Source organism: Mytilus galloprovincialis, chromosome 14 (assembly GCF_965363235.1).
Source record: "Mytilus galloprovincialis chromosome 14, xbMytGall1.hap1.1, whole genome shotgun sequence".
NCBI classification, from domain to species: domain Eukaryota; kingdom Metazoa; phylum Mollusca; class Bivalvia; order Mytilida; family Mytilidae; genus Mytilus; species Mytilus galloprovincialis.
The window spans coordinates 34,380,784-34,452,872 of NC_134851.1; the positions used below are offsets into that span (position 1 = coordinate 34,380,784).

The 72,089-nt window shown below is 31.3% G+C and overlaps 3 protein-coding genes across 3 annotated transcripts; all 3 read left to right on the forward strand.

Annotated features, from left to right (window-relative positions):
* The first annotated feature begins 9,496 nt into the window (after nt 1-9,496).
* LOC143058450 (uncharacterized) lies at nt 9,497-25,488 on the forward strand. Its single transcript, XM_076231939.1, has 7 exons — nt 9,497-9,590; nt 16,300-16,373; nt 18,564-18,875; nt 20,106-20,522; nt 22,568-22,687; nt 24,090-24,161; nt 24,839-25,488. Exons 2-7 carry the CDS (start codon nt 16,307-16,309, stop codon nt 24,850-24,852), a joined length of 1,002 nt encoding a protein of 333 aa, XP_076088054.1. The 5' UTR covers nt 9,497-9,590; nt 16,300-16,306; the 3' UTR covers nt 24,853-25,488.
* A 4,681-nt stretch (nt 25,489-30,169) lies between these two features.
* Nucleotides 30,170-36,383, forward strand: LOC143059287 (uncharacterized). The gene is made up of 4 exons (XM_076232769.1): nt 30,170-30,256; nt 31,214-31,525; nt 34,767-34,859; nt 35,623-36,383. The coding sequence occupies exons 1-4, from the start codon at nt 30,193-30,195 to the stop codon at nt 36,336-36,338; spliced, it is 1,185 nt and encodes a 394-aa protein (XP_076088884.1). The 5' UTR covers nt 30,170-30,192; the 3' UTR covers nt 36,339-36,383.
* Nucleotides 36,384-40,770: 4,387 nt separating this feature from the next.
* LOC143059614 (uncharacterized) lies at nt 40,771-48,729 on the forward strand. Its single transcript, XM_076233131.1, has 8 exons — nt 40,771-40,842; nt 42,093-42,422; nt 43,431-43,529; nt 44,119-44,244; nt 44,816-44,864; nt 45,950-45,975; nt 47,653-47,690; nt 48,351-48,729. Exons 1-8 carry the CDS (start codon nt 40,788-40,790, stop codon nt 48,465-48,467), a joined length of 840 nt encoding a protein of 279 aa, XP_076089246.1. The 5' UTR covers nt 40,771-40,787; the 3' UTR covers nt 48,468-48,729.
* The last annotated feature ends 23,360 nt before the right edge of the window (nt 48,730-72,089 follow it).

Below are 72,089 nucleotides of genomic sequence, written 5' to 3' on the forward strand. Positions count from 1 at the left end.
CAATGATACAACTCTCCACAAGATATCAGATGACTCAAAATTAACATCTATAGGTCACCGTACGGTCTTCAACAATGAACAAAGCCCATACCGCATAGTCAGCTATAAAATGCACCGAAATGACAAATGTAAAACAATTCAAACGAGCAAAATAACGGCCTAATGTATGTACAAATAATGAACGAAAAACAAATATGTGTAGAAGTTTGTCATAGGTATATATATATATCATAAATATTTATAAACTAAACACTATATGTTATCTATTTTATCTTGCTTATGTTCAAACTTCGAATGAAATTTATATGGAAATGTTTTGCCACTGATAATAAATTCCTTACACTTTTAAAACATACTCAGAAATGAATCATCAAACAGTTAAGTTAAAAATATCGGTACAAAATATTTTACAGTCCATCACACCCGTTCCATCAATCAGAATTTCAAGTTCAATTTTAGATTATCTAGTACGATGACGATTTCAAATTTTTAATGAATCATGAATTGTGGTTGATACTTATCAGTTTGACGACCAGACAATTGCCTAATAGAGACCGCAAAACATTCCAAATAATGTAGCTAATTATATAATATGTTAAAATTGTCAAACCTTTGTCCCATTAACAATTTCCCGATTGAATGATTCAGCATGTTCAAAGCGTAAGAACACTTTACAAAAGTCACTAAGTACAAGATAAAAAATGTCTTTCCTTATATTATATTTTTTTCTATACGGTACAAAGATTATTGCAAAATCCGGAACGAAAATAATAGAAATATCTTTAAATGATCGTACAAACAATACACGTATGCTAATTTTTAACATCTGACCTTCAAAAAGAGGTAATCCAAAAACATGAAAAATTAACCCTGGTTTTCTGGAAATCTCAAACTAGTATGTTATGGAGCGGATTAATGCTCAATTTTTAATGCAAAATCACAGACAGGTAAATTTTGGCTCAAAATGGTCTAAATATATTTTTTTTCCCCAAAAGCTTAATTTCTGAAAATTTGTTGGTTAGTTTAAGTAAACAAGGACATCAAAAGCACTTTTTTTTTGTGTCAGAGTAGGGCTACTTTACATACCTTCTAAATTGGAGGAAGTAATTGGTGGTCTGACACTTAAAGAGACAAAAAAAATTGATCAGCAATCTTTTGTGTTGCTTTATTCTTAATCCTTAGTCAATTTGTACTTTATAAAAGCCTATCTGAGCATAATGCGACTTATATTACAAATTTTATAGCTCAATTATGACTTTTATATAAAATACTTGAAAGTTTCAGGAACATATGCTTTCAATATCAAGATCAGTTTTTGTTGATTTTTCCTTGCTTGTTCTACTACTTTAAAGACTTTCCACAATTTTTACAATGAGTCTAGTAAAAAATTCAAGGTATTGAAGAGTCAAGGAATATTGACCCCCTTTTTTCACCTGGTGTCAGTAATGGGACTATTAACTGATAGAAAATGCGGTCATGGTCATTTAACTGTTTTTATTTACTAACAGACGAAAGGTATAACACTTTCATTCGTCAGATAGTTTATGCAGTGTTTACATCAGGCTATGTTATCTGCCAAATACATGGTATGACGCAATGATATAAGGAGTCAAAATCAAATAATTTCATTAAATCTTCATTGGGACAATTTTTTCGGGGTAGTACACAACCTTTGTTTTAATGTTTAACATCACAGAAACAACTTACTGTCCATTTATCACAATTAAGGACATTTTTTTTTATATGAAAGCATATTGTAAGGGTGTGAAAAGCTCAAAATAGTACAAATTCAGGTCCCTTAATTTTGAAATATCTGACTTTTTGACCCCAAAAATATTGAAATGTAGCTACTATCATTTCAATTGATCAGTTACGACAAAACAAAAAATCAATCGTTTTCTGATTTTGGGGTGTCACAGTATTTCACTTAAGGGTGTCAGACCACCAATTAAATATCCCTATCTGTTTAACCAAATTTTGCAATTCAAACAGTTTTCTAAATATTTTACCTTAAGTGTAACTTCATAGAACCAAGAATATCTGAATTGTACATGTATCAGCTTTCTGCATGCCAATTTTCAACAATCCTTCACAGCATTCTAAAAAATAAACTGACCTAAAAAAAAGATGGAACTCCACAAAAATAACCCCTGGTTTACTGGAAATCTTAAATTAGTATGTTATGGAGCGGATTAATGCTCAATTGTTAATGCACAATCATAGTCACAAATTGTATAAGAACACAAAAACCATGTCAGTATGTACTTTAATGCAATTTGAATTCAATGATAAATATCATGATTCATTGATTGTTTATTTAACTTCCAATCTTTTATAAATTTCCACTGCTGCTCTTGTTGGTTGACTTTCGTCTCCGAGAGTATCATGATTGCCTTAGCCATGTTTGCCACAATCTTTTGAAATTTTCTTTATGTCGCTGCTAAGGGACGTCTAGCCTTGCAGCTTTTCAAATCACCTGTAAATATAAAATTTGGGTTATAGAAAAACTACTGGTTTTCAATCCCCATATATAGATTGCTGTAGCTATATATTGCACAACATTTTCGGAATTCACCTTATTGAAAACTTTACAACATCGTGTGTTTTCTATTTTACTATCATTGCTATAATTCGAGCGATACTGATAAGTCATGTATAGACGCAACGTGCAAAATTATAAGCTTACTATTTTCTATTTGTTGTATAAAACACTTTGGCGATGCCGCTGCTGGTGAAGGTATCGTCCCCTAGAATATTACTAGTCTACTTATAAGCGTTTTCACATTGACATGAAATATCATTGATATGTAGATATTCAAATCTTACCAGAGATAAACCGCTTACGTCTGCCAAAAAAAAAAGGGTTTTCATTCCGCATGTTTAGTTTGCCTAAGCCACTAATGGCACAATTTTACATATATTTCCCTTGTTTGGATGTTTGACAGTGTTTGCTAACATGGGGTTCTATATAAATATATTAACACTAAACTTTAGCAGTATTGTTTATTTAATACTTTGTTTTAATGTTCAAGGCTTTCATGGAAGAGACACTAATTGCATTGATTACCAGACGATTTAATGATGAAATATGTTTAATGTTGGATACATTTGTAGCTAAAAAGTGTTATTTTTTAAACAATTTTAATTGAAGCGAATGAAAAATTCAGAAAGATTGTCTTTTGAATAGCAATATATTTTATTAACAGATAATCAGGATAAAATATATATCCTCCGCACCCGACCCTTTTGTGAGTTTCGTTAATGTTATTCAATAGAATATAAGATTGTCTTATTAGTTCATCATTTGATAGAGTAAAAGGCATACCTAAATTTAAAAAAGTTAAGAACTGACACGAAAACAAATATAAATACATGAAGGTCAGAGTATAATTTCATTTTCAGTGTGTATCGTCCTGAATATGCATGAAATATTTTCCACTGGACGTTAAGCCAGCAACCAAAAATCAATCGACCGATTAAGTGTGACTCAATAAGATTTTCCAAATCTTACACATGAATATGTTAAATCTGGCTTTATTTTATGAAAGTCTACATAAACATTCATCTCACATATATGATAATGAATCTTTATTGTAGCGATAAATTAACAAAACTTCATGTTATTTGTTTCTAAAATTAAAATGCGGGCAATGACGGTTTCTTTTACACCTACCATCGATTGAACTTTAAAAAATGAATTTCAAAATCGGCAACAAAAAACTATCAGACGAATAAAATTTGACGTAAATTATAGATTGGAATTTTATCAACACAAATAATGACCTCACACGGGTCATTATTTTATGCCTTGGAGCATACTTCATTAAAACATGGCATCGTCCGGGTCGATTCTGAAAAAGAATGACCTGTCGTTTTGAAAGAAAATAACTCCGTTTAGGTATATAATGAAATAGAACTAGTTAAACATTACTCAAATCTCACCTGAGTTAAATAAATAAATGTCGACTCGATAAGTTCTAATATGCACATACCGCTACTGTACCCGTAAACCAGAAAACAGATGTTATTAACCGCATTGTTTTCACCACTTTAAATAACCAAGTTTGTAAAGTAATGGGTTTGACACTATGTAATTGGTCATCCACGACTCTAAATTGAAGGAAGATGGCAGATAATCAGCATAAGCGAAGCAGGTATGTCGCTGTGACAATTGCACATATTTTTGGTCATCATTTTACCAGCATAGGTCGTTTTGTCAATAAAGATTAGACAACAAAGGATTTTAAAGACCTAGCGAGAGCAGAAAGACCCCTTTAAACATCAGCTAGGGAAAGCCAAGCCTTATGTAATTTGGTCAGAAGAAAGCCCTTTGCAAACAGCTTACAATCCTGAAAAGAGAGTGGTTGCCAAACAGGAGACTTTAATAAAAAAATGCTCGAAATCGACTCATAGGTACTGATTATCGTGCACTTGACCGGTTCAAGGACCCTTGCTTCGAAACAGATATAAACTGGGCAGTTTCCAATGGTGCAGAGCTCGTCAAAGTTGAAATAAGCATCTTGAATTAAGATTCATTGGTCCAATGAAAGTCGGTTTATCGTTCTTGGCCTGATCGAAGCCAGATATTGAACCATATCGAGCATACATGGAACTTTATTGGGCGTAAAGTGCGGGAGAGGAAACCCCAGTTCAAAGGCTTTATGAATTAAACAATTCCCTTCATCAGGAATGGTTGCGATTACCTCAGCAGCAAATTCGTCAAATGGTCGCAGGCATGGAAGACGTTCAGAGGCAGTTATTCTTGTGAATGGAGGCTGCACCAAGTATTGATTCGTTGGTGTATAATAATCAACCATGATGTGAACAATCATTTTAAGATTTATTTTGAAATGACTTATATTGTAAAGTTTGATTACAGTAAAAGATGTAAAAAGCATTTTTTTGTACAACAATTACCTCATTTTTTTTTAATAAAATTGTGGTTAATTTTTTTTTCATTTTTTTTTAATTCTTATAATGCCAATGATATAATTAACAATGTTTCAATATTATCATACACATTTTTATTTGTATTCTATTAAAAAAAGCAGTTTGATTTTCCAAGGTTTAAAAAATGAAGGTGTTGCAATACTTTTTTCCATGTGTATATAAGACTGTGATTGACGTCTGCTCTCTAATGTCCAAATAAAATAAGAGCCCAACATGTTAATATTTTGATACGTTAATATTAATAAGATTTATTAAAAAACCTCTCAACCCAACATAAATACGAATGGACATCAACTGTCATATTCCTGACTTGTTACAGGCATTTTCAAATGTAGAAAATGGTGGATTGAACCTGAATTTATAGGATTTATAGCACTCAACATCTCACTTGTATGACAGTGTCATCAAATTCCGTAAATTCTGCACAACAATTTTGTGGTAAATTAGTTGTAGAAGAAAAGAGAGACGAAAGATACCAAAGGGACAGTCAAACTCATAAATCTAAAACAAACTGACAACGCCATGGCTAAAAATGAAAAAGACAAACAGAAAAACAATAGTACACATGACACAACATAGAAAACTAAAGAATAAACAACACAAACCCCACCAAAAACTAGGGGTGATCTCAGGTGTTCCGGAAGGTTAAGCAGATCCTGCTCCACATGCGGCACCCGTCGTGTTGCTTATGTGATAACAAATCCGGTAAATAGTCTTATTCGGTAGGTCACATTCAGGAAAGGAAAGGGGATTGTAGTTACGACGTAAGGAACATATCCGATATCATTTGTGATACGGTTATTCCATAACTGTCAACCAACTCGTGATGGCGTCCGTAAAATTTACGAAGGGATGATTTCAACTTCACCATTTGGAACTCTTGGTTTAATAGCTTCCTTGTGAGCAGCAACCCTCAATCAAGAAAATCATGATAGGAAATGCAAGCACGGGAATATCGTATCAATTGGGAGATATATACCCCGTATGCAGGTGCTGCTGGAATGTTGCTACTTAGAAATGGAAAGTTCATAATTGGAAAGCTGAAATCATCTCTTTTGTCGTAAAGTTTTGTTTTCAACCGACCCTCATTGTCAATTTCTAGATGTAGTACATGTAGATTGTTTACAGTTTGCAGCATATATAATTTTGTCTTTGTACAATTTTTTCAGGTCTGCAATCAATATACAATTCAGAATACTTGGTATGATTACCAATGAGGCAACTATTCACAGTAGTTCAAATGACAAAGCAACTACAGCCTTCAATCAAAGCTGCGCCATGCATGAGTGCATGATACATTTTGGAAAAAAAATATCAGTTATAGTGAAACCTGTTTTAGAAGACCACTAAATGGAGAGGTCTCTTAAGACCTTGACATATTCTGGTATACTTTTATAAATTGTTACTTGGATGGAGGGTTGTCTTATTGGCACTCATACCTCATCTTCCTATATCTATTTTAAGACAGGTTGTCTTTTAATACAGGTTCTAACTATATGAAATGCACTGCAGAGGGACCTAAAATAATGGTCTTATAATACAGGATTTTGCTTCATACAGGTGGTCTCTTAAGCAGGTTTGACTGTATTTCTCAATTTCATATTATAAATTAATGGAAATCCAAAGTGAGCCTAAATCAATAGATATAAACAATTCATCAACGTTTCAAGAATATCGGTGAAATCATTTTTGAGTTATTGTCTGAAAACTGGAGACTCCCACCTTTTTAATGTATAAAACTCAACAACTTGAAAATGTAAAACGTAAAATTTATAAAATTATAATTTAAATGCGTATTGTTATGCGTTTACTTTTCTACATTGGCTAGAGGTATAGGGGGAGGGTTGAGATCTCACAAACATGTTTAACCCCGCTGCATTTTTGCGCCTGTCCCAAGTCAGGAGCCTCTGGCCTTTGTTAGTCTTGTATTATTTTAAATATTTTAGTTTCTTGTGTACAATTTGGAAATTAGTATGGCGTTCATTATCACTGAACTAGTATATATTTGTTGAGGGGCCAGTTGAAGGACACCTCCGGGTGCGGGAATTTTTCGCTACATTGGAGACCTGTTGGTGACCTTCTGCTGTTGTTTTTTTTTCTATGGTCGGGTTGTTGTCTCTTTGGCACATTTCCCATTTCCATTCTCAATTTTATTAAATCAATAGTTATAAACAATACACCAAATTTTCATGAGAACTCCTGATAGCATTTTAGTTATTTCCCAAAACTGGAAAATCCCCCTTTTTATGAATAAAATCTTGTAACTTGGAAATGTCATGATATCTAACAATTATAAAAATCTAAAGAGAGCTCATGTAATTAGATATAAACAATTCACCAACATTTCTTGCAAGTTGGTTTAAGCATTTTGGAGTTTATGTCTGACATGTTGACAACGGACAGACATACGGATAAAGGTATACTAGAATACGTTATTGTCACAGTGAATTTGACATACACCAAATTATCATTATGGCTACAGTGACATTGATACCACTTTTATTAACTGCAAATACATGTTTATTTCAACATATACAAACCTTTCGACAAATTCGGAAACAATTAAATTCATTTATAACCAAAATATAAAACAACAAACTCAAATGAGACGAGAACTGACGGACTAATGAATTCGACAAAGCACTTTAAAATTACGCCATGAATTAATATCTCCAATAAAACAACAATTAATAGCTGTAATTCAGTAGTTTTGAACTTTACTATAAAACTATGTAAAAAGTACGAAAAGCCGTATTGTTTCTTATTGAAGATTATGATAAAGCTATCATAAAATTTCCATATAACTCGGATCAACTCTATCGAGAAACTGTAAATAAAACTTTTCAAAAAACAAAATTAACTAACCTGCAAATATTGCTTTAGCATTTAAGCGTCCACACAGTAAGGCGGTTGTTCAGTTCATGAAATACTAAATCTCTTTTTATAAATAAGTCATATATCCCGCGCTCGTGCAATAATATTTTATTTTATTTAAATCATTCAGGTGTGCAGTGACGTGTATTAGATATGTCGTAAGTCTCAGTCATACGTCATAATGAGTATGATGAAACAGAAAATAGAATAAATGAATAAACGAAATAAATGAACTGATGTATAACCAATCAAACATTTCATAGTTCACATAAATACAACGGTGACATTTTCAAAAAAGTTTCGTACGAAAGTTTACTACACTTCAAATAATTTCCATACATTCGTTTTAATAGGTTCCATACATTTATATTTTAGCCTAGTTCGAAACAGGTGGTTTGGACACATATCAGACTGAAAGGGTTTAAACAGTTTTCATTTACGAGGTTCGAGTTAAGTTGATAGGTGTTGAAATACATTTTATATTGTATTTGTTTTATAATATGTAGTATAGCTTTAATTGTCTGACCATATATAAAATGTCCCTGGTTGTTATATTAATATGCAGTGGCGGATCCAGGGGAGGCAACTGCCCATTTTGTAGGAGTGATCAATATATTTGAATTGGGACATGGTTGGACTACTTTTATTGTGTGTAGAGACCCACCCCCCTAAATTGTGTTGAGTGACCTCCCTTTTCAAAATGGCTGGATCCGCCCCTAGTGTGATTTGCTGTAATTTTCTTTAAAAGGGGGACCTAACCAATGATAAGCATGAGCGGATTCAGTCATTTTTTAAAGGGGACCATAACCCAGGATAAAGGGTTCGACCTAACCCAGGATAATTAAGCAAGAGATTATCCAGACACTTTTAAAAGCTTGACCTTACCCGGGATAAAGGGTCAGTTTCAATTAATATCCCTTTTCAAAGGCATTTATTGTCAATAAAAAGAGGGAGGGTTCAACTTCCGGAATCCAAGCCCTTCCCCTGTATCCATCACTGACCAGAAACTAAATGTGTACAAACCTGACGTAAAATTTTGTACTATAGAAGAATAAGTAATATCACATTACCTCCAAAAATCAATCACTGTTACATAACATTACAATAATTCAAAAACTATTATATTGCGATGTCAATGGAAGAAGTTCCCGCGCAAATTTTCATGTGTTACCTTAACAGTAAACACATAACAGAATTTTAGGTGTATGTTTTCATTCTCATTCCGATTAATTTACATAGTTCAATAAAATATATATGTTAACTGTATTTATATTTGTTTTGAGTCTCCTTACTTCATCAGAAAAACGATTTGTTTCACGCAGACACGCAAAATATTATACATTTACTGTTCACTTAATCTAAACACCCCTACAAAAAAATACAAACGACCAAACAGATTTCCTAATATTGATAAAGGAGAAATACATAGAATAAGAATTGTACACACTGAAATGAGATCAGAGATAAATCCCTTTATAAAGTGTAAACCAAAACAAAAGATTTATTAAATATGCTTGCATAATAACTACTTATACAAACCATTAACAATCTTAACAAACCATTTTTGGGGTAATATCTAGTTAACACTTCTAGTGTTGTTGTTTTTCTCCATTGAAGTTGAAACACACAACGATTATGTGTATCCTGTCAACCCCTGAAAATTATCTTCTTGACAACTACCGCGATTCGTAGACTGACAAAATTATATATTATTATAGTGTATGTTAAATAGAATTTAGTTCTACAAATACGAATGCTACACAGTGGTAAGCACTTATTAAAAATAATTAGTTTTTTTAAACATTTATTTCAGTTATAAAGATTTCATGTTTAATTAAATAATCTGTTTTGTTGTATTAAAACAATTTCTGTTTTTCTCTTATTTTTCTTTTCTTGAGTGTGCCAAGGTAGGGATGGGGTTTTGAATATTTCATTGCATATGTTTGGTTATAATAAAAAATAAAAAATAAAAACTTTCTGAGAAAAGAAACAATGTTTCTTTTTGGCAATCTTTTTATGTTATTTTAGTCCGATATTGACATATTCAAAGAACAGGAAAATTCATATATTAAAATATTGAAATTAAAACAAAATACATATCTTCTTATTTATTTTCTTTCTTGATAAAAAAAAACCGCATTAGACTCATGGTAATTTTAAGTTAACACACAAAATAAGTATACTTTTAATACATGTAACAGTATCTAAATTTAACAAACCATTTTTGGGGTAGTATCTAGTTAACACTTCTAGTGTTGTTGTTTTTCTCCATTTCCCCCAAAATAACAAGACTGTGGATGTTTTCTTCTTAAAATCAGCTTTCTTGTATATGGTCTTAGTAGTTATGTTAAATCGACAAAGCATGACAGACAATTTTATGCATTATTAAATGTATACACACGTTGTCAATATATATTCATTAAAAAGCACTTACTGAAGAACTTTGTCTCAAAGATTTAATGACATCTAAATCTGAAAATGTACAATTACGAAAAACATCTTTCAAAAAACGATTTTTACTTTCTTACCTAACATTAAAATTACTATCTCTTACTCATGTACTATTATAATTATATTAAAATCAATGTTATTTTTCTATCAATTTCAACTATTCATTATGTTCTTATACTTTAAGGTATAGTTTTGCTTTCAATTAATATTTACCATTCTAATAATACTTGAAATATAACAATACAGGATAACGTTAACTACAAACAGCAAATTATTTAAAAAAAATGTAACTTTTTTTTATCAAATTCCATTAAAACTGGCAAATACATTATCCCATGACATATGCCCATTCGTATGAATTATATCATGTTACGGAAACATTATTATTGATTCATTTTTGTAATTGTTTTTTTAAACCATTCAAAGGCATACTAATCTTTTTGTTTAAAAAGTATTTGTTTTAAAACAGATATTTTAGTATACAGGCCATAATGTTTAAATGGTGTTTGTATATGCCAGAAAAACATCAATAATATATTTGAAAGCATTATAATAGATTTTGTCGTGTAAATACAATGTATTTAAAATTCATTGTTAAGCCCATAAAAAACAGTTAAAGTATACCAAAGTGTATGTAAACAACGCATTTTGATGTATATAGAAATAAAAAAATCTTATTAAACTAATCAGCAAGTTTATTAGATAAAAAAACCCAACAAAAGTGCAAAGTTTAATTAAAATTTGTAACGTCAAGTTCAATGATTTGTTAACATACTGCGCTTCTCATGCAATAATGACATCAACAGACTTCCGAAAAAGGGATGTTATGGTCTCCAAGCATTGACTATTGTAAAGACATTGTGATATGTTCTGCATATAAAATAAACTAAATTTTAACAACAACTATTTTTTATTTCTTTTTTTAGGGGAGGCCTTTATAATGTCAATTTTAACTAAATATTGAATTTTTACTGATCCAATTATAAACCCTAAAGAAATCATCAAAAGTTCAAAAACATGCATATTCACACCTATTACAAGGTTCTCTATCCAGTTGTATTAAATCTATATAATATCTTTTTATTTTGTATTTTTTTTTGGTATTTTAGATTTGAATCAGTGCCTCTACAACTATGATGGAACGGATTAAATGTAGCATCGTCAGAATCAAGTAACACGTGTTTAGACAATTTATATTTCTAAATTTGGTCGATATTATAAAATTGAAAATTAAAATACAACGTGCTACATGAAAACACATCTTTTATTCTAATCATCGGTCACTAACGTCATGTGTCTTAATTAAGAAACAATCACTTCTTCAAACAGAAATAATTCTCAAATATACAAACTAGTTTAACTACTGTGAAGTCGGCAATTGATAGTGTAGTTTTTGATAATATTATTGGGTTATAGAATGTTAGCTTTCTTCGGTCACTCCGATACTTCTGTGACAGTTTATTATTGTTTCACTTTGTTCGCACATTGTGTCAGTATGGTATTTAACTGTACCGTGACCTTATAGGTAAGTGATTTTCCTATACTGAATTTTATTTATTAACTTTTTTTACCATTTTTATTTTACTTATTGAAATTAAAAACGGGAAGATGAATTTTGAAACAACAATAATTTTATTGTGTCCATCGGCATATCTTCATGGGAATTTAATATTATTTGTTTTCCCTTTTTATTTTGAAATGTATTGTTTTTGAACAGTGTAAGCATGAATCTGTTTGTTTTAAAAAATAAACTACACAACTCGATGGTTAAAAAAACCGACAAATAGACAAACATTTGTACATGTTATATACAAAGTAAAACATAGAAAATTGATGACTGACCAACACGACCCCTCCAAACAAGTGGGGTGATCTCAGATTCTTCAAAAGAATAAGCAGATCCGTCGTGTAGCTCGTGTTTTTAAAAAGACTGTATGTTGACTGTTGGTGATGAACCAAATATTTGTAGCAAAATCTTTTCTTAATGGGAATAGGTAGTCGATTCCAATCTTACAATGACAACTTGAACCTTATTAATGCCAACATTTTCAGGTAACGGATTGAATTTCAACTCTTTTACCTACAACGCCTTTTTTCCTATTTTTAACATTTAGTATCTATAATCTAGTCGTAAATGACAAGATAAGTGACAAAACAGTGTTGAAATAATGCTTATTCATCATTCATTCCTATTTGTTTCAATTTTAACAAAAAAGAAATGCAAACGAAGAACAATCAAACTATATAAGGCGTGAAGCTTTACTATGAAACTCTTTTTATTTTTGACAATAACTAGTTATTCTTGATTCTTTATAAGGTTTTTCCACTTTTCTTTGGAAAAACCTATTGGTTTTCTTCTCAGAATTAAGTCATTCCATTTTACCCTAATAACCTGTAATTAAAAATCCAGTATTTTTTAAAGTTCATTTAGAGATTTTCTCTGATTACAATTCATATTAAAGCAAGAACGATTTTATAGAGATGTTATAAATAATTGTTACGGATAATCTTCCTACTCCGCAGATTGGTTGTTATTAAATTTGAGACCCATGTCAGTGCTGTAAAATGATTGTAAAAATCAAATATCCTTAAACTTCTTTTTACCTATTCGCCGATTAGTGTGTTTCTTTTTACTTTGTCATTTATACCTTCATCAATGTATTTGAAACCACAGTTTTAAAATTTCTTTAACTCTGTAGAACCTTAAGGATCAAAATCTTGTTATTGTGGTTTAGAGGTATGATAATTTAGTTATTTTCTCAACCCTTGTTATATAAAAAAGAAGATGTGGTAGGATTTCCAATGAGACAGCTGTTCACAAGAGACCAAAATGACACAGAAATTAACAACTATAGGCCACCGTAGTGACTTTAACAATAAGCAAAGCCCATACCGCATAGTCAGCTATAAAAGGCCCCGAAATGACAATGTAAAACAGTTTAAACTAGAAAACTAACGGCCTTATTAATATAGAAATTGACCGAAAGACAAATATGTAACACATAAACAAACAACAACCACTGAATTACAGGCTCCTGACTTAGTACAGGCACATACTTACACAACGTGGCGGGTTTAAACATGTTAGCGGGATCCTAACCTACACCGTAACTTGGGACAGTGGTATACCAGTACAACATAAGAACGAACTATAAAGATCAGTAGGAAAAGGCTAACCCTAACTCATTAGATGGACAAACATAAAAGTGGACGTGGCCGGGTACTTGTACATCCCAACAAAAACATAAAAGACACTGGGAACAGATCTGAGAGTACTCGCAGTTATCTGACAGCTAGTTCAAAGCCACTAACAACTAATTGAAAAAATCATGTATCTAAGACTAAATTATCAATCCGTACACATCCAACATCCAATGAATTTAGTCTTGCTTTATTCCATGATTTAATGGAGGACTTCATTTTATCTATTTGAGTTGCTCAATTTAGGTTTTCACTTTCGTGTCTTTCATGTACAAAATAAATGCCATTAGCTTTGACGGGTTTGTCCGTCCAGCGTTTGCCATACACTTTAACTGGAGTTATTCTAAACACCATAATTCTATTTCCTTGTATTTTAACACGATTTAACATCAGACCGGAGAATGAACCAAATGCTTCAACTCTAATCATAGCTTTTGATATGTCTGCTTTTTTTTTTACTAAAACAAAATGGTACATTATCAGTTAATGATGTATGTGTTTTGAATTCTATAGTAATCTAAGTACCTTTAACGTGAAAGGTTTGCCTTAATCGCTGAGCCAATATTTAAATGGCTAGATAAAAAGAAAAACAGATAATGGACAACCTTGACGGATAACACCATGGTTTTCAAACATTTCCAATACCCATCTAGTATTTACAACCAACATCTGTTTTCCCTTATATAGTGTGTTCACCCTTGAAGTTCTATTAAAACGGAAATGCTTAGAACTTTTCTTTCATAACAAAGAATCAAATCTTTTGTAAAATCATTATATATGATACTCCCAAAAATTTTGTGTTTCTGTTTATTCAATCATATTTCGATCAGCCTCAAATAACAGTTTATTTCATTTGCAATTTGATCTTCATTCAATAGTTTAAGAAGATGTTTATTTAGTCTTTGTGCCAAAACATAAGATAGCTATTTCACATCTACGTTTGATGGTGATATTTAACGATACTTGTCTAATAGTAACAAGTCATATATATATATTTTTGAATAATAAAGGTAGAACACCAGTATATTTTAGAAGATTTTCAGAAATTTTATTAGCATCAGGTCTTATATAAAATTTCAAAGTCATCTATACCAGTTGATTTATTTGGCTGCATTGTGTTCATAGCATTATAACATTCATCTATGATACCAATTTTGTTTATAATAATCTTTTATCAATCCAAAAATTTGTTTCTGATCGAATTGTTGTTAAAAAAATTATTTTGTCAAAAAAAAAACAATCTAAAAGTTACTTTCCGTTTCAGGACTTACGTGTACTTTGGCATTTTCAGGAAGATATGTTTCTTGAGAAAGGGAAATGGAAAATTTATAAGTTTTAACCCGTTCTATAACTTCATCTTTTTTCTATGTTTTGAATGTAATCAACCTAAGGTAAAACCAAATTGGTAGGTGTCATGATACCAGTAGTTTTAGGAAATAAAAAAATCAGCATGTAGAATATTATATACATTTACTAGTCAACTTAAGAAAGGATATACAAGTTTGAACTAAAAATTATCATAACATAAAATAAAAGGGAAACACTGTTCTATTGTTCAATGGAAAACATTCATTTAAAAAGAAAAAGCAAATGGTTATTTTTTTTACCAAAATGGAAAAGTAAAAAGTACAGAGTTAACGAACACAGGGTCAAATTTATTTTGCGAAAAAGGATGACAAAAGTCGGCACTAAACTTCGAAAATTTTTGTTGAATTTTTGGATAAAAAAACGATTTTTGAAATAACAAAAATTAAGAAGTTTGCCTTGTTGCTCTAAATCAATATTTTTTATGAGATAATAACAGTCTGTAAAGATTCGACCAATACGGCAATTATTTACCTCGGTACAGTGTATCCGATTTCATTACATATGGGAAATTCATTGCCTTGTATCTTTTCTTTTGTTGACTAGTATATATTGTAGCTAGAAAACAACATTTATAGATGTTTATGTTTTTCTATATTTTTTCATGGCGCCCACCTTAACGTTAGTTTGATATCTGTGTACGACCAACTTGTTATAGTTTAGTAAGTATAAAGATTTGGGACAAATTATAAAAAAATAAAAGGCTTAAATAAGATACAGATACGATATCGATTCCATTTCGATATGTATGCAAAATTCTTTCATAGTGATCTCTATAAAAGAGGGACGATAGATACCAAAGGGACAGTCAAACTTATAAATTGAAAATAAACTGACAACGCCATGGCTAAAAACGAAAACGACAAACAGATGAACACCAAAAAAGTAGGGGTGATCTCAGGTGCTCCGGCAGGATAAGCAGATCCTGCTACACATGCTGCACCCGTCGTGTTGCTGATGTGATAACAAGTCCGATGAATTGTCTAATTCGGTAGGTCACATTTAAGAATGGAAGGGGATTAAAGTTACGACGTAAGGAAAATATCTGGTATCATTTGTGAAACGGTTAATCCATAACGGTCAACCAACTCGTGATGGCGTCCGCAAAATTTTCGAAGGAATGATTTCAACTTCACCATTTGGAACTTTTGGTTTATTAGCTTCCTTGTGAGCAGCACCCTTTATCAAGAAAATCATGATAGAAAATGCAAGCACGGGAATATCTTATCAATTGGGAGATATATTCCCCGTATACAGGTGCTGCTTGAATGTTGCTGCTAAGAAATGGAAAGCTGAAATCATCTCTTTTGTCGTAAAGTTTTGTTTTCGCAATTTAACAAAGTTAATCAAGGATATGTTGAATTGTTTTTATAGACTTTGACGGTTTCCTCGGCTCATTTGTTTTTTTCAGTATTTTTGTATATAATTAGATTATTTTAGGACTGTATCTATTTGTAGTTTAAAGATGACTGTAGGACAATATTACAGACTAATCCTGTATATAATGGGATGCAATGCCTGTGGGGAGCAAGGTTATTATGATTTATTATTTTCCAAACAGATTCATGATACATAAAAAACGAAACTGCAAAAAATATTGGGTCAATCAACAAACAAACCTTCCACCATATCGGACACATTTAAAAAAAATACACATGAAGACAACAGTATTAGTACATTACAGTATTTAACCAATGTTCAAATATAGTAAATCGATAAAGAAGATCCAAATCATCATAGAAAAATGGATGTTACCCTATAAAAGCTAGACAGGTTGCGGCCACACACTATGTGTTCCTGTCCCCGTCATTAATATATAAATTCAATAATCAGTCAACATTTTCATAATCGGGGAAAAAATCCTTTACCAATAAAGCTTCAATAATGACATCTTTGAAGACAAGGCTAGAGAAGTATTATATGTACATGTACCTAACCTAGCGAATACAAATGTCCTAACATAACTTTAACTTTAAAAAGAAATGAAATATTTAATGTAAATAACTATGCTATCTTTGATCTTTAAGTTTAGTGTTCTGTTTGTATCTTTTTAAAATGAAATCTGAATTGTTAAAAAAAAAAAAACTTTACTAATAACATTTAAATGAATAAATATTATTTAAAAAGTTTTTGGAAGTTTCGTTTTTTCGATTTTTGAAAAACCACCATGATCGTGTTTCCCCTGTTAGTGTTTGTTTATTGATGTTTTAGATAAAGAAAAACTTGACATGACTTAATCTATATCCTGTTCAGTATTGCATACAAAGTTTCACATAAGATTTCATTGCACATACGAAAATAACCCCTACTAGAAGTTAACCAATCTAATTTTCGACCATTTTTTTCTTTTTAAAAGCTTTGTTAACTATATTTAACCTCAAGTTTTCCAAATATTTTATAGAAACAATAAAACAAATAAATTCAAGAGAATATTTTCTTCGACCTTTTTTTGTATTACATCTTTTGATTAGAGTGCCACACTTAAATCTGGTGTGACCGTCTGGTGTAAATAGTTGTAAGCATAATATATTTGGAGACAACAATAGGATTTTATTCTTCCACCACGTACATGTATCATATTTTCTAAAAAAACAACGATGTGTACACCTTGGGAAAAATTTACCATAATTGTATTTAGTGATAAAATTGAGAAAGGAAATGGTGAATATGTCAAAGCGACAACCACCCGACCATAGAGCAAACAACAGCCGAAGGCAACCAATGGGTCTTCAATGTAGCGAGAATTCCCGCACCCGTAGGTGTCCTTCAGCTGGCCCCTAAAATATGCATAATAGTACAGTGATAATGGACGTCATACTAAACTCCGAATTATACACAAGAAACTAAAATTTAAAATCATACAAGACTAACAAAGGCCAGAGGCTCCTGACTTGGGACAGGCGCAAAATTGCGGCGGGGTTAAACATGTTTATGAGATCTCAACCCTCCCCCTATACCTCTAGCCAATGTAGAAAAGTAAAAGAATAACAATACGCACATTAAAATTCAGTTCAAGAGAAGTCCGAGTCTGATGTCAAAAGATGTAACAAAAGAAAATAAGTAAAATGACAATAATACATAAATAACAACAGACTACTAGCAGTTAACTGACATGCCAGCTCCAGACCTCAATTAAACTGATTGAAAGATTATGTCTTCATCATATGAATATCAGGTACAATCCCTCCCGTTAGGGGTTTAGTATCATACTATCATAAAATATATGAGAAGAACATAACCCGTGTCATGCCAACAACTGTTTTTTTTAGAAATAAATGTGTTTAGTTCCGATGCAAAGAACCCATACGAATGTTGGGGACTCAACTCTCTTTAACTTGATTTGGCCCTTTTAATTTTTTTTTACACTGGTGAGTCCTTTGAAAACAAAACGCATGTCTTGCGTACTAAGCTCCAATCCTGGTTTCTATGATCAGTTTAATCTATAATCAAGTTGATGTCTACTTTAAAAAGTAAAACTCACTAAAAATAGATATACGAGTACTTGTACTAATTCTCTTATCCGATCTATCATCTATATATGTTGGCGACACAACATATGTTTCTGGTCATATGTACGTTTCAAAGTAAGAAATCGTCTGGTGAGAGAACTTCTTCTAACATGTTCATTTTATTAGGGCAAAGACAAATCAAAACTGAGTATTCTAGAAATTATTATTATCATAACTATTATCATCTATATTTTGTTTATTTTCATGTTTTAGTTTCATTAAATATGGAAACAGATAATATTGTGATTGGACAAGATATCGTACTGACCTGCACAGTCCATGGAATACAAACAATAGACAGAACAACAACCAGACAGTGGTCTAAGGGAGACAATGACGAACTTATATGTTACAATGGTCGTATAAATAATCCAAGAAAGTATGTCGAGAAGATACGTTTTGGAAATGAATTTTGTCTTACAATATTCAATATTACAGAAGCGGACCTCAACACAGCTTATCAATGTCGCTATGGATTCGATGCAGCAAGTAAATTGATTGAGGCAGATAAACCCACATCAATTTGTAAGTATGCGGTTTCATATGATTATAAATAACAAAATTCGGATTGTGCGTGTCAAAAGTCTATAGCCTGTGGTTCAGTGGTTATCGTTCGGTGCCTATAAATATTTGTTTATATTAACGTGCCTTATCCCCTCACCTAATTATAACTGACAAAAGGCAGCAATCGGTTTGGGAGGCGTTACCTTCTAAAGTTGACTAATCTCAAATCAAGTAGTAATTTTAAGTGCAATGAAATGATCGACTACTAAATCTCTTTACTATAATTGTATGATGATGTTGCATTTTTAGAAGCATACAATTCTCATAAATGTATAATATAGGTGGAAATGTATTCCTATGTGTAGTGACAACTGCAAATTATATCGTATCAATTGGCAAATCATTGGATCACGTGGATTTCTTACAATTAGAATTAGCATAACGTCCCTTGATAATAAATCAAATATCGTTTATCTGATTCTTTATCTCTTATTTAACATGTCTAACCGGGCTGGAACATATACAGATATATAAATATATATCCAGCATGTTTTAATTATTTTTGTTTTGTTGTTTTACCCTTTAGAGTAAATTTTGATTAAACCCGCTATATTGCGAAATAGTGGATCTGAGTTTTACCGATGCGTTGGAAAATGTTACAATAACCCAGAGCAAAATGAAAGATTTGTAATAAATATCAGACATTAGGACGGAACTTAGTCCCTGAAATTAATGTGTTTGTACTCTTAATGTTATGCTCATGTGATTTTTTGTTTTTTTGTCAACTATTTGAAAAAAACAACATTTTCTGAAATAATATTTTTCACTTTTGGGTTGTTTGTCCGAGGGACTGTGGTAAGACATTTTTTTAATATTATTCGGCATATGCTCTGTATTACAGTATAAAGTGTATATACTTAACAAATGTGCGTTCGAAACTATTGTCTTGATTTATCCTAACCATGAAATTGAACAATGTGAAAATACAATGACAGAAACACGTTTTACTTTAAAGACGATGTGATTGTAAAGATCTACCAGTTTGTTAGATTGATTAATTTTAAAGGGGTTCGCGTTGTGTCTTTCTTTTAATATTGTTATGCATGAATAGAAACTTCAGACATAATGATATTTATTCTATTAAAGATATTTAATTTTGACAAAGTTTCACCTAGGTTGGCTTTCGAATATATACTCTGCTATTAAAAGGATTGAAATTAGTAAACAGCTATTATTTTGATTTTACTTCAGTATTATTGAGATTGGTAACCGATCTCATTACATTCGGAGGAGATATCATATTGACATGCACCGTGAATGGCATTAGAGCACTAGACAGTGACGTGACTAGGCAATGGTCAATGGGAAATCATGACCAACTTTTAAGTTACAATGGACGAATAAATAATCACAGAAAGTATAAAGAAACTATTTTTCACGGGAATGCATTCAGTCTTAAAATATTAAATGTAACAGTCCAAGATGTAAATGTAACTTATCGATGTCGATATGGTTTCGATACAGCCACATACTTCATCGAAATAAGCGAAAATGCAAGTCTACAAAAAGGAGGCCAATTTTATCATTCTTCAAATATACCAAGTCGTAATGCAGAAACACAAACAGACAAAGGGAATTTAACACGTAATGATACAATATCCTTTACGGGTAAGCTAAATATCATAATTTATTCATTTTTTCCCTTTATAATAGGCGGATGCAAGAGGCCCTTTTGTGCCCGCCCTCTTTTTTTGTGGTAAAAAATCTGGTTGATTATATATGGAATCACTGAAGCATGACTTGAGCTGCCCCAAAAAACCTCTTTGGTCAATTAGAGGGTCCGCTCTTTTATCAAAGGTTCATTTATGGGCATTAAATTTTCTAGTCTGTGCGTCCGTTCGTCCGCGTCTGTCCCGCTTCAAGTTAAAGTTTTTGGTCGAGATATTTTTGACAAAGTCCAATCTTCTTGAAACTTACTATACATTGTTCCCTATGCTATGATCTTTCTTATTTAAAGCCAAATTAGAGTTATTACCCCATGTTCACGGTCCACTGAAAATGATAGTGCGAATGGGGAATCCGTGTACTGGGGACACATTCTTGTTTTACTAATTGTCATAACCATGTTTTTTTGCGAGCAAAATTCAGTTAAAAGTTTAATGTTTTTTGGGATTAATTATTAGATAACAACTTAATAAATGTAACAGAAGTGTGTATGGTTATTTCTTAAATAATAAAGACAGACAGGAATAAAATGTTTTTGAATGTTTAAAAACGTCTAATAAATTTCTTTTGAAATATGTTGAAATTGACTTAATGAATCAATTTTGAATTTCAATGCTTTTCTTATAAGCAAACCAAACAAATAAACGAACAAAACAAAACAAACAAAAGCAGCACGACAATTGACACATGTGGAACAATATCTGCTTACCTTTCCGGAGCACATAAGATCAGCCCCAGTTTTTGGTGGGGTTCGTGTTGATTATTTTTTAGTTTTCTATGTTGTGTCGTCTGTACTATTTTTTGTCAGTCTGTCTTATAATTTCAGCCATGGCGTTGTCAGTTTATTTTCAACCTATGAGCTTGACTGGTTCCTCTGGTATCTTTTGTCCCTCTTTTTGAAAGCCTTCTGATGAACATCTGTCGTATACCTTCTTGTCCTTTGATCTTTTGATTGTTTTCTTCTCTGGTGATCAAGCTGAAAATGACAGAACGATATAAATTTCGAAATAAAAGAATAATCCGTTAGACTGGAAATTGATATCATCATATTCCTTTATGAACATCATAACAGAAAACTCAAACACAAAGTAGATGTTGAAATACGAGCCTTCCTCCTTCGATAATATGACAATAAGCTTTACCGTCTGTAGTTATTTTATTCTTTATTTTCGTACGGAAGCTACTATATAATGGGTACTTTTTAAAAACATTGAAACTGTCTTAAAGTTTGTAAATATTTTACAAACGCCTTTAAGATTGAGTTTTCCGTAAGTTAGTTATGTGTCCCAGATGACTTCCATTTCCCCTCATACTTACAATTTAATCTTACATAAGTGAGAGGTTTATCTAGCTAAAATACCAGATTGAATTAACTCTTTTCTAAAATGACTGTATCAAGTCAGGAATAAGACAATTGTTGTCCATTTTTTTGGTGTGTTTGAGATTCAGATTTAGTGATTTTACGTTTAACTGGTTTTTTGTCCCACCGGTATAAGCTACCTTTTCATCTTTTTCTCACAGGGGTTCTCATTGCTCATTGCGCAAATTAAACTTTTCCTTTTTTTCTTCTTACTTTCCTCGGTTCCTTTTTTGAATTGGGGGGGGGGGGGGGGGGGTGTGTATATAATCTTCCTATTTATTACATCATAACTCACTTTGCAAGAATGACAGGTTTAAACGAAATGTAAACAATTAATTTTAGTTTGTATATGACTTGTCCTTACGACTGTTTTGCTAGAAGCAACACTGATGATTCATATGTAGGTGAAACGCTCTTTTTACATTTCAAAATTACAATTCGTAAATATATGATGCGCATCTGCCTATCGCATTAAAATTGATTTTATGCATTAATGATAGCTTAAATCTTATAGGTTATGATCCATTTAAACTGAGGTTAAATTCCCCTATTTTATCTCAACGGTGGCCGTTGACCATTTGTTAATTTTGATGTGGTAATTATATTGTATGTATTTTCTTCTTTACAGAAAAACTGGGAACAAAGACCAATGTGCCCTTGCTAGCTACACTGATTCCGTCAGCTATAATTGTTGTAGCAGTTGCTGTAATTTATATTGTTATTGCGAAACGAAAACATCAACGAAAAGGTAATTTAAACAATAGATATAGGAAGATGTGGTGTGAGTGCCATCCAAATAACAATTTATAAAAGTAAACATGAATAACTGTATTTGGGTGAACCAGTATGTACTAAAGGCTCTATGTGTTTGATCTTTATAATATTTCCTTTAATATGTCTTAATCTTTTTACGGCAGTGATATGTGTGTGTGTTTTTGTGTATAAAGTATAATCAGTAGGTTTTCCATATGTAAAATTTTTACATTAGTTTTGGGTATACAAACATTAGAAATTTTCTTCTACCATATGATCACCGTGGTTTCATTATTATTCGTTGGATGCCAATTTTCGTGGATTTCTTGGGTACAGATGCACCACGAAATTAAATGTACAACGAATAGCAAATTTTCTCGAGGCTTGTGTGCAGACGTCGTCAAAACCACGAAATCAAATATTCACGAAAATGCATTTTTTTTAATCGACGAAAATTGATACCCATGAAAAGAAATAAATCCAAAGTATGTAAACACAGTCGAAAGTCATATTAGTATTAATTTTAAAGTCTCGACAAGTTATCTAAAATTACATTTTAAAATATATACCATAAAATCGAGAAAGGAAATATAGACCATAGAGAAGACAACAGCCGAAGGCCACCAAGGAGTCTTCAATGTAGCGAGAAACTTCTGCACCCGGAGGCGTCCTTCAGCTGGCCCCTTACAAAATATGTATACTAGTTCAGTGATAATGGACGTCATACTAAACTCATAATTATACATAAGAAACTAAAATTAAAAATCACAAGACTAACAAAGGCCAGAGGCACCTGACTTGGGACAGGCGCAAAATTGCGGTGGGGTTAAACATGTTTATGAGATCTCAACCCTCCCCCTATACCTCTAGCCAATGTAGAAAAGTGAACGCATAACCATACGCACAATAAAATTCAGTTCAAGAGAAGCCCAAGTCCAATGTCAGAAGATGTAACAAAAGAAAATAAACAAAATGAAAATAATACATAAATAACAACAGACTACTAGCAGTTAACTGACATGCCAGTCTATTTGTATATAGGTTTGATAAAAAAAAAATGCTGATAATATATATAAAGAAAATACTAGATTTGTTAGATAAGAAGGATGGCATTATAGCAACTTAGCATTTGACAGGCATGCATTCTGAATATTTCCAGTATAGAATAGTAAGGTTCTTCTTTGCTAAGATGCCAAGGTAATTGTGATAAATTTCAAACACATATCTAGAAATTGAGAAATGAAGGTATCCACCGACACAAAGGGTTTCCAGTTTAATTGTAAACAATTTTTATGTTACTTGAATAAATCGGAAAAAAGGAAGTGTATAGTTCCAAACACACTTAAATCCCTTTGGCGCTACAAAATGCCCTTAGTTAGACTAATTTCTATTTTTAGAAACAAAGAACAAGAACAAAATGAATGGCAAAAACATACCAGAAGATGAACGATGTTTGCCATCGACTAAAGGCAAGTCATATTAAAATAAAACAACAATACTAGATCATTGTTCCGCATATATTTTGTGTTATAATGGTACACAAACTGCATTGCTCTCAAAATGAGCAAAGTAGTAGTATAATATAAATTTTGCTATAGAAGTATTGATTACAACAACTAGTTGGCTGTTTAGTTCGATACAAATACGGTTATAATTATTCTATATTAATTGTAATAGACTAGCGAATCAAATGGACGTCCTCTTAAGAATATAATAAAATAACATGAATTATGACATTCAATAGGTCTTCACTGAAACTGGTTTAGTAGTAATATTTCGTCGAAATATTTGAAAATAAATCTAGAATTAAACTATTAAACGGAAATATTGTTTATAGTTATTCTTATTTTTCGATTTTTCTACAGTAGTTAACAAGATCATTTATGGTGCCTATTTTACAGCATTAGATGCAAGTTTGTACATTTAATGTTTTTTTTTGTGATAGCCGTGGACAAAGTCCAAACCTAACACAAAAACTAGAGCTGATGAAATAAAAAGGACGAAAAGTAATTTCTAAACCCGGAAAAGGAATCAGATGTATGCTCATAAGAATTGTACATTCCTTATTTTAAAAGAATGTTTACTGAATCAAACAGTATCCGTTAACAATCATATCCTAAATAATAGCATTTGTGTTTCTTTTCAGATGAATGCTTGTAAACAAAAGTAAATTCTAGGATTGAAGCTACTGTCCAGTCATATTATAACAGTGTTGTTCTTAAGAATGATGGAAGCAAAAAGTGAAATCACAAAAATACTGAACTCAGAGCAAAATCCAATCGGAAAGTCCATAATCACATGGCACAATCAACTGACAAAACACATCAAAAACAAATGGACAAGTACTGTCATGTTCCTGACTTGGAACAGGCATTTTCAAATATAGAAAATGGTGGATTTAACCTGGTTTTAAAGCGCTAAACCTCCCACTTTGTTGACAGTCTCATCAAATTCCGTTATATTTACAATGATGCGTTAACTAAACAGACACAATAAATAAAATAGTCAAAATATGGATACAGCAGTCATCAGCGTGTAACAATTTTAAAAGGAACAATTTAACAGAACACAAAAATACCATTCTACAAACACATTCATTGATTCGCGTGTCTGACATCAGAAAATTTTATACGTCACATATATTTGTCGTTCAATGTATATACAAACGTCGTTGTCAAATTCCAGCAAACTATTTTCAATTGCTTTCATAAAGAACAATCAATTGAGACATTGCAGAAAATGTCTATAAATGTTTTGTAACAGTTTATTATTATCAAATTAAAGTATGTGTTCGTCTTTTCTTTTTTTTTTGCCTCTTGTTGAGCTCTATTTGTACGTTGCTTTTAATTTGTTTTCATTTGCTCTTGCTTGATAAATTTTGTCTCAAATTTTAAAAGTTTTTTGAGCTTTCATTTTTAATACAACTCATTGATAATTTTTATGTAGAATTTCATCGACGTTTTCGTTTCCTTACTTTTAATTTCCAACGTGGAAAATAACAAGTTTTCCTCTCCTTTTGATTTTGTTATGTTATACTTTTCTTTCTTAAATGCTTCGTTTGTGATAATTTAAAATAGTTTAATTAACTATGTACAGTTCATCTTTTCCATCAAATTCTACATTAAGGGTTCCAAAGATTCGCATCTTAACTTTCATCTAGATATAGACACTGAGGTTCATTAGAGTATGACACTTGAAAGATATGATCCCAATCGTCCTTTGTACACTTTCAATATACCGGTAAAAGCTTCCCAGAACTGTATGGACTTCGAAAGAGGCATCAGCAGTTGTGATTTGGGTAGCATAACTTACTTTATCATCTTATATTTACCTTCTTATATACTGAACGTCTTTTGACAAATATTTAAAAAACCTACACACTCAATCCTGTTTTAAAGAAGTTAATTTCAATCTCATTCTGTAATCCTATATTTTAAAAAGTCGACATATAATAGAAATTGTTATCAAGAGTGATAAGGGTCACAAGTTCAAATGACCCTTGCCTGATCTTGGCTATATTGGTCAGAACAGGATTTCTTTTTTGAATGGGTATTTATTTGCGGTTAAGTGTTCAGATAGTTTCAGGTAATTTTCCTTACATAAAAAGTCCTTCAAATATCCAAGTGTTCAAATGATTATGAAAGTTATTTTCCATTCCTTTGATGTATTTGGGTTTTTTTTATTTTGCCATTTGATAAAGGATTTTCCTTTGAGTCCAGTCTTTCTGCTATTCTATTCTGCATACTTATATGACATAAATATTAACCAGGGAATGTACTTGAAAGTAACTTCCATTTTAGTAGTCTCAGCTTCTTATTCTAAGTGTTATGCGTTTTCCAAAGAAGCAAAAAAAATCTAACATGTCTAACTGACAACACCCAAGTAAAAAAAAAAGAAAAAAAAAGATAAACAGCAGTGAACGAAACACAATAAAGAAACCTTAACGCGTGGCAATATGAACCCCACCATTAATCCGAAGTTGATATCAGGTGTGTTTGAAGGGATAAAATACTGGGTTAACTTTTCATCAAAGAAAAAGCAAATATCTTATAAATAAGGTCATTCAAGTGTTTTGTCAAATTAATTGATAAAAAATATCTAATATCTCTTTCTGGGTTGTGTCTGTGTGGTGTATGTTAGCACGTTTTGGCTGCTGACTTTAAGGTGTTGTCACATTGGCCTATTGTGTCTGTTTTGGTTGCTTATCAAGTTTTATCAATATGCCAAATCCACAAACAACTGTCAATTGTGATGTTCAGCTATCTATCGCAAACTAATTACGTTTGATTTTTCTACACTCAACGCATTGTTAATGATGGTCGGTTGAAAACAAAACTTTACGACAAAACCAATGATTTCGGCTTACCAATTGTGTGAACTTGCCATTTTCTATGCAAACAGAGAATATATGTCCGAGTTGATACTGTTATAATATTCCATATCCGTTTTACAGATGTCAGATAGTAGATATGTTCCAAATGTCGTAACTGCAATTCCACCCCTTTCCCTAAATGAGACCTACCGCATTATTAGTTATTACCGGGTTTGTACTCACATGAGCAACTCGACAGGTGCCTTATGAGTAGCAGGATCCGCTTACCTTTCCGGTTTACCTGAGTTGTCTATGATGTGTTTTTTGTTCTGTTTTTTGTATGGTTGTCCCTGTTTTTAGTCATGGGGTTTTCGTTTTTTTTTGTCTTGTGGGTTTGATTGTTCCTTGATACCTTTCATCGTTCTCTTCTTTAAGACCATATTAAACCAACCATTTCATACCTGTACCAAGTCAGGGTTATGCCGGTTGTTTTCACTTACTCATTTGATTGATAATCTATTGCAGTATTCTCATATTTACTGATTTAAGCAAGTCAACATGGCGGCTCCTTAGTTACTAAATGTCAACTGTGGATTTCAAATAATTTAACGAGAAAAAAATGTAAATAAAGATCACAATACATTTTGGTTGAGATTTAAAAGAATTAAACACAATTTTCTTAAAATTTTCTCTGGTAATTTAAGAAATCATTGATGCATAAGCTTTAAGTTTATTGGGAAATATTTAGCTTCATCTAACAGGGGGTAAAAAAGAACAGCTTCACATACGCCAAACCCACCCTCGCTTCAATTTCATATTTTGTTTTTAATAGAATCTTTATAATTCATTTAAGCCATACACTTGTTGAACATTTACACATGGCCTGGGCCGTGATATTCGTTAATTTTATCCCTCGATTACGCTCATGATACAATTAGAATGTCACAGCCCATGCCATTTATGGCTTCCATGAATTATTTCTTAATTTAACAAACAACAGACAAAAATACAGAGAGGTATATATAAGAAGATAGGCTAAACAAACCTTTCGATTCAATAGATACCAGGATGCAAAAGTACTCATCAGTGACGCTTGAAACAAAAAGGTGAGAAAGGCCATATAGACTACATGCTTGATTTTTTTTTATCAAGAAGTGATACATCTACTAAAAATCAAGTGTAAAATATATTGCAGTGGTCAAGATAATTTACATGTAGTTTTACTGAATATGTTTAGATGTCGATCCCTGTCTATTAACGAAGATGGTTCCATAGTTTATTCATCCAAACAAAAATTTTACACAATTTGTTAAAAATATGAATTCATTACCGACATTAAAAGTATGCATTGGTTGAAAGTCGCGAATTTCATAACAAACATGATTAATAACGTATTAGCTCATAAATGTTGCTCTGTTTTTAATTTTCTATGAACTGTATGGTAGATTTAAAATATAGAGAAATTGGAATTTGAGCTTTTATCGTTGTATTTTATTTCCGTGTATTGACCTTGTAACATTTAGCTACATTTAAAACTTCCCATGTAAACTGAGTCATCAATCAACTGGTTTGTTGTAAGTTTATTTTTCGATATAGGAATTTTAATTCCCTTTGGTATCTTTCGCCCTTTTTCAATATGTTCAGTTTAAAAACCAATATCCAAGAAAATCCTATTTTCCATAGTTTTTGACAAAACAATGTACCAATGTTAAGCGTATGAAAAATCTACAGAGTATTATTTCCCAGCAAATTGTCAATGACTTATTTCTTAAAAAACAAGCATACGGATTCTTAGTTTGTTTCTGTCTTTCCAGTTTCGTTATTTAAAATTAGTATTTCTATCAATTTAAATAAGTACATGTGTATTAAAATCGTTGTAATTTTGAAACAGACTAACAAAAATCCTAAAAGTAGGTATTTTTAATTTTGGCCGACTAGTAGTGTTTAATAGAATAGACTGATAAAATGTCTAAATCACAAAGCAATAACTGATTAACCATGTTAACGATTTATATGCGTGAATGTTTCAATATATTGGACGAGATGTTTGGTGCAAACGTAGTCGAAACGGTCAAAATGTTGTTTGTGGTTGGAACATGATTCAAGGAATACATGGAATAACAGACTGTTGACTTATTTTCCATAGGAAGTTGTTAATTCAACATAATAAAATAAAAAGGTCAATAGGCGGAAATGAAACAATATACAATTCAATTATAAACAAACGACAAAAACAAAATTTTCCAATTCACTATTATGTATTATTTTAAAAACCTGTCAACCAATACAGTTAACGTGGACATAATACACATTTAAGTAAATGGTAAAGTGCATTAAATAATATTATTATAGAAATATTAGTAATCAGAAAATTTAGATTTATTCACATGTTCATTCATTTGAGGTTGATGTTTTTATAGTCTCAGGGGGTTAACTTATTTTTGTTATTATGTTGCTGTTAATTTTTTAATCTAGCAAATGGTTGACAAAGATATACATTTTTGAAATACTGTGAAAAAACTGATCTGGTATTTTAAAAACATCTTTACATCATAGGGTAAAATTTAAAAAGCAACCCACACCCACTGCGATACCTTGTTTGAAATCATTGAAAACTATTTGACTCTCCTAACTGTGCTTTTGACTTTGCCCTTCAACTGCTTTATTTGATTAGCTCGGATAAGTTTGATGGAGATTATTTCGCGTCTGATGTTGAATTATTGTTTATTTATAATCTTTGATGACTTTAAAAGTCTTTTAAATTTTGATAAAACGGTGTGAGCAAAGGTTCCGTGTTTCAGACCATTCTTTGACCTATAACTGATTACATTTTAAACGTTGTTACTTGGAGAGTTTTCTCATTGGCACTTTTATTACATCTTCTTATTTTTATCGAAACTCTTACTGAACAATATTGTTATAAAGATACACAATTGCAACCGGTTGTACAATTTCTTCTTAATAGCTTAATCATCACTCTGTTGAACATGTTGAAAGAAAATATATTTTCGGTTACATTTTTAAGTCATTTATGATAAAAAGACCTAAAACGCGAATAATACAATATAATTCTTTTCTTTTTTGGAATATAACAAAAAAAAAATCTAAATGAAGTGACACTTACAAGCTATCTACAGTTATTCTTGGTTTTACATATTTCAGATTTGGCGAAAGGAATTTGTTACAAAATGCCATCAATCTTAACTTTGATCATGTTGATGGTGGGAACAGTTTATATCGAAATGGTGCCAGGTATATATAAACATAGAATATTATGAATAAGAAGCAAACGAACGACAAATATAAAGCCAATCAATATACGAAACGACGCAAACTAATCGATGATATTTGACTTTGTTATCGTGTCTTATGACTTTGGATATCTTTGCTTGCATCTCGCCAAAAAGAATTACTAAATATAGATAAATGTTTACTACTCCGACTCTCAGATTAAAACATTCAATCTCTTTCTGTCCTGATTCAGCAAATATCATCTTACATCAACATTGTCTCAGTATACTGTTTTTTTTAAGATTTTCTGTGAATGTACGCCTGTTCTAATGTTACGAAAATAGTTTTAATTTGATAAAATAGGATTATCGGAACACCTGTATTGTGGTGTATATTATTCTATGATGTATGCAACAATCTGTTTCCGGTTTTCATAAGAAAGAATGTTCCAAACGTGAACAAATCTCTAAGGTCGTGGACCAAATACGTGTAATGACTTAGGCACAATCTTATTCGATTATCTATGCACTAAAACACAGCAAACAATATTTAAAGTAAAAATATATTAATTTATGCATATGTTTTCATGTCTTTATTTATTTTATGCCGATGTTCAAAACGATGCAATTTGACTGTTTTTGAATTTTGTGAGTAAAGTTAAGAAGTTTGATTCTTAAAAGTAAATAGATTTTGCTCTTATATATAAATTCCGATGTCTGACAAACAAAAAGGCTTTTATTACTTTTAAAAGTACAAATATGTTTCTCTAATATGTTTGACCTGAAAAAAAAATAGATTAAGAATCCAGTCGCTTATTAGTGTTGTTATCATTCCCTTTCGAATCGAGTAAAATCCTGCTATATCTTATGGTCGTATGTCAACTGTTAAAGACTGTGTCATTAGATTTGCTTCCGTAAAGATTTTTTTTTAAAGCAAACATTTATAGATAGAGACTGACAATAATATTCTTGATTACAGGCATTATGAATGATATAGTCCCAAAGATTGTTCAAAAGGGAGAACAAGTTGTCTTGAAATGTTGTGGCTCTGGAGATGACAGGACTTGGTTAGGACCGGATACCAACAATGTATCGCAAAATCATTTACTCTACTTTTCAAAAAATATCATTAACCCGAAACTAAACAAGTCAAAGTACTTCGTTGAGAAAAATGACAGAAACTATGATTTGATCATCCTAAATTTTCAAAACGAGAATACTGGCTTTTATGTATGTAGATTTTCAAATAATGGAGCATTTCATGAGACCAAGTTCAAAGTCTCTTTGAAAGGTTTGTATACAATATCATACCCTGAATATGATCGATGTTTCTTAATGATACCCGTAATACAATACGGTAAATAATGTCCGATAGTAAGTCAACCTGAAGTTCCTTTAAAGATGTTGCTTGTTCACATTCTTGATTCTTCAGTTTAATATACATTTCAGTTTGGACATGAGTGGTAATGAGACAAATCTTTACGAGAGTGCAAATGAAGTAGATGTTAGCAATTATGACAACTGTACGACCTTTATCAATGAGAAAAATTTATACAACAAAGAAAACCATAGGCCTTTTTAATAAATCTATGTAACTTTTTAAACGTGCATTTTTATCAGACTTTTTATATCAAGTATTTTAATTATGGTTCAAAACACTAATTTTCAATTGATCGTTAAAATATGAAAAGGGCTTGTTTCTGCGAACAGAGTTACTTATTTATTTGTATGTTTGAATGAAACAGACCAAGCCTAAACATAACTAAAAATAACTTTAAGCTTTTAACTTGAAGTTACAAAATGTTGCCCTTCTGATAACAAGTAAAAATGAGTTAATCTTAAAAATCAGAACAATACATTTTTATACGGTTTCCAGTCTTTCAGTCAACATGCGGACTCATCCACAGCGTTATATTATGTACTGTTCATGCTATTCACTCTCAATCAATAGATATCAGTTATGTTTGAGTTCAGACTGTGTAGCAGTTCTTTTATACCGGGAAAAACCAGTAAACAATTATTGACTTTTGATTATGTTGATACAATGATTTATTAACCCTAGAGATATGATATTCACCGCGGCCAACTACATATGAATCAAATATACAGATATACATATATATATATATATATCTTTGGTTGATAAATCATTGTATCAACTAACATCAACTAAAGTCAATACTTGATTTAGTAAATGAATTTTTATCCATCTTTAATTTTGTAGTATTGGCTTAATTTACTGTCAAATAAATAGAAGTTTTTAACGACCTTGACTGGCTATACATCCCTTTGATGGTCGACATGGCTGGTGTCGTTTTGGACATTCAATAATTTAGTTTAACCATATGGTAGTTGGTATAATTTAGAATGACAAAAAAAAAGTTAATAAAAAATAAAATTATGTAAAAATTTTAATAATTAAACAGTTAAATGAATAAATGAATTCATGTAATTTACTGTTATCACTGTTCCCTATTTTTACACTAAATCAGTCATGTGATTTTGCAGTTTCTAATTTTCATAAGTCGAAATTTACAATAAAGATAACTAAAATCATAAACCCCAAATACAAAAAGAATATATAATTTCACAGAAAACAGGAAAAATAACCGATATAAACGTTATCTTCGAAAATCCACATATAGGTGCACGGACGCTGTTCCAAATCGTAAAATAACCTCTTGAGATTTTGACGCGATGAATTAAAAGTTTTATCAACAAATGATTTTAAATGCTTTCAACCGATAAGAAAACAGAAAAGGGAGAAGGTTTAGTACCATTCAAACGGTTAATCCCTCTGCAATTGTTTGCACCTGTCCTTAGTCAGGAGTCTGATGTTCAGTGGTGGTTGTCTGTTTATAAGTGTTTCTCGTTTCCCGTTTTTTATATAGATTAGACCGTTGGTTATCCCGTTTGAATTGTTTTACACGTCTAGTTGTTTTTGGGGCCCTTTATAGCTTGCTGCTCGGGGTGATCCTAGGCTCCGTGTTGAAGACTGTACCATGACCTACATATATAATGGTTAACTTTTATAAATTGTGACTTGGATGGAGTGTTTTCTCATTGACACTCATACCATATCTTCCTGTATCTATATCTATACTATAAACTGAATTGCCTTAAAAGCTAATGAACAGTACTTAGTTGATTACAAGGGACTAACCACATTGGATAAGTGTGAACATAGCATTCTAATATTTTTTATTGAAAATTTGTTATATAAAATATCACTAGTAATCTAAAAGACAAAAAAAAGATGTAAAAAGTAAAATCACAAAAATACTGAACTTAGAGGAAGATCAATTGGGAAAGTCCATAATTACATGGCAAAATCAAATAACAAAACGCATCAAAAACGAATGGACAAAAACTGTCATATTCCTGACTTGGTACAGGCATTTTCAAATGTAGAAAATGGTGGATTAAACCTGGTTCTATAGCGCTAACCCTCTCACTTTAATGACAGTCTCATCAATTTCCGATATTTTTACATTGATGCGTTAAATAAACAGACACAATAAATATAATAGTCAAAATATGGGTACATCAGTCATCATCGTTTAACAATTTTAAAAGGAACAATTTAACAGAACACAAAAACATCTACTATCTACGAACACATTTATTGATTTGAGTGTCTGACGTCAGAAAATTTTATACGTCACATAAATTTGTCGTTCAATGTGCGTACAAACAATTTTAAAATTTTCATGGGAATATTAGCATACAGGGTTAAAAAATCAAAAGTATGTAAGAATAAATTTAAGAAATAGACCGAGATTTAAACTAGTCCAAAAGTTATATATAGAATTTATAAGAATCCAAAAATAGTTAATTCCACTACGCGATTGAATGATTTTGACGTTTGTGGTTCAACGTATATTGTAATTCATAATAGAAATATATCATAATGACATATAATAGAACAATATAATACTGACGGGATCTTTTAAAGTACAGAGTCACGTTATAAGAACAAAAGAAATACAAAAAGTCGCAAATACAAAACAAACCACAAAAAATTGAAAGCCAATACAAACACATTGACGAGATGTATAAGTACCGAGCCACGTGAAACGGATATCACATGAAACCATTCAACAGTAAAAGTAATATTAATAATAGAACAAAGACAAATGAAAGAACTATAAAACACGTTGTTAAGATGATAAACAACATCAGTACGAAGAATCTATACATCAAGACCATCGTGTATTATTTGAGAAGTTGATACGGAATATTTATCAACAAGGTCTTGGTACCTTCCGATGAACTTTTTTAGAAAAAGAACGAGACGTTCTTCGACATACCCCTGTTTCATCAACTTTCTACTCAGACACTGATGACGTATTACAAAGTCTGAGTAGGAGCTGCAAGCTCTTGAATATCGAATAAGTTGGGAAATATATATCCCATATGCAGGTGAAGTTGGTATATTGCTACTAAGGATTGTATATTGCTACTAAGGTGTAAACTAAAGTTACAATATGTTATATCTAATTTTTGATTGTTTTCACTTTGTTTTACCTCAGGTACGCCACCAAGTAGTACACTTATGTACTACCAAGGAAGTCATACTGTGGAAAATACTACTATTGATTTGGAAACAAACGCAACACAAGAAGGTGATAAAATAATTGTTTTCGATCAAACATTTTCCATGAAACTGTTCCTTAATATTGCATTTACATTGAAATAAAATATTACTATAAAAACACGTGCAATTTTGATTATAGTGTACATTATATGAAGGCAATATCAACACATTTATTTATCGAATTTGCTGTCGTAAAACCAAAATTGTTTAACATCCAAAATGATTTTGTTGAAACATTGCTTATTGTTGTGTGTATGTTGAGTAGGTTTGCAGTGTCCCTATAGCAAATTTTGGTATACAAAAACATGTTATGACTTCCAATCAATGGTTTTAATTCCTTGTTACATATAATATGTCAACACAAAATTTTCAAATGTCGGCCGTTCATCAAAAAAAAAATTAGCTTGATTTAAATATTAAGTTAAATGCATTAAAACAAAATTCAAATGATTTTATAACATATATCAAATTTAAAGAAACTGTTTTTGCATTGTAATTTTTTAATCGCTGTCCTTTATATTCTTGTTCTAAACCTTTTTTGATGCAGATACGTTCAATTTACATCGCAACTTCATTGTTTGCCATGTTAAGAATGTACATTTAGATATTTCAATTGATAAAAAAGAATGAATCTGCAAAAAAAGTATTTTTATCGACTGAGTATTGGTGTTTTTTGTGAGATTTTGATTATGCCATTTGTTTAGGGATTTTCCGTTTCGAATATGCATTGGAGCTCAGTATTTTTGTGGTTTTCCTTTGTATAATAAAATATGCACGTTATTTTCTTTCAGATAATTCTTGTTCATGTAACTCAACATTGAATAATGAATTTTGGAAGATATCGGGCAGTTTTGTAGGAGGAATTCTTGTTTGTTTAATATGTTCAAATATATATTGCTACATGAAACACAAGAAAGCATCGAAGGATATATTGGATGTTCCACGAGATGTTCAGTATGATGAAATAGGCATCATTAACTATAACGTTGTTAATAGTGAAACCTTGCGTGACGACATAAGAGATCGAATGTCGGTTTTGCATAGGTTTGGGACCAACATTGATACTCGGTCTAGTAAATCACCAACTCTCAGTTACAGTTCTACCAATGATTCATTATCACAGAAAACAGAAGGATCTGAAAACACATACCAATCAATAAACCTTGATCAAAATCATACTCAGGAACCTAGAAAGAGTGCTGAAAACACCATACCATCATCTAGTGGCTATGGCATTGATACACATTTAATCAGACCAACAACTTCAAGCTTCAGTTCTACCAATGATTCATTATCAAGGAAATCAGATGGATCTGAAAAAACATACGAACCAATCAACCTAGCTCATCATCATATTCATGAATTAAAAACATGTAACGTAAGCACCACAACTTTAACTAGCGTATATGAAAATACTGTGGTTTTTCCTATTACAAGTAAAAAAATGAAAGGTGATCAGAGTGATAAAACCCCATGGCTATTTATCTACAATCGTATAGAAAATTAAATATGTAATTAAAAACAATAACATGAACAAAAAGAGAAAAAGGAAGGCAGCTTAGTGTGTAAATAATTTTTTTTTGTATTCACAAAAAGGAGTATCAGAATGGTATTTCGAGAAGTTGAAAACCGATAAAAGGGGAAACATTTGTAAATATGTTATTCTCATGCATGAAGCGTCAATTATATGAGATTTCAAACGCTTTCATTAAACAAAAACAGATTGCGGTACAGATGAGATGGTCGTGATAACACAGCCACACAACGTACGCATATACTTTTGTGTATTAAAGTGGGTCTTCTTTGTAAGATTTTTGGCAGTTTTGGCTGCTGGATCTAAATAATGGTCATACTAACATATTGTTAGTAGATATAGAACGGTGTGGTATGAATGCCAATAAGATAACTCTCCATTCAAGTCACTATTTATAAAAGTAAACCATTATAGGTCAAGGTACAGTCTTAAATACGGAGCGTAGGCTCACCCCGAACAGCAAACTATAAAGGGACCTGAACATTACTGGTGTTAAACCATTCCAACGGGAAAACCAACGGTTTAATCTACATTAAAAAAAAATCAGAGAAAGTGTGTCTGTTTGTATTACTTGCAATTATAATTGAACAATAAACAAATGTCATACAAGTGAGAGGTCTAGCTAGCTTTAAAACTAAGTTTCTTCAGAAAATGCTTGTACCAAGTCTGGAATATGTCAGTTGATTTTTTATTAGGTCCGTTGATATATATCATTTGATTTTGTTTGTTTATGGACTTCGACATTTTAAAATTTGCATTTGAATTCTGCATTGTGTTATACCTTTTATAAATAACATAAAAATAAAGAAATATCGGAAGTGTATCGATGTGTACATACTGTAAACCGGGAAATTTTCACGCCGTCTTTATTTCGCGTTTGATGAACACAATCTTAATTCGAGCCGTTTTGAATTCGCGATTTCCCTTTGATAAATATCTTTTTATATAAGGGAAATAGAAAGTGAACAGCTTTACAGGTATAGTAAATCAAGTGATAAAATCAATCAGAAATCTTCGGTGAATTACTGTTATAAAAAGAGATTCAAAGTGGTGTCTTGTCTGCTTGTAAAAACATATACACAATAACAGAAAAGAAGAGTGAATTAAATACTGTCAGGATTAATGCTGATTAACGATCGTTTGATCTGCTTAATCTGTGTCGCCAGTTCAACGAGGTTATAGTTTCATAATTGATTGACAGGTGCCATTAACATATTTGTGACGAGTGTTGTTTACATAACAATATCCGTAATGTCCTTTTTCTTGAGATGCTTATGAGATTAACTTGAGTCATGATTTCTTACATTGCTTTTCATTTAGAAATACAGTTTTGATCTGTCGTTTGTAAAATCCGTGTTTAACAATGATCCTCTACATATCCTATTTATATAATTATATGTCTTCATCTTATGAATAGATTTTCCTTGACATTTTGGCGTTTTAAGTCTTACCGCACAAATGGCAATAATTACACTGCCTCAAAAATTTCCCTATTCACAGTACTATAAACCTGTTGAAAACAAAGATATCAAGATTAATTGAGCCACTAACAGGACAACTGGTAACCTTTATGTATGCCAGTTTTGATCAATTTAAATCTAGAGGTTTCTATATTTGTAGTTCGTTAAGCTATATTAGGACCAGTTCTCAAGATAACCGACGAAAGGCACAAAACAGGATAGGAAAAGTAATAAAACGTCTAAAACTGTAACGTTCCTTGAAAGCTTTCCAGAGTGTGACAGAGTAACAGCATATGCTGTATGAAATGTCAGATGCAAAAGGGAATAGTGTCTGGTGTAGAACGAATATTATCTGTTGTTTTATTGATTGATTGATTGCTGTTTGCTTTACGCCGCATTAGCACAAAAAGGCTTTATCGAGGCGAGTCTGTTGATTTATAATCTCCATTTGTTTTCTAAAAGATATATGGACAATTCACAAACTCTACATGCATGTACATGTTTAATGTTATAAAGGTTTCTTATTATTTTACAATTGTTTTTTACAACATCAATTCTGCTACTACTGTATAATATGTATAACATATAGTTGTCATGTGATCAAATATGTAAAACGAATTTGAAAATTGCAAATTCGTCAGCTTTTGTAGTATGTAACTTATTTTTTTACCGATTTTTTGAACGACAGTAAGTAGATGTTAAACAAATTAGTCATATATTGTCAAATAACTCATTTATCTTTATTGTAATAAAAACAATTGTAAATGTGTACCTTTGTCACTTGTTTGCTTGCTAAAAATTAAAGTTTGTAACAAAATTGATATAATGCAACCAGTCAATGCAATTTTCATAATCTGCCATCAAAGGGATGCTACTTTTTATCAGTTATTCATTTTTGTGTTTTCCATAGAAGTCTCATTACGGCTTAATATTACCAAAAACCAGCGGTCTGATTAATGTAAAAATAATAAAGTTAACGAAAAAATAATACGATAAACAATATAACAATTGTATGGATTTTATTTTTACAGCTATTGCAATTAAAAACTTCCCATTGTTAACGTGTCTCTCTCGGAAGTTGTAAGGGTCAATGGTGTCACCAAATTTCCAATACACGGAAATTAAGTACTATAGCTATGTATAAAATCGAGTACAAATTAAACCTCACCTTGAATCTGCCATTACATTTATTAAAACATTAATAGTATGATGTAATGTGTGTGCAACCAACAAGGGGATAATACGTTTATGGTAAAGTGCTTTAATTATAAAACATTAATTTCAATTCATATCCATGTCTAATAAATCTCTTGTAACCTTTTCAAACATCAATTTATATATATATAACTCGTTTTTTTTTACTTAAAGATAAATATAATAATTAGGGTTCAAATTTCATTTGAATATGTATTTTGTTTTATCAATGTGCGTGAACTATTGTCATCGCTTTTATAATATACAAATAAAAAAAAATCTTTTGTTTTTTATTTTATATTTGAATGTGTGCATGAAAATGAAAATGTTAAACATATAAAGCAAAAACGCTTACCATGATAAATACTTTTTAATAGTGAAGGTTCTGAGTGTAAACATTTATGACACAAAATCACGATAAATGGATAAGTGGTATTCTGGTAGCGTGTTTGCTGCAAGGGAGCAAGGGCATAAGTGAATACTCGGCCGGATCAAAGACTTTAAAATTTGTAGATGCTTTTCGATCACCACGCGCAATTAAGGACTAAGAGCGAATGTTGGTTGGCTCAGAAATATAATATTGTGTCTGGATAGGGTTTTATTTGTCTTTCTGGTGACCTTGTGAACTAGCGATGTAAAAATGCGGCTCCTCGTGTCGGTCTAGTACAAGACAAGGTAACCATTAATGTTTTAGCAACATGTATTCATCGTGACATGGATATTTTTTTGCCACAGGATTGCCAGAGTCATTCATTATTACCAAAATGCAGATAAACAATTATCAGGAATGAAGAACACGTTATGTATACTACATGTAGATGTTGAATGTGGAGCCCAAACTGTCACTTCACTATTAATTCAGAAGTCAGTATAGTGTATCAACCTCGCATACAAAAAACTGTACATAATACAATGAAAACTAAATACTGAGCATCACGAACCCCATAAACAACGGGGGTGATCTCACTTGCCCCGGAAGGATATGCAGATCCTGCCAACATGTGGCACCGTCGTGTTGCTTATGTTAGTACAGACCCGGTATTAGTCTAACTTGGAGAAAATTTAGGGAAAGGAGACGGGATTGAAGTTTGGAACGTAACAGTGTTTAATACTGTTAGTTTAGAATAGAGTCAGCCTTAAGAGAGACATTTGCAAACGTATCACACAAACAAAAACTGAAATAAGATTAAATTGTTCTAAAAAGCCCAATTCATAACTGATCTGGTTTTGCAGCGTTATGAGCAATCATAGATCTGTTTTCTGGTCGAAAAATCATATATAAAATGTTCAGTTGTATTGTTTATATATCCAAATTACTGTGGGTGTCTAAATATAATGAGTTTCGTATTTTATTATAGCAGATTATTTTTTGTATTCGTGTTTATCCTTTCTCATCGACTTCGCCTCTGCTTATTTAAGAAATGTCTTTTTTTTCTTTTTTTTTTTTGGGGGGGGGGGGGGGGGCTTGATATTTGAAAAAGAGGTCCCAAAACAAAATAATCTATGGATTCCAGTCGTATCCCATTCATTCAAAATTTCATCACAAAGGAATGAAATAGAAATATTCTTGTTGAAGATGGTCTTATCGGTGTATGGTGTAATATTTTCTCAATACAAATAACTTACAACTGCACATTTTATAACTTTTTTTTAATTTTATAATTTATATTAAAATTTGGACTGAGGGACTGAACAAAACTAGCCAAATATGTTCATATAACATGTGTATAATATATTCTTTTTCAGGCATATTGAAAAAAGTTGGAAAATGTCACCAGTATTGATTTTGGTGGCAGTAACATTTCATTTACAAATAGTTTCAGGTATATAAATAAAATTTTAGCAACTGATTTTTCGGCTCTCCCTTGACACCATTTGCGAGTATGGTTTTGAGAAAACGATGATAGTCCGTCGGAAGGGGATGAAAAATAATTGACTCGTGTTAAGAGAGAGCCATATCTTTTGCACGTAAAAGACACCCTTGTAGATTTCGGAATGAACAGGCTAATGCCGCTACCACTCGCACAGTGGAAAGGGATTAATAAAAGTTTCATTAACTTCCTTCCCAATCCACTATAAATAAATATGTTTAAACTTATGAAATCAAAATAAAATAACAGCAAATTACAAATGTTACAAAAAATTCTTAATATACAATGGAGAAGACATGAAATATAGGTGTAAAAGGATTTCGAATATTCCTCTTTGCACTATGCAAATTTTTGGTGTTTTTTCGACTTCTATTTTCAGTTACTGAATAGATTATTTTTCTTCTCTCTGTAGCAAGCTTAATGTTTTTATTCCATACAGTCGCAAAGCATGAGTAACTGGAAAATTTTAAACAGCACATTAACGTACTGTCTCATTTAGAAGGATGTATTTAAATCATTCTATCGTAAATTGTTGTAGATCTTGATTTCAACAGCAGTGGCGGTTTACAAGAACTGTTAGTTTAAACATATAAATGCAGTAATTACTGTTATTATCATGAATTTCTTTCTTTTTCAACAACATATCTTTAAATGTCCTCAAATCATTTAAATTTCAACCTCGACTAAGGAAAATAGTCAAAATTATGTTAATGTAGATGAACTTTGTAGAAAGGAGTTGCGTAGCATTACATATATAATAAACATATCAAAATATATATTTTTTACAACCTGAAACCTGCAACGACAACAGGCAATATAAATATGTTGTATTTAAATATGTCTATTGATACAGTATGCTGAACTTTTGATGTACCGTTGCATTGGTGTCTTATTGTGGTATTGCCAATCCTTGATCATATCGTTTATAATGTCAAAATGGCAATACGTGGATTCTGCAAGTCGGAAAGCAGTGGTAGTGATTTATACGACCAAAAACAAGAAAACGACACCTAAGAAATGAAACCGATGAACTCACTGTTACTTATTGATGACAAAGATATAAAAACAATCACATGCCTTTCCGAGTATTCTTCATGTTTGCATAGTTATTTTGTGTCATTATTTGATAATTTCAGTCTTTACTTTCGTATCATAAGATTCATTTAACATGTTTAAATTGATATTTGTGTTCATACCTCCAGGCATTAGAAATGGCTATGGTAAAGTCACAGTCAGGATTCAAAGAGGAAAACCAGTAATATTGAAATGTTTGAGCTCCGGAGTTATGAGAAGTTGGTTAGGACCAGATGGCAGCAATTTTACAAACGAACAAGCAGTGATTTATTTTTCAAATTTTCTCAAAAACCCAAAACTGAACATGTCTAAATATTCCGTGCAGGCGAAAAATGGAAACTATGACTTGACTATTTTTAATTTCCAAAAGGCCGATACCGGGCTATATATTTGCAGATGTTTCAATGACCATGATAACGGAACATTTTATGAAACTAAGTATAACGTTTCATTATTAGGTATGTATACCAATTCAAATCGTTATTCAATTTAACGATGCTTCATTATACAAATAATACTGATAGTGCAAACCCTTAAAATAAAGTTCTAAGGGTATGAGAGTTTAATTTGTAAATAAACTCATCATAGATACCAGGACTAAATTTTGTATATACGCCAGACGCGCGTTTCGTCTACAAAAGACTCATCAGTGACGCTCGAATCCAAAAAGTTAAAAAAGCCAAACAAACTTCGAAGTTGAAGAGCATTGAGGACCAAAATACCTAAAAGTTTTGCCAAATACAGATAAGGCAATCTATGCCTGAGGTAGAAAAGCCTTAGTATTTCAAAAATTCAAAATTTTGTAAACAGTTAACTTATAAATATAAGCATATCAATGATAATTCATTTCAGCACAAAAAACTGGCTACTGGGCAGTTGATACCCTCGGGGAAATATAACACGTGAAGCTTTTATTCGGATCACGTTGTGAGCTTTAGCTTCATTTGATTATCTGTAATACGATAGGGAAAATTTCACTGGTTAGGTTTCCCCATAAACATTATATATTAAACTCGCTAAAACTGCTGCTTGGTAAATAATACGATATTTATCAACGCATCAGTTTATTTATTAAATCCATGTTGATATATATATATAATGTATCATGAAGAACGGGAAAGAGAGAGGGAAAAGATTGTCTATAGTAGGAAAAGATTACTAGTATCTTAGCTTGATTTGGCAAATCCTTTTGGAATTTTCGGTCCTAAATTCTCTTGAACTTCCTTCGTAATTTTGCTTTGATTTCTTTTTATTCCAGCGTCACTGATGAGTTTTTGTAGACGAATGGAGTGTCTGGTATACACAAATTTAGGTCTGTTATTTATGGCGTGTTTAAATTTCTTAGTCAATCGAAGATTCAAAAGTACCAAATTATAACAAGGTTGAAACTTTATAGTTATAAATGTGTGATACAAAGTAGACAATGTTCGTATAATGTGATAACACATTTATTTCTTTTTTACAAGATGAAGGTGTTTCAATTAGTACAATGGGATATGAAAGAATACGGGATTTAGAAAACGCACCGGGAATTCAAGTTAATGTCAAGGAAACCAGTTCTCAATGTAAGTACATTAGAACAAAATTATTAAAAAGACAAAATATCATTATAATTTTTTATTGTGTTCCATATTCTATAATGGACGATCACGTGTGAACTCAACATAAGTTTAATGGAAAGCTGAAAAAGTTAAAATGAGTAAGCGATCACTGATAAGTCTTTCGTAGACTGAACGCACGTCTGGATCGAATACACAATTTCAATCCTGGTATCTATGATGAGTTTATCTACGCTTTTACTTTTCCAAAAAAATATAAAAAAAAAAGATTAAATTTCTTATCATTACATTGTCATGCTACAAGCATAAAATCAACAACTTCCGTTTGTTTTGCTATGCAATTTAGAATTGAAATGGGAAATATGTCAAAGAGACAAAACCCAAACTAAAGAGCCGATATTCATGTATTTATTAATCAGTATCATAGATAAAACGTTCAGTCATAGCTGATGTGTATTTTATACTGACATCCAATCTCAATGACGGATTTTAAATAGATATTCACGTCAAGAATTCATTTAGTATTTGAAGCTCGATTACATTTTTATTTTAATTTTGCCTAATATAGTTGAAAAAGGGTATGTATCTGTTGTAGTACCAGCTAAACAAAGACATCCAAAACCTAACTCTAACTTAACGATTTCTTTGATCGTTGTTTTTCTGCTTGTGATATCATTGGCACTTCTTGGATTCATTGCTCGGAGAAAATGGGGAACTTTAGGTAAGATAAATAACAAAAATGCTAAAACAGTGCCATATATAAAAATTGAAAAGAAGAAAAATACTACGAATTAAATTCTTATAATTCTTAACGTAAGACGATCGTTGTTTTAAATCAGCTTGATAGTCTGTTTATAAATACTAAACTTGTCTCTTTTCATCCTATCGTTATGCATAGAGTAAAATTTACTAGCGAAGAGATACTGAATTTCAGAAAACACAAGGCATATTTCTCTGTATGACGTCATATTATCATACATGTAGCTGATGTTTTGAAAACGCTGACTCTTTCATTCAATCGAAATAAGAATGTCAAGCAAAACGGTTAAAATTTTGTGAATTATGTACCTTTTTTAAGATATAATTAATTTATTTGTTATGTAATGACAAATTGACAGTACTGCAATAAAGTAATTAAAGTATAGTTTTACTCTTCCATCAATAAGTGTGCCAATGCTATGAAAAGATTACAAAACGGTTTATTCTCTTCGACCGAAGGAAACAATAAAATATTATTAGGTACATAGTATTGCCAAGTTATTTCTTATAAGATTGGTTAAAATGTTTTGTAGGTAGAAAAATGCTTTTTTTCATTGTGTCATTCAAAGGAGATGCAGAAAGGTAAGGTTTCATTTTAAAATTATATTAATTACTTACGCAAAAAGTCTAAGTGGGTACATACATATATACTTTTATTGATGTAAATGCAGATATACTCAAAGTCTAACTGAACAACAAAATAAATACAACAGAAAAAAACTAATAAACTCGAAGAAACATATAACATTAAATTATGAAAACCAGACAGCAACTAGAGATAAATTGACAAACAGACAGCAACTAGAGATATATATCTAACAGCATGGTTCATACTCATGACAGCCATATCAGACCTGTTGGTGACCCTCTGCTGTTGTTTTTTATTTGGTCGGGTTGTTGTCTCTTTGACACATTCTCCATTTCCATTCTCAATTTTATATCAAAAGACGATTGTCTGCATGTTTAAATATGTCTCCATATAGTTTATAACCTTTGGAGAGTACCCAATAAAAGCGAACCATAGTGACTGTTCAGTGCAAAAAAGAGGAGAAAAATACGAAAGAACAATCTAACTCAGAGGTCTAACACTCTCTGACAATGCCATGTCTAAAAAATGAAAAATATTCCAAAGGACAATTATTAGTATACAAAACACCTAATAAAAAAACAAAGACTGAGCAACATGAATCCTGGTGTAAACTAAAGGTGATACTAGGCGTTTGAACGTGTAAGCAGATCCTGCTCCTACTTTTCTCAGATGACACGCGTCATGTTTGTAACCCTAATGAAAGTACTAACTCATGATATCATTTGTGCATTTGTGCATTTGTCGAATTGAGGGTTTCAACTTCATCATTTGAAACCCTTGGTTTAACAGCATCGATGCGCATGTTATTTTTTTGTATAAAGTATTTTGAATATTTAATTGGGCCCTTAGCTACGTTCTTGTTGCACATGTTCTTATCATGAATACCCATGGCTCTACCAATGGGTAGTTGAATTATATATTAAATGTTTTAAGTTTCTCTGAAAAAATACGGTAATATTTGTTGCCTCAATGGTTGAAAATATTGAAGAACTTGAAAAAAAAAGTCGGAAGGAAAATTACATTTATATAATACCCAAACATTTTCTAATAGAAAAAAAAAAACGCAAATTTGTTTCAGGACTATTCTAGCTGAAGATACTAGAGGTAAATATAAAACATATTTGTTTACATTTTTGTGTTATCTATAGCTACGTCATTTTGCCAACTTAATTATACTTTATTCATAAGCTTTAAATCGGGTCACTTTTACTTTTAGTCCTATAACATCCATAGGTTGTTTTATGTGTTTCATAAGTCATGCATGAAACAAAATGTTAAAATGTAATCAAATCAACTCCATCAAAATGTCTTACATGTCCTTGAAAACTGTCCTTAGACGAATGTTAATGTTCCGGACCATATGAATATTTGGACCATTCGCGTATGATCATGATCATCTGCGTATACTCAAATGGTCCGACCATACGCGTATGGTCCGACCGTATGCGTATGGTCGGACCATATGAGTATAATAATCGTTTGATTATTAACGGGCCGGACCATATGAGTATTCAGACCATTTAGGTATTTTTTTTTTCAAATTACATTATAAACGTTTCACTAATACAAAAACTGTATCTAAAAAAAACAATGATGGTTACATGACAGTTTGTTTATTTCATAATTTGAAAATTACGTAAAAAAAATAATTGATGCCATAGTTAGTTTTCATCGCTAATTTCATTCTTGCATGTAAACTTTTGGTGACATTTACTACCACACGGTATCATGTTTTTTTTTGCATTTGCGAGTCTTGGTAGTGCACGATCCTTTTCAGTTACATATTTTGTTTGCGAGTAAAAAGCTAGCCTTTTTGCAGCTGCGTACAGTGATACCGAGGTCTTTGGTCATTCTGATCTCTACGGTGTTTTTCAGAACCTCTTACTATATCTCAAATATCGCAAAATGACTGCAGTACACCATATTTACAAGACATTTAAAATAAACTATGTTACTTTCCAGTAACTTCGTGTGTAACAGTTTTATAGACATTTTTGAAATTTAATTCGTTAAGTCGACATATCGCTATTCATCCGTTATAACATATCGGCAACATTTTTTTAATGATTTGGTAATCATCGGTATAAAATGTGTTTACTTTAGTTTTGCTAAGTAAGGAAAATAAACTTCGTGAAACTTCTAATTTTTATTTAGCTAATCTTTTTATCATAATATAATAATAAAACTACCTATATGATAGCGTCTTTTTAATGAATGGTCATACCATATGAAGAGTTTAGATGTATTAAAAGTAAGCTGTAACAGAATGTTAATTGCCCCGAACATACACGTTTGGTCCAAATACTCATATGGTCCGGAACATTAACACATATTTCATGTATAAGATCTGAGGACAATACTGCAAATTGAATAAAACAAGATTATTAAGGCAAAGGAATATACAAAATCGCAAACTTTTGAAAATATATTTGTCTAAGAGTCAGTGAAAAAAATTGATAAATTGTATTAACCTTGATAGAAAAAGAATATTTTGTTCTCTTCATTCTTCTAAATGAGTATTAAATAAGGATAGTTTTTAATGAATAAAAAAACCCAGAAATATGAACTACCGCCGTTTCGCAAAATGGAATTGAATTATCTCCCCTTTAACGAATTCTGTTATTTGCATCGTACAGTTTAACAAGTGTGAACAAATTCTTTAGTATAAATCTATTTATTTGAAAGGGAACACGACGTTGGAAAACAGTTTCTGTATTATCAATCAAGGCATTTAACAAGAAACAAACACTGATGAATTTTTTATCATTTCGTTTATTTTAGAACAGCATGATAGCATTGATGAACCAGCTGAGCAATCCGTAAGCAAACTATATGTTATTAAACTTATTCATGTTATTGGTTTGTTTTAAATTACGCAAGTCACCGATGTCCCAGTGTATGCATTTGAAACAAAGCTTTTATAAGGTTCTTTTATTTCATATAGCTTTTCTAGTGTTTTGGTTGTAAGACATTCTTAGCTTCCAAATGCATACGGAATTCAGCGTTCCTGGTGAAGGTTAAAACCGCAGTTTGAACACAGGAAATTATTAAACTAATATGTTCATTTTTTGGTAAATAAAAGACCCTTACCATGTAGGTTAACTAATAAAGTATAAACAAATCTTCATATAATACATCATGTACAAACATCTGGATAGTGTCCTTAATTTGTTTTGCCATGAAAGAAAAGAAATAATGCATTATGAATAATTGTTCAGTAACGTTTGTGAGCAATTTATAAACCTCTGTATAAAAACAAACTATATAGCTTGAGTAGTACACGCATTTTAATCTTAGGTTATCACAGTTCATCTTTAACATATTTTTTAATGATGTCACGACCCTTATAAAAAAGGGCGATAATTGAAAAATGTAAATAATTTATTTTCTTAAATGATTTATTGATTACAATTTTCTCTTGTTTTTTTTTTTTTAAATTCATATATAGATATTGAATAAGTATCACTTTTGAATTATAGGAAGGATTGAACTATGTGGAAGTTTTGACGGAGCCACTAACACCAAGGCAAACCAGAATTCGAGGAACAGAAAACAGAATAATGTATACAGAAATTGATCATTCATTAAAGTCATAAGCATGACCTGAAGACGATAACGAAAAACATAGCGGATTGTTTTATATACCTATGTTAGAAAAGTATTGATGATCATTTTTCATATTTGAACACGTTCGAAAGAAATTGTTTTTCTATTATGATTATTAGACGATCTGCCTACACTTCCAAAACAAATACGATCACTGCCGATATTTAGTACGATTTGTGTTGGTCAGTTTTTAGTATTCTATGTTTACGTTTTGTGTACAGTTGATTTTCTTTCGGTCTTTACCCTTTTTAGCTCATCTGACCCATCTGAGCTTTTCTCATCACTTGGTGTCCGTTGTCCGTTGTCCGTCGTCGTCCGTCGTCGTTAACTTTTACAAAAATCTTCTCCTCTGAAACTACTTGGCCAAATTTAATCAAATTTGGCCACAATTTTTACTAGGGTATCTAGTTTTAAAAATGTGTCCGGTGACCCGTCCCACCACCCAAAATGGCCGCCATGGCTAAAAATAGAACCTAGGGGTAAAATGTAGGTTTTGGCTTATATCTTTAAAACCAAAGCATTTCGAGCAAATCTGACATGGGATAAAATTGTTTATCAGGTCAAGATCTTTCTGCCTTAAATTTTCAGACAAATCAAACATTCCGTTGTTAGGTTGCTGCCCCCGAATTAGTTATTTTAAGGAAATTTTACAGTTTTTGGTTATTATCTTGAATGTTATTTAAGATAGAGATAAACTGTAAACAGTAATAATATTCAGCAAGGTCAGATCTTCAAATAAGTCAACATGACCAAAATTGTCAGTTGACCTCTTAAGCAGTTATTGCCCTTTATAGTTATTTTAACCATTTTCTAAAGTTTTAGTAATGTTTTAAAAAATCTTCTTCTCTGAAACTACTTCGCCAAATTTAACCAAACTTGGCCACAATCATCATTTTGGTATCTAGTTTAAAACATATATCCGATGACCCTGCCAACCAACCAAGATGGCCGACATGGCTAAAAATGGTTCATAGGGTAAAATGCATTTTTTGGTTCATATCTCTGAAACCAAAGCATTTAAAGCAAATCTGCAAGGATGAAATTGTTAATTGGGTCAAGATTTATCTGCCCTGAAATTTTCAGACCCATTGGACAATTGTTTGTTGGGTTGCTGCCCCTGAATTGGTAATTTTAAGAAAATTTTGCAGCTTTTGCTTATTATCTTGAATATTATTATAGATAGAAATAAACTGTAAACAGCAATAATGTACAGCAAAGTAAGAACTACATGACCAAAATGGTCAATAGTAGTTATTGCCCTTTATGGTAATTGTTTTACAATTTTCAAATATTTTGTAATTTTTTGTCAATTTTTACACTTCTGCGCCAAATCAATTATAGATTGAAATAATTGTAAGCAGCAAGAATGTCCAGTAAAGTAAGATCTATAAACACATCACCAACACCAAAACACAATTTTGTCATGTGTCCTTTGTTTAATATGCACAAAGACCAAGGTGAGCGACACAGGCTCTTTAGACCCTCTAGTTTATAAATGTTTTAAACATAAGGTCATGTCTTTTAAAATGAAATTCATGTCACTAACATTCTAACTTGTAGATAATTAAAACGTCAAGACACTATTGTGGTATAGCATTCACTCTCAAAGATAATTGTGGCTATTTTTAAAACATTTTAAGTTGTAAAATTAGCTTCAGGTTGAGTAAGTGTACCTTTTTTTGTATGAAACCTACATGTATATTTTTTTTGATTTTGAAATGAAATTTTGAGTACTATTTTAGATTGTTAGAATAAGTAAGAAAAACAAAACGAATGAGATTCAAATCAAAATGCGTGTTTATTTTAGTTCGAATGTTCTTGATTCAAGGAGAGTAAATACAGATGCATAAATCAATAATTTATCAATGGTGCTGTCAGTATGACATAGTTATTGTTGGTGTTAATCATTACATGATATGCATACTCTTTCAACACAAAAAAGACATAGCGCAATGAAATAAGCCAATTCTTTTAACATATAATGTGGCAATAGATGCATTAGACCTTAAACATTTTCCATCATATTTAGGTATATTTTGGGTATCACTTGTAATATCAAATTAAAAAATGTTAAAATTGTGTTGTCCTTAGTTTCTGGAATTATGTGAACGTCTCGCTTATTATTTATTTGTGCACAACTAAATTGAGAGCATAAACTACTGAAACTTGCATCGTCGCACAATAACGTTTATCAACATACCAGCGGCACAATCATATGGAGTAAATGTGTCTCAATTGAAACTTTACTCTAGAGCTAGCTCAAAGTACGTTGATTTTATTGAACGAGGAATACTGCTTTCTCAAAAGTTGCTAAGACAGGGCTATGAATCAATCAAATTGAGGTCATCAGTCAAGAAATGTTACGGTCACCATCATGAGCTGATTGGCCATTATGACAAAAGTGTGTCAGAAATCATATCTGATATTCTTCCTCACTCAAAATAACCTTCCATCATTACAGAACTGAACAAAGAAATAACACGACGGGTGCCGTATACGGTACAGGAAATGCCTACCCTTTCCGGAGAACCTGATTTCACTCCCGGTTTTAAGTGGAGTTCATGTTGTTTCTTAATTATTATTTAAAACTGTTGATGTAAATGTCCTTTGTTTACTCCTTTGTTTTGATTGTTATTGCCTTATCACAACTTTAGCCGTATTTGGTTCAATGGATTGGAATCATGGGTCTTTGTTTGTCTTTCATTTCTATTTTGACCTGAGCGTCACTTATAAGTCCTATGCAGACAAAACACGCGTCTGGCGTATTGAATTATAAGCCTGGCACCTTTTAACTATTGGCATGTCGAAATGTTCCATTGAAATGTTAATTTCTCTGTCCTGAATGATCTTGAATTGATTTGTACTGTAGTCTTGTCATGTAATGTTGTCATTTTAATGTTATTTATAACACAGCCATAAAAACGCGCGGTTTGGCATGCTAAAAATCCAGGATCAACCTACCATTTTTTTCTTAAAATGTCCTGTACCAAGTCAGGAAAATGGCAGTTGTGATCTTATAGTTCGTTTCTGTGTGTGTTGAATTGTCGTTTGGGTTTTTTGTTGCACTTCGTTGTTTCGTTGATTTCCTCTTATAGTTGATGTGCTTTCCTCAGGTTTAGTTAGTTACCCGAATATTTTTTCTTTTAGTCGATTTATGACTTTCGAACAGCTGTAAACTACTCCTTTATTTATCCAACATTTTGGTATTAATAAATTAGTTTCTGAATAATTGTTATGCATTGCAGGATAATTTGACCGTAGTTCATATGAGGAAACTTAATGCTTTTGTTCAAATAACAGGAAATGTTTATAGTCTGAATGACATTTAGATAAGAGGGATTTTCCCACAGGTGTTAAATTTGAAAAACGTGAAACACACGCCCAATCATTTATCAACAAATAGGCCAGTTGTCAATAAACTAATCGTTTCACCTCAACATGTCATATAATTACATTCGATGTCTCACCTCTACCTAAAATTAGAAATCCAATTTCAATTTAAGGACTTTAGTACGATGACAGATAAGGTTAATTTAAAACTGTAATGGATCAACATACCTCGCGGCTGATTAGTTTCTATATTATTTGAACTATATCAAATGTCATAAATTTAAGGCAATTAGGAGTTTGCTAATTGTAAAGTGATATAGAAGTTTTACACCAAAGAAAATTGGAGCCGTGTTTATAGTCGATGTATCATAATAAACCACATTCAAATGAGGTTGTAGATATAAAATGAGATGATGTGGCGTGATTGTCAATACCATAGTTCCTTAGCAGAGACCAAATGAGTAGAATTTGACAACTTAAGATTGCTTTACGGCCTTCCACAATGAGCAAAACCCATACCACATTTTTAAATATAAAAAGCCCCGAAATAACATAAAATGAAAACAAATATGATATACAGCAACGAGTAAAAACCACTAAATTGCAGGAATAAACATAATGTGACAGGGTTAAACATGTTTGATGCCGCCAAATTCACCCCTTTTCCTTGGATAGTGGTATAACAGTACAGCATTAGAATAAACTATTAACACAGTTGAAAAGAGCTTAACTCCTCAGATCAATACAAAGCATAAAACACCAAACAAAACACAGACTAGACGTGGCAGGGTATATATACATCCCTTACACACAAAAAAATGGACAAGGTGCAGATCAGAGAGTAGTCGCAATAACTGATTACTCGTTACAAGCCAATAAAAACTAAGAAGAAAATAATGTATCTGCGACTAAAGCATCAATCAGTACAAATCCAACATTCAAAAATATTTAGTTTAAACACGTCATTAACAGTCAGAGAAAACCATAACTTTGTGCAATGCCAAAATAAAGGTGATTGTGCATATGTGTATAACATGTATAACAATATTTATGATTATATTCAATATGGTTCTAATTCACTGATAACAAAATCAGAATAATTAACAACAAACATAATATTCAAAGATCTAATCATAGTATTGAATTGGTACTCTTTAGAAAAAAAAAATAGTAATTTAAAAGGATCGTTTACCTGGATCGTATCTAAATTTATAGTCTCGGTAAACAACACTAGAGTAAAAACAAAGATGTGTCATCTCGTATTGCCAAAATTCAAAATCACATCTTTGTATCTATGTACGAATTTAGCAAAGTAAGTCCTGTGTGAAAACCAAGTCCCTGACTTAATCATTCACGTAATACATCGATGACGATTATTGAAATCCTCAACGTCTAAACAGACACGGACATACAACATTCCAAAAAAGACAGTCGTTTAGTTCAAGTCACATTGAATAGGTTTAAAACAAAAAATTATAAATTTCATGCGTCCGAACTGTTCGGTCAAAGAGTTATAACTACCAAAATAGTTGCAGAGTCATATGACCAAACAGGTTTTAAAAGAAATTGACAAATCCGTCTTAGGTCAACTTAGTTACTTGATATTTTCTTAATTATAAACAGACTATGTAAGAAAGTTTATTTTAAATCATGCCTGTACCGAAGTATAGACTTTTGAGCTAATGAAACCATCGTGCACTGCCAGTCCACCAGCAACGATATCGACTAATTGTTGCATAACATATCAATAGCACTTTATAACTGTTAAGTGATCGAAAGGCTACCAACATTTGTCATGTTTGTTGTTTTCGAATATAAAAAAAAAAAAAAAAAAGATTTTCACAATATTGGAAATTGTAAAAAGCGGATTTAACAATTATTAATCTCTGATACCTCATTATGAGACCTCATTTTGAGCCTCTTAGACTTAACAACCGAATATTATTTGAACACATACATTACTTACTTCTCTACGAAAATGTTACAAACGCAAAAACATAGATTAGTGAGTTTAGATATCAAATTTTGTAAAAATCAAGAGTATATAATATGTTATGTTTAAGCTTCTGGTATCATTAATAATTGATGCTGATACAGATGTAAGACAGTACTTGAAATGTAATTTATTTTCATAATTGTTTTATTGTATTGAAATATTCTTAAAGGGGCACTAGCTACGGTATAGGAAAATGATTTAGTTGATACAATCACGAAATTTTTATAACAGTGTAATAATAAAAAAATAATTCGTTGTAACAGCCAATTTGGTTCAATTTTGTCAAATAAAGCAAAGAAACATCGCTGATGAAGTATTCATTTGCAAGTGAATAATTCGATCTTATTACATCTGTTTTTATGTAACCTTCAAATTAACCCATTAGAAAGAGATCGGTCACGCATGCATAAGTCTGGTTCATCCATTTAAAGGAATAGAATGTCAACATTGCGAGTGAAACAAAAGCGAACCATTTTTTGACTGATTCTCTCCACGAAAAATCATTATTTACACAGGTAGACACGTTAATTGATTTATTTTTTAACCTATAACATGAAATCAAACAGACCTATACAATTTCCAATTGCACGACGTCGCTAGGCTATTTACATATGCTAATATTGTGTTATGTGACCATCGGTAGTATAAGGAGGTCATCTCAATAGTTAACTAGATGTCGCCTAAGTAAAATACACGCGAAACTCTGATATATATTATCGAGAACGTGAACGAGAACGTAAACTGGTAATTTAAGATTTATTGTAATTTGGATATACGCTTTTTAATTTTATAATATTATAATTCTATTTCACTATTTATATTATTTGTTGTCTTATACCGCCATTTGTACAAACTGTTTGTAATTATAAAACATGTATGTTATTATTCCCTGATGCTATTATATTTGTATATGTTAATTATATAAGCTGTACAAATCGGTGAACATTAATTGTCAAATCATACAAATCGGTGAACATTGATTTGACAATTAGAGCTCTTTACGAAATACACTTTGAATTATTGTAAAGTTATCACATTATTATATCATAGGAATGTACACCACGATTGAACTATCTGGATGGAGTTATTTGAATCACGACAAAATGAAATTCGAGGAATATAGGAGACATATTAATGAATTATTTTTTTTAATATATTAGACAAACTTTCATTTAAAACTTTGAAATTTTTTTGCAAAATGCAAAAAGTCTGATGTCCAGCTTGACGATGTCTAATAGTCAGTAATGATCTTTTTATTTGCCTATGGACACGAAAATTGTCACAATTTAGTCTGAGGGTAACAGTTCGTACACTCATGTGACCATTCATGTATTCCCCAGTTGTCTCTGAGGCGGCGAGGTGTAGTGAATGAATGTCGACAAGCTGACTGTGAAAGAGCCCTGTCATCTCTTGCAGATGTTTTGCGTGACCTACCAGAACGTTCGCGCTCATCAACGGTCCCAATTTATCTATGGGGCTTTAATAACCTCTCAATTACACTGTATGATACACCTGTATGATATGAAAAAAATATCTTTACCTGAATTTCTTACCTGTCGATTAACAATAGATTTACTAAATATATGGAAACAATGCAGTATGAAATTTAAAAGTAATTTCAAAATCAAAAATAGAAACAAAAAACATTTAGTTGTTGCTTAACTTTCGGCGAGGTGTATATAACAAGTAAAATCACAAATATACTGAACTCCGAGGAAAATTGTAAAAGGAAAGTCCCCTATCAAATGGCAAAATCAAAAGCCTTTTTTATTTTATGTGAAAATTAAACGTTTTTCCTTCATGTTTATACGTCTTTTATGTTTACGGATATGACAACAAAATGTAGGTATTATTATTTATAGAATAGTAAAGGCGTTTACCATATACCTTATATGTATGAAACAATACGAACACTACAAAAAGGTAAGCAGTCAAAAGTCTATTATATCGTTTTAGAATTTATTTCAGTTGTGCAGAATTTATTTATGACTTGTCTTTCATTCTGGTATTGTGCTAGACATAAACATATTCCAAATGTTTCTTTTTTGTTTTGTTTTGTTTTGTGGATGTGTATGTGTGTGTGTGTGTGTTTGTGTGTTTGTGTGTTTGTGTGCTTGTAGATGGGTAGGATGGGGTGGATCGGGGATGTACTTATGTAAAGTAGGAAAAATACAGTTAAATCTAACATTGAATTTCTTTACTTTATTTTATAATTAGTGATAGAAAGTTTTTGAACGTAAAACCAAAAAATCGTTCTGATTTTATTTTGGTCCATTATCGATTGACTTGAAAAAAAATCAGGAAAATAAAAAAAAGTTTAAATGAATATTTTTCTTTAGACATCTAAAATACTATCATGGCATAAATGTTATTTAAAAGTTGACAAATTTTTTGATTTTTTTTTTACATTTCTTTTGTTTATCAATAAAACAGGTATTTGCGATTTTAAATAACTACAAAACGTTTAAAACATTTTAAGTTCTGACTTTTAAATTTGTAAACACATTCTTGCGGGAGTACATAATTCAAAAAATGAAAATTGAAAACAACATGATATTCATATTGTTGGAATTTATTTGAAAATAGTGATGTATATTTCTGTAATCAAACAGTGTTTGTTTAGTCTACTTATAATCTCCACTTTACGAGTGGTCTGGGTAGGTACATATTAGTTTGACATGGCATGACACATAATTTATATAAAATTTATGTGCATCCGTGTCAAAACACATTTGTTAAAAGCATTTACCTACAATCCTGAATTAAACGACTGAGTGAAATCTATTTTCAGTTTTGAACTTTTTTGGAGACTTCGTTTACGAGGTTTGAATTTACCTTTATTTTGTGTATCAAACATTTCATGATCAAATTAGAATCTATTCAATTTGAAATATGGTATCTTAAAGTATTTTAATGGGGAGCATGATTTAATATTCCATTGATGATCAATAGATTAATAATTCTAGTTTCAAATAATGAAACACTGATTCTTCAAAAAATAAAATCAATAATACTCATCGCATTATTTCGTTTGTCATTTGAAAACAAAGCATTGTTTTTATATTCTTTTTTAAACCTAACATTGGCTACATATAAATAAGGTTAAGTGGTTGATAGCCAACCAGACAACTATCCACCAGAGATGAAACAACGTAGAAGTTAATCGTCGTCGTATATACAATGTTGGTTTCCTGTTTGAATAACATTACACTTTAGTCTTTGTGGAACACTTTTTTATGTTTATAGCTGGCTGTTTTATGTGAGCCAAGACCCCGTGTTGAAGACCGTACATTGACCAATAAGTATTTATTTTTTAAACATTTTAATTTGAATAGAGAGTTGTCTCACTGGCACACTATCCTATTTCTATATACATGTTTTTTCATAACGAATGGAATAGAGATTCCTTTTGCAATAGTCACTTATTTCAACTGTATATACAGTCATAAATGACTATTTTGTACTTAGAAAAATAATTATTTGCGTTGCGCTTTGCAATATTAAACGAAGTAGTCGATGCCTTCTTATTGCTTTAAACATACAATGACGGTGTGTACTATATTGCATGTTTTCGATTAAATCTCCTCCTTCTTACCTGACTCTTACTAGAAATAATCTTCTAAATCCGCTTTAATTAGGTCTTTCCACTTTTCCGTGGAAAGACCTATTGGATTTCTTCTGATTATTATTATTTTTTTTTCTTCCGCCTAATTTTTTTCCTTCGCTGTTTTTTTGTTTCGCAAGATGTCGCTTTGATATTTGGAATATGATATCGAACAGTTAGTACGCTTTTGAAACCAACTCTGCTTAACCGAATACTTTCCCATATAAGAGTTATCTCCCCGAACACTGTTTTTCTTGTTATCTCTAAGGCTTCGCAACAGTATAAGAAACCGACAAATTTATTTTTCCAAATTGCTCATTATGTCCTCAGGATGTTCTGTTTTATTTTGACCGAAGACGTATCGAGATTCCATATGAGAGTTATTGCCCCTTTTGTATTTGAAATTTTGAAATGTATTTTAAACTGGAAAACCATAAGTGATAGAGACCTAGGGTGTTTTGATTTGAGATCCTTGGTCCAAAAAAATGAAAATTAGGTTAAGGTCAAAGGTCAAGGTCATATTCTAAATTTAGATTTTGGCTTATTTTCACTCATTTTCATTAACCTTATAAGATATCGACAAATTATTTTTACTAAATTGTTAGTTGCGACATGTCGTAACATAATAATTTTGGTTGAAAGGGTACGTAGACAATAAATGGGAGTTTTAGCCCCTATCACATCTAAAATTATGCGTAAAGTGATATAACTTATTAACCATACATATTAGAGACCTAGGGTCTTTTGATTTGAGATCCTTGGTCCAAAAAATTGAAAATTAGGTCAAGGTCAAAGGTCAAGGTCATATTCTAAATTTTTGATTTTGGCTTATTTTCACTAATTTTCATTAACCTTATAAGATATCAACAGATTATTTTTACTAAATTGTTAGTTGTGACATGTCATTACTTAATAATTTTGGTTGAAAGGGTGCGTAGTCAATAAACAGGAGTTTTAGCCCCTATCATATCTAAAATTATGCGTAAAGTGATATAACTTATTTACCATACATATTAGAGACCTAGGGTCTTTTGATTTGAGATCCTCAGTTTGTGACCTTGAAATTGAGGTCAAGGTCATAGGTAAATTTGACGTTCTAGATTATGACCTTTGCTTAAAATTCATATCTATACATCATAAAGCCATATGAACTGACATTTTAGACTGTCAGATCTTTAATATTTTAATATCAAAATAGATATTTACTGGTGGAAAGACCTTCAATTGTTCTCTGAACAATTGGTTTTTAATTTTGATTGTATTTTGCTTGCCGTGTTTACGATCCTATATATTATGAGCCCCATGATTCTAGGATGGTTGTAAGTAGAAACCAAGCTTTATGATCATCAAATGGTTCTTCTGAATATATAAGTGAAAGTTTTTCGTGACATTCAAATTCCCGGTTTAATAATAAGTTGGAGGTACAATAAGTTCACACAATGGATCCTTTATGAGATATTCACATGTATCTTAAACGTTTTTTTTTAATGTTTTTCATGTTATCCTTCTAGATAAAATTTCGTTTATTAAAATTTAATTAAACTATGCTATTTGCGGATGCCCGTGAGTGAAAAGATTGAACTGATTGTTATGCTTCAAAGTAATAGAATGTCTATCTTTTATAGAGAAAGCATTGTGCCCGGGTAAGACAATCTCGAGTTTTCGCGTTTCCATCTACATATTCTATAGTGCGAAATGTATTTTTCTTTTCGAATTTGCGTTTTCACCATACAAACGACTTAAGTTTAAAGTATTTTAGTATAATCTAGAACTTGTTTAAAACAAAAGAAAACACACGCCCTATGTAATATATTACTTCCTTATGTTTCATCTAGACTTAAAATAGAAAAAAAATTTAAAAAATTTCCGTGTTCGAGTGAATATGATAAAAAATGTAAACAAACAGACTTTTTTTCTAAAATAGACGTGATATAGAAGCTTGAGTTTGATATACAAGGTTATACATGGTATGTTATTATTTGAGCTATAGACATTTTATCATTTTGACATTGCTTTTCGTTAAAAAAGTTAAATTTAGCCTTATAATGCTTTCATTCCAAAACACCATTTTCATACACATACCAATGCAAATTTCGACGGAAATGCATACATGAAATCTATATATCCTTCGATATACAGACACTTTACAAAAACTATTGTAATTTCATTGAAAACGCCATTTTGAGACTAAATATGTTCTTTCATGTCCGGTTTTTTTTTCGAGAGCAGTCCCGGCTTTTTCGAGTGTGTCCTTTTTTATCGAGTGATTATACACATTTCTTATAGCTACAAATGCTATGTTTTGGTGTATTAACGTTTAAAAACTTTAAGACAAAGGCTTACATTAAGTACTTTCAAGGCACATGGTATATTAATACTTGCATTTTATAAGCAAGTATCGTTCATTTGTATATACTTTGCATGTATAGTATATATTCGTGATGTCAACAATCTAATGTAAGTGTTCCAGACCATATATGTATTTGAACCATACGCGTATGGACAGAAAACAGATACACCGAGATCAAGGCCATTGATTGAAAGACAATGGTTTTCGACTTGTAACTTGAGCTGTTTTGGGTAGCCTTTGAATTATAAAATTAATTATATATTTCATGTAACTGTCATTGTTAAATATAAGTTTATTGTGTTATTGAATCGTTTCTAATATACACCTATATGGTCCAAATACTCATATGGTTCGGTCAGTTAATAACCAAATGAGTATATACTCGTATAGTCCTACCATATGCGTAAAGTCGAACCATACGCGTATGGTCGGACCATATGTGTATACATCCGAGATTTTTCATTAACTATTTGTCTTGTATTTTGTATTATTTATTTCATTGTTTAACAAATGGAAACTGAAAATTACTAAATGTTACTACTGTGACGGGGAGTCTGATTATGCATATGTAATAATTGGTCATACAACTACTAAACACCATGAGAACTTCATTTAAATAAAAGAAAATTGCCTTAAAAAAATGGAAAACAAGTCCCTAGTGTCGTTCGAAGCAATGGACAATAGAGCTGGTTTTAGCATATAATATACACATTGTATATTTTTCTATCATTTCTGAAGGATCATATTTAGGCTAATGAACTATTCATTTCATTATTGATAATAAATGTAATTTTATAAAAATGTTGTGTTCAATGGCATTATAAATGAAGAGATTAAGTATGTGTGATTTTTTTAATTTTTTTTTTTAAGGCCTCTTTTCGTAAAATATCTTTTACTACATAGCAGGTTTCTGATGTTTCACTTTTGTCAATTTGTTTCTTACTCCTTTTTCTTATGTCCGGAGTTCACCACAAGAAACATTATTAACTGTAAAATCAAAAGTAGCATGAAGTTTAAATGAATATGACTTCCCTGCACTATGTTCTAATCACCGTTTGGTTAAGGATCAAGTAATTTTGAAATTAACACTGGAAAGTAGTAGTAGAACGCTCTCCAAACAGAAAATTTGCATTAAATTGAAAAAAACTTCATTTTGATATACGTAGTAATATGTTTTTGTTGACTTATTGGGAATATATGATATTGTCCTTCACTTAATTAGAGTTCTTAACTTGAAAAAATCATTTTATTAAGTCTAGAATACGTTTTTTCTTATTCAAATGTTTTGTAAAATAAGGACCATTTGTTTAAAAACCCGGACGATTTCACAGTTGTTCTCTAAAAAAAACGGACAATAACAAACACTGAATTTGTTGGTTAAATACAAGGATATTGGGCTTCTTTGTTGATCAAAACATTGTAGAGTTCAATATAAGATGGGCAGAAATAAAAAAAAAAAAATTATAATTACGAAATAGCAGGTAATTGAACCTATCGCATGTTTTATCACTCGAAAAAAAATGGATCGAATCACTCAAAAAACTACGATCATAGCCGGACACAATACCTACCGTGTGTATTGTAACAGTGTATATCAGTGTTGAAATTTTGCTGGTTTATCAATTTCTACCTGTTCATTCATGTTTGAAGAAAGAAATGCAAATCATTAATTCAGAATACGCACGGTTTTAGTTTTGTGACAAAACAAGAAGTTATATTTGAATCTGACAGGTTTTTAAAGGGGATCGGTCCCATTTTCTTCTTATATATAATATATTGGAACATTATCCATTGTCATGAGAAAACAAAACTTCGATCGCGATTTTACTCATGTATTTCTTTTATATTATTGTTGCAAAGATTGATTACATGTTCTTGACTACCCACGAGTGTTTTGCACTGTCGGCTTCGGTTTATGAAAAAATATAAGTTACTGAGTGAGAAATTTATAAAAAATGATTTTTGATTCATTTCTCTGGCGCATGCTTCATTTTTGTCTGGCTACACTTTTTTTTTGAAATGAGAATCAAGATACAATTGTATAACATATTTGAGCGTTTTTTCTGGTCAAGTGTCTCATAAAAAAACTGTTGTTTTTGTTTACCTTTAAACCTTTAAATAATATCTAAGATAGAAATTTTAAAGCAAAACCTTAATTGGCCTTTACGTACGATTTCTTTCCAATGATCTTTTAACAAACTAGACATATATGAGAAGATGTGGTATGAATGCCAATGAGACAACTCTCCTTCAAAATCACAATTTGTGAAAGTAAACCATTAGGTCAAAGTACGCTAGGGAAAATCAAGCATAATGAAGCTTGATCAGAAAGAAATCCATTGCATACAATACAATCCTAAAATGAGAGTGGTGGGCATACAGGAACCTTTTAACAAAAATTGTTCGACTCATCGCTACTGGTTATCGTGCGATAAGACCATTTCGGGGACCTTTGCTTACGAACAGACACACAGTTGTCCTTATCCAATGTAATGCAGAGCTCGTCAAAGTTGAAAATTAGCATCGTAGAGGAAGATCCATTGTTCCAATGGAATTCGGTTTATCTTCCGTGGCCCAATCGTAGCCCGGATTTTAATCATATCGAGCATATATGGGACATTTTTGGGCGTAATGTGCGCAAAAGGATACCCCAGACCAAACACGTGATGAAATAAACAATGCCCTTCATCAGAAATGGTTGCGGCTACCTTAGCAACAAATTAGTCGATTTATGGCAGGAATCAGAAGACGTTAAGTGGAGGTTAACCGTTTGAATTGAGGCTGCGCACAAAGTATTTATTCTTTGGCGTATAACAATCAACCACATGATGTCATTCATGCGAGTATCTACTTCATCCGGCGTCAAAAATAATTCTTAAAACCTAAATGCTTCTGATGAGCAAATAAACTCATCATAGATACCAGGACTAAATTTAGTATATACACCAGATGCGCGTTTCGTCTACAAAAGACTCATCAGTGACGCTCGAATCCAAAAAAGTTAAAAATACCAAATAAAGTATGAAGTTGAAGAGCATTGAGAACCAAAATTCCTAAAAGTTTTGCCAAATACAGCTAAGTTAATCTATGCCTGAGGTAGAAAAGCCTTAGTATTTCAAAAAATTCAAAAATTTGTAAACAGTAAATTTATGAATAGAACCATATCAATTCAATGACAATTCATGTCAGCACACATTTTGGGTAATTTGAATTTGAAGTGCTAACTAGACAAATGTCTTTCTCGTGTTTCATAGTACCTGTTGATCTACCATATGCATGATACTGAACAATCGATTCACCAATAAATCTGATATAGGCTTGCTGGTTCTCACTGACTCAAAGAAACTTTTTTCCAGTTAGGAATTTGACGACCTTCTATAGATAACATGAAACACTTTTATAAATATGATATCGGATATAAAACTGTAATCCCCTTTCCTTTCAAGTATGTGACCTACCGAAGAAGACTATTTAACAGATTTGTAATAACTTGAACAACACGACGGGTGCCGCATGTGATGCAGGATCTGCTTACCATTTCGGAGCACTTAAGATCATCTCTAGTTGTTGGTGGGTTTCGTGTTGCTTATTCTTTAGTTTTCTATGTTGTGTCATGTGTACTATTGCTTGTCTGTTTTTTTTTTTAAGTTTTAGCCATGACGTTGTCAGTTTATTTTCGATTGATGAGTACTAGATTCAGCTTTAAAATAACTGCGGTTGTGTCTACTAGTGTAAGATTTATAGAAATAATGGTGGTACAATACTTCGTAATCATCAGTACAAAGATGGTGTAGGTCTGAAGTATCATGCAATATATGAAACACACATGATCTTTCCATGCTCCAATAGACTTGATAAAACTTTTGTTTGTGCTAATTCTTCGCATACATAAGCAATTCAGTAGAAGATATGGAACGCCACAGCTGTCTTATGTGGAACTCTGATATTGTTTTATGATGTTTTATTATTAATTTATGATATTTTGTCTTAACTTGATATGGTTTTAACATTACGTAATGATGTTTTAATATAAGTCAATAAGGAATAGTCATTACTTAATGATATTTCGATAGTACACTATATGGTTTCGTATTGACATAGTTTTGTCAATACTCGATAGGGTTTTGTCATTACTCGATGTGGTTTCACCATTATTCAATATGGTTGTGTCATAAGTCAATTTGGTTTTAACATAACTTGATGTGTATGTGACTAAACGTAATGTAGTTGTTTCATTACATGATGTGGTTTTGTTATTTCGAAATGATGATTTGTCTATTCTTTATATGGTTTTAACATTACGTAATGATATTTCAAAATTTGACGATTTTACACTACTTGATGTGTTTGTTTCATTTTTTTGGTGTGGTCCTGTCATTCTTTGATGCGGTTATCCCATTACTTGATGAGATAAAACCACGTGACCAATTCGGAAAAACCTGTTCTCTATTTTTAGAAAAAAATCATTGTTGTATGTGCCATGAATGCGTGTGGCTATCCATTTAATAAGGGTTCTAATTAAAGTTTGAGTTACTGTTTGAGTTAAACTTTGAGTTAGTTTTCAAATTCAAGTCATGCTTATAATTAAAGTTCTAGTTAGCAACTTTGCCGTCTTTTGTCTCTTTCAAATGAACCCAACATCTACTACATCCCACACGTGTTAGTTTACTTTTGTCATTATTTCATTGATGACAGGAACGTATGTAAGATATATCACTATGTAGAATTCTATCCTGTTACCTTTTTGTCTATCCTGTTATCGATATCAGTATTGCACCTGCAAATGGTACATCAGGAATATTAAGGCGTTTTAACTTTAGTATGAGTTCAAACAACAACAAATTTCATTCTATTCGCAATAATATGTTATGATTAACTTTTTAAAGACGTTTCTGTCTACAATTGTCTATAATGTTACTGTAAACATAGCAACTATCGTAACAGGATAGACGTAACGGGATAGACATAAGTGAATAGACATAACAGGATAGATTTTTGAATGCTGTTGTGAAATAACTACTCCCTTTCGTGAAGTGACAATGTTTTTTTTATGTTGTTAATTTGGTTTCCAACACGTTATTGCACTTTTTACAAGTATACTTTTGGTGTAATTACTCAAAATGTTGGTAACAACATAGACATGAAAAAAAGTACCCTTTTTCACTGAATGTCTTGAAATTTCTTTTCTCTACACTGTCGTTCAAGAAACGTGCTGTGTTCAATGTGAGTTTACTTTGCACTTTTGAAATCAACACTGACTAATTCAATATTCATAGGGAGAACTATTCAACGGCTGATTTAAGTAACGGTAACAGGATGGACATGAACTTTATGTACGCTAATTGAATTTAGATTGTAGATAAAATAATACATAAAATGATAAAGTAGCTAAGATTTTTCGTTAGAGTACTTATCAACGTTCTTAAAAAAGTCCCTTTTGCAGATATCAAGGCGATCAGAAAATCAATAAAAAATCATTTTGAATGTCTTTTTTAGACACTCTACGCACACAAATTACACAGAAATCGGACTTCAATACATTTTAAGTTTATTGAAAGAAATGTAAATCGTGTTTATTGTTAATGTTCTGAATCATAAATCCCACAAGCTTTCGTGTAAATGATTACAACTGAAATTTCTATTAGAAATACAAAAAATTAGCATGTGTGTACTGAATATTCGACATTTTTTTTAAAATGACCCATATATTGTCTTGTAAGAACTTTTCCTCGACTGTGGAACATCTATCTTTATCTGTAACAAGAGATAAACTTGTAACAAAAATACAGAAACATTATTCATCTTATCTTGATTTCAATGACAGTAAAATTCATAGAAATAGGGATGGGAAATTATGGAATTCAAACAAAAGACGTGCGTTATGATCAGACATACCCATGTCTTTTGTTTGAACAGTTTACCGAAACTATGTATCTTTTGTTAATTAAAACAAAGGGAAAATATTGTGTATATCTTCACATTGACAACTAAGATAAGTTGGGTCATTGCACAAAAGAAAACAAGGACAGATTCCCATGTATCTTTTTTTATTTTTAATCTTAACACTTCGTAGATCAACTATTTTACCAGTGTCGATTTAAGGAATTGTTATATCTGGTATAACCAAGAGAGGATATTTAAACCACAATGAGTTACAAACAGGTTGACAGGGTAGGAACTAATTGTTTGAACGTTTTAAAGATAAATACAGGTACACATTGCATGTGCATTTCACAGTGAAAAACAAATCTATTTATATTTGTTTATATTTTAAAAATATAGTTAAGTATGGGATTCGTCTGTTTTAATATGATTATTATGCAAAAGACAAATGGTAATTGTCCAACATTTATTTTCCTTATGATTTGTCCGATAAAAAGTAAATACGATCTACGCCTTTGAATATGTCACTGTCAAATAAGAATAAACTTTCATTCATCAAATTTGACCAAGATAAAAGCATAACGTTTTTTAAATTTAGAAACACGTTAAATATTACTTTGAACGATGGAAGCACAATATTCAATTGATAACAAATATACGTTCTATGTGCTTTTAAACACACCTGTTCCTCTTACAGATGTAGTTATTTTTGTTCATGCATATGTAAAAATAACATAATTTCCTCACCATAAAATGTGCAGTGGTAGCACACATTTAATAAAAATGTTATAATTAAAGAGATGAGGTTAAGTCTCCTAATACTATAATACAGAATTTATTTAAAATTTGCGTTAAATATGCCTTTGACAAACCAATTTTCTTCTTTACTGACATAATTCAATCAACTACTTTCATATGTTGAGTGATAAAAGTATATGATCATAAATAGCTTTCGGACCATGGGCTTATGTTTATTATATTTATATTTGAATACGTGTAGGTTTAAGTTATTACTATCACTAAAAATTAAAAATATTCATAAAAAGGTATATGAAAACTAACTATATAGAAAGTTAAAACAAAACAAAAAAGATATCAATGATTTCAGCTAAACCTATTTTTCCTATAAATGAGACAAAACAACTTCGTTTGTATTTTTTCTGGAATTTCGACCGAACGAACATCTTATTACGAACCAAGCATACACTTTAAATAGGAAACATGCGCATACCAATTATACTCTTTTTTAATTGTAGTGTTCCAAGATGTATTTTCTGCAATATTACAGATTTATTATATATATAGTAAGACTTATTGAAACAAATGCCGAAAGTGAGTAAATAAATATTTGTATGTATGTCCTTCATGAATGCAATCAATTATTGCCCGGACTTTGACTTTGACTTTTCTTTTAGTCCTTTTTGGGTTATTTTGGTTAATTAGTTCTTCGATGCGCATATGGTATCATTACTTTTATACCCTTGTACGGTATTTTTTCAAAATTTTACTCCAAACATTTTTTCAACAGAAAATTACGGACACCGATGAAAAATACGTACAAGGAAGTATCATGACGTTGTCAGTGAGATGTCGACTAATGAATTACTAATGTTCATTTGGCAGCCTTTGCTTCTTCACTTTGATATAATTGGAATTATACAGAATATGGGTTATTATATATACCCGACTAAACACTGTTTATTTCAAATCTAGTTTTCGCAATAGTAACTCTTTAGTTTAAAAGATGCACGAAGACTTGGTCAAGACAAAAAAACAGCCTTTAATCAATTGTGCTTGTCAAAAGCATATATTCCGATTTTCCCTCATTTGGAATACTCAGATTAAGAAATGATCTATTTTTTTTTTTATAGAAAACCTTCAAATATGAGAAGCTATATGACTCAAAAACACACCAAAAGGAGACAGAATTCATCTTCAGTCAACTTTGCAAAAGCGAATGTGAACTTCAAATTTACAAATTCTTAGTCTTAGGATTTTAAAAGTTAATCATTTTAAAAGAAGTCGGTACAATAAATAGTCGACCAGAACATTCGAATAAATCTTAAAAATAAGACAAAGCCAACACTAGTTCAATACTTATTTTAACCTTAGTGTTTTGAATAATGCGATGCACTTTGGACAAACGGTATTATTAAAATATTCGTTTCTGATCGGTGCCTGATTTGCTTTCCTAATCAAGAATACTGTTGCTTTAAAGTATCCCATATGATAGAAGAGAGACGACGAATGTGTCAACAAATATCTTCTCGGCCAATGACCAGAAATCAGCTCAAGGCCACCAATATGTTTCCATTGGAGCAGAAATAAAATCGGACCTGGAGGCAGGCTTCAGCACTAATGTATATTATTTTACCGAATTGACTTCACACTTAACTCCGAAATATACAAATGAACCAAACCATAAAACAATAAAACATGAAAGACCAACAAATGGTAGACGTTCCTGGCTTGGGACAAGTGCAAAGTTTCGTCAGGGTTAAACATCTTATCTTCAATAAAACCTTGAATAATTTTGATACCGTAGAAAATTTAAAAAAATCTATAGATGTGCGTTTTTTTACAATAAATATGATAAAACACATAATTTTTTATATCCACATGAAAAGACTTTCACGTGAATACTATTTCATTATTATTTGCATATTTCATTAAAGATCTAAACAATTTGCTACTTCAAAATCCAAAATGGGGACGACACCCCATCCACCATTAACCATGTTGTTGTTATTATTATCTCAGACAACAGTTAACAACACCTTGAAAAGAGCAAACACAGGTTAACATAAAAAGGTATTGCCCCCCTCCCCATCAAATATCTATGCATAAATGAATCATGAGAAACGGTCTTGCCATAAAATATATTCGTTTTTTTTATCTCATCAACTGGGTAGAGGCTAAATATAGTCGCTGTTATGAGCTCATTTAAATGCAAAAATACGAGAACTCCAAGTTATATACATTTCTAGATGGTTTCAATTCTTTCCCGTAAGTAGTCTTTTTGTCGATGCGGTCATAGGACTAGGATACATAAGAATAATTTCAAATTATTATGGTAATAGCTACGATTAATAGATAGAGATTCTTTAGTGTCTTTATAATTATATTATTTCTGATTATTTTTCTTATTATCATGAAAAATATTCTAATTGCTTAAATTAGATGCTATCTTATGCATATTTGCTTTTATATTTCCATTTTCCATATTGGTACGATAAGAAAGCGTTTGGATTTCTTAGCTTAGGTAGTAAAACAAAATACCTTTTAAGTCCATCCTCAGTCATCTGTTAAATCGGTCTTTCAATATCCTAATTTGTTCTTGAGACAGCTTCGAACAACAAACCCTATCAACTCTATATATTCAGAGCGAAACTAGAGTATAGTTTGAAAAGCGTATTCATTAAAACGTAGAAACCAATAAAATGATACGAAAAAAACATTTGGTTAGTTCGAACTTAAATAATTATGATTTGTTTTATTAAACAACTGAACGCGTGTCTTGCGTTTTATTTTTAATGTATTAGATGAGTGAATTAACAATGGTAAGAACAGTATGATGAAATAAAAAAAACTAGAAAAGTAAATATTTTCAATCATTTCAGTTACATTAGAAATTGCAACAGATGCGGTGTTGCTTGGAAAAGATATTGTGTTGACATGCACAGTCAATGGGATAGAAAACATCGACAGACAAACAACTAGACAATGGTCAATGGGAAACGATGACGAACTGTTATGCTACAATGGCCGTATAAATAATCGTAGAAAGTACAAAGAAAACGTTCTTGCAGCAAATGAGTTTAGTCTCACAATAATCAATGTAACAAAAGTGGATCTGAACGTACTTTACAAATGTCGTTATGGATTTGATGCAGCAAGTAAATTTATTGCAGAAGATGAACCCATATTCTATTGTATGTATATGTTCTCATATAATAAAATTAACAAAACAGATAGCCTTTTTTAGCTTGGCAAAACACTTTTAGGAATGTTTGGTCCTCAAAGATCTTCAACTTCGTACTTTATTTGGCATTATTTAACATTTTTTGATTCGAGCGTCACTGATGAGTCTTTGTAGACGAAACGTGCGTCTGGCGTATATACGGAATTTCAATACTGGTATACATGATGAGTTTATTAAGTTAATATGATGTACCTAAAAGTAAGTTTATTGAGAGGATATATTCTTATAGTATTTATCGTGCAAAACAAATTTGAAAGTAAAAAAGAAATCATGAAAATGTAGTTATGCTAAAATGATGCGATGTGTATGAATCTAGATATTACAATACTCGTCTCATCTGTATAATTAAACAGTCTCTGACAATGTAAAAGAGATGAATTCGCATAACGTGCCATGCATGCATATCAGGAAACGCTTAACCTGCTTTACCTCCTAACTTGCTTCTTTACAAGTGCATGCAATTTTCTCAATTTTCGTTTGTTAACATGATTTGTCTTAGTATGCAAACCACTTTATGAAATTTAATGTCGGGAAACAATTGTTACTTGATTTTTCTACACGTTTAAATTTAGCATGTGTCAAGCGTGCAACGTTTTACAAAAAAAACTAACAATTTATGCATGTTGTGGGAATTGGGTTAAAAGTTTTGCTTTCATAATAGTTATTGAAAATCTGTTCATTATCGTGATATATGAACTGCCCATAGGACATCATCTTGACAAAAACAGCGATAATGACCAGTTCTGTAATAACTATTATATTTATTTCATTGGGGAACATGTTTTTTTAAAATTCGTATATGTTCAAAGCAAACTTGAGCTATTGCAAGATAACTATAGGAAAAGGTGAAGACCTATCATAGTGGTACATAAAACTATAAGTCATTGCCATTAATTCAAATGCAAATATTCAGTATATGAATACAAAATAAAGTTTTTCTATAGTTTTCCAATCTACGAAAACATATGGTAAATAATTTAACAACTTTTATATTATTAAAAACAAGAAAATGTGTTAGTAAAGGCACATCTCTCTAAAAAAAGAAACCACGCCAAACCGGTCAGTAACATGTTTAAGTCTGTTAGCGACCAGTGTTCTGTCAAAGACCGATTGACTGTATAACTCGAGAATAAAGAATGTCAGGTGGCCTCTTTTATCCAATAAGAGAAGTTAATTCTTAACCGATATTAAATAAATATATTTAATGATCCCTACTGGAGTGTGCATGCTTTACAAATATATATTTCGACAAATTTTGTGTTTGATTGTATTAATCAGATACTAAAGTTTGATCAAATTATAATTCTCAGAACCTGCTGCATTCTATAGTTATCAAACTAACAATTTTCGATGTGTTGGAATTTGTCCCAATGATCATAGCAAAATTGTAAGCATCATGACGTACAACAGGCATCGGGATATAGTCTAGTGGGACAAACTAACGTGTTTGCTCTGAAGCTACGTTGATGCCATTTCCAGCTAATATCTGTTGTTTGAAATTTCTTTTATTATTGCGAAAATACTTAATTTTTGCATTTAACGTCAACTGTTCGAGGGAGTGTGGTATAATATGTTTTGTATTTATGTACTTATGAATATGTTTCTATAAACTATATAACAACAGTATTGAATGGTTTACTTAACGCTCTACTTTTCAATACGTTATAGGGGTAGAGGTATACAAGAACATGCATGTTGGGAACTACTGTTTTATAATACGGAGCGTGTCATATTGGTTTTTCATCTTCTAAATTTATTGTATGACTACAAACCACACACTTAAATGTAGATAAATTTTTTAATCATCAGTTATATTCTTATCTTTAATTTTATACCGGTCATTTATCATTAATCTTGGTTTCCATGAAATAAATTGCTAGGACTGATATTTCAGTAATAGCGATTTCTTTGATTTTTGTTTTCAGTATCATTAAGATTGACTACCGATTTCATCGTATTCAAAGGGTATCTCATATTGACATGCGCAGTAAATGGAATACGCACAGTAGATAGAGACGTAACAAGACAATGGTCAATGGGAAATGATGACCAACTTTTAAGCTACAATGGCCGAATTAATAATCGGAGAAAGTATGAAGAAACAGTTCTTCCAGGAAACGAGTTCACCCTTAAAATATTCAATGTAACAGAAGCAGATCTAAATGTAATTTATCAGTGTCGATATGGTTTTGATTCAGCTAACACATTTATCGAAATAAATGAATATAACTATGTTAGTAAGTAGCAAATATGATAAAAAATACAGATCTTATATATGTCTTTTCGGATTGGCAATATCCTTCTTAGACTCTAAAGAGAAATATATATATTTTTAAACAAAAGTCATAAAGGAGTACACTCATCAATAATCATAGATTACAAAATAGTTACGATGAGAAAAAATATGGTTATCATTTCTTCTGTACATTTTACATCATTGTGATTTGTGACCTCGCAATTAAATATA

Bases quoted from the DNA above. Each gene is read 5' to 3' on its own strand.
- LOC143058450 (XM_076231939.1), top strand. From the start codon at position 16,307: ATGACTGTAGGACAATATTACAGACTAATCCTGTATATAATGGGATGC. The intron at 18,876-20,105 runs GTAAGTATGCGG...ATTTTACTTCAG, and splicing joins AGATAAACCCACATCAATTT to TATTATTGAGATTGGTAACC. The intron at 20,523-22,567 runs GTAAGCTAAATA...TCTTCTTTACAG, and splicing joins TGATACAATATCCTTTACGG to AAAAACTGGGAACAAAGACC.
- LOC143059287 (XM_076232769.1), top strand. From the start codon at position 30,193: ATGCCATCAATCTTAACTTTGATCATGTTGATGGTGGGAACAGTTTAT. The intron at 30,257-31,213 runs GTATATATAAAC...TCTTGATTACAG, and splicing joins TTATATCGAAATGGTGCCAG to GCATTATGAATGATATAGTC. The intron at 31,526-34,766 runs GTTTGTATACAA...GTTTTACCTCAG, and splicing joins GTTCAAAGTCTCTTTGAAAG to GTACGCCACCAAGTAGTACA.
- LOC143059614 (XM_076233131.1), top strand. From the start codon at position 40,788: ATGTCACCAGTATTGATTTTGGTGGCAGTAACATTTCATTTACAAATA. The intron at 42,423-43,430 runs GTATGTATACCA...CTTTTTTACAAG, and splicing joins GTATAACGTTTCATTATTAG to ATGAAGGTGTTTCAATTAGT. The intron at 44,245-44,815 runs GTAAGATAAATA...AATGTTTTGTAG, and splicing joins GAGAAAATGGGGAACTTTAG to GTAGAAAAATGCTTTTTTTC.